Genomic DNA, 72,089 nt, shown 5'->3' with positions numbered 1-72,089 from the left:
GTATGTCTCAACCTGCCAGTGGCCCAAACGTAGGATGCAGTGTGTGACAGGAACCCATAACGAGGGAAACAAAAATATTTTACAAAGAAAACTTACCGTGCTGTGGGATTCCTCCCATTGGTGTGAGTGAGTCTTCCTATACCCTCAGCTTCATTATTCTTTATTTCTAATGTAAATAATTTTCAAAATAATTGAAAGTGAGGGGGAACCAAATCCATATGGTATGCATGTAATTTGGGGGCTCACATGCGTGACATCCTTGAAAATGAGGTCCAGCTAAGGGCAGGGCTAGTCAAACATTGTCAACATTTTTTCTCAAGAGTAAATTAAGTTTTCAACTAAACAACATTTTTCAAAACTAGTGCTTGCTTTCCACAGGAAAGTTTTGATTTTTTTCAGTCAACAAACCAAACACCGAATTTGATTTAGATATATTGCTGTGGTGCCTCATGGGCGTTTTAGTTCCTCATATCCCCATTCTCCTCTGTGAGCTGGGCTCGCCAGCCAGATTACCTCTCTCTTGATGCACCATAGTCAGGAACTCCCATGACGTATTTGCCTCCCCTCACTCTGACGGTAGACGGTTGCACGTCCTGGGACTTGTAGCCTGAAGAGGAAAATGAGAGCATGAGGCACCATCGCAGCATTTCCAAATTGAAACATTTTGATTTCACAGAAAAATTTAATTTTTCCACAGAAAATAATCCATTTTCTGACTAGCTCTATTTGAGTGATATGTAGGCGAGAAGCAGAAGAGACAACTGCCATCACCTGATAATAAACATACAACCTTGATCTCAGAGAAGAAGTGTTGCACTGCTATTATGGAACACCAGAATATGCATGCACATTTCTGTGTGGAGCAAAAAAATGAGTGATGAATTGGGAGACACTCCTGCTCCCCTGAAACATGGAAACCCTGTCTTGGGATCCTTCTGTTCAGACAAGCTTTTTTCCTATTCCTGTTTGCCTTTTCCACCTTTATTCCCTTCCCCCGTTCCTGCAAGTGCTATCTCTGTTTCTCTCTTTTCCGAATGAAACTCGGAAACCCAAGAAACCCAAGAAACTCTGGCCAGATAAGTCTCATGTAGTTTCACAAGTAATATATGCTGATACATAACTATGAAAGATTTCCAGCTGAATATTAAAATGGAATAAAGTGGCATTTTCTATTCCCCATGGACAGAAGCAAGTGATACTTAACACAAAACTTGAACTTTTCTGGTGCTTGCAAACCCAGAAGTAAATTTAGGAAGGTATCCAGGAAATAAGAAACTGCAGTAAATTCAATGAGAAATAAAGCCGCATAAAACATAGGGGAAAAAAACCTGTGTTTTCAGTTAATCACTCAGAATTTGCATCAGGGCTCTTGAATCAACTCTGTATATACCACCCCAAGTAAATGCTAGCCTGCAAATATACTTTATATTTTTGAGCTGTCCATCACAACTTTTAATTTAAAGCTTAATTTTAAAATCTATGTTTTTCCTTGCCTTGCTTTACTCTTGCCCTATATAGAAGATAATTAGATTCCAACAGAATAGAAGCTAATTTGTGGGTTTAATATGGAATTGCTTTCAGATAGCAATAAAATCCCTAAAATCACTAAATGTACATCAGCATAGTAAGAAATCACACGGTTTTCAGCCTCACATCTTGGGTTTCTTTTTATTTAAATCCTTGTTGTTGATGCAATATCTACTGCAACTTAATTATTCCCCATTTTGGAAATAGGGTATGCTACTGCTACTACTCTTGTCAGTTTATAATGTAGCCATATAGTATTAGGTTACTCAGACTGCCTATCTTCTCCAGCTGCACTCCTGGCCATAGTGGTGTGTAGTGCAGTTTTAAAGAGATTGTCATTTGCATTCCTAATTTTGACTAAGGAATTTAATTATGATATTCCTATATTAGACAGCATTTATGTTGGATGAAAGGTTACTTTAGGCAATGATTGTCTTTATTCTCCACTCTTTTTTATTCTAGAAAGATAAACGTTAATTTTGCAGTTCACAAGCATATGAAAATCCATAGGATGAATAAGCTGGTTAATTCAAGCAATAGTGGGTGATGGAGTTCAGGGAGCTAGCCTTTGCTAGAGATGTGATTTATACTCAAATTTGGGGGAAAAAAGCATCATTTTAAGAATTGTTTAAATCTGAGAAAGGAGATAATAGTGGAGTGGTACTTTAATAAAAAGGCCAATTGTCAATAGCTATGTCAGTGATGAGTCTTGGGTTTTAGCCAACTGACATGAAAGTAGAGAAGGACATTTTGATTCAAGATAAAATTAGAATTGAGCTTAACTATTTGTCCCAAACACCAACCCACTTCCAGCTGGGTCTCATTCAAGGGCTGAAAAAGTTCAGTTCAGATATATGGTATTGTTTTTCATTTTGGTGCATCATTATGTGTTCAAGTTCCAGATGAGACTAGAAACAGAAATTGCAAAATACAAGGAAAGTTATTCAGGAGAGCTGCACAGAGATGGAGATTCTGTTTCACACAAAGGATTTCAAGATTTTTAAAATTGGCTTCATTCCAAATAAACAAAATCTGAAAATTTTGAAATTCTCCATGAAAGAAAACTTTAAAAAAAATGTTTCTGATAGACCAAAGCATTGAGTTTTCACAAATCAAAATGTATACAAGAAAACTTTGTAAATATTGAAATGAAAAGTTGTTTCAAAATAAAAATTCAGAAGTTATCTTTCCAAAAGAGTCAAAATAGGATATTTTGACATTGCCAGAAAATTTTCCCCCTTGGTTTTTCTCTGAAGCAAAACTTTGCTGAAATGAATGTGAATTCACAAGGTGGGTGAGGTAATATCTTTTACTGGATCAGCTTCTGTTGGTGAGAGAGACAAGCTTTTGAGCTACACAGAGCTCTTCTTCAGGTCTGGGAAAGCTAATGATAAAAGATATTACCTCACCCACCTTGTCTCTCTAATATCCTGGGACTGACACAGCAACAACTACACTCTATGCAACAATGGTGATTTCACAAAGCATTTTCATTTTTACAGAATTGCATTTTCTGACCACCTGTACTAGTCACAGTGTCTCTGGCCTGACTAAAAGCAGGAAATACGTTATTTGTTCTTACAAGAAAGCTTATTTATAGCTGGGATTTACAGCCACAAGAGATAAGATATTCCAAACAAAATATGGATAACCATCTGAGCGTGTTTATCTGATTCAAATCTCCATAACTTTTTAGGGTATCCTGGCACTACTAATATATAGACAGTGGGTAGGTGGCACTTTGCTGATCCTTCTTCAATTCCCAAACCTTGCACTCGGTCTTCCTTTTTCCATCATTTCCCTTCCTTATTTCCCAGCATTTGCCTAAGGTTATTGCCTAGGCATAATGCCAAATAGGTGGAGATAAAATTGCTAGTTTAATCAGGATTTCTATTCCCCAGATATCTCTGTGCACACACACTATCTCTCTCCCTCACACCACTTGTAACAGAGTATAAGTGGAAAGTTATATGATCAGTTATCTGGATCTTTCCTTCACTTCTGAATGGTGTTTCTTATCACTCAATAGCAGCCTTACCCAATACTACCAGAAAGTAGCCATCTTCCCTGCAGAATGAAGGAAACATTCAATGGAGCGAAGTAGAGAGAAAGTTCAGAGATGACTCCGCAATTGGTACTTTCAAGCAGCTGGATTGTTTGTTGACGAGGAATCATGGATTTCACTGTTATACAACCACTACTTCATCTCCTCTGCAGAAACCATTTTCCCCCACAATTCCCATCCATTTCATTGTTCTTTGTTATAAGCATTTAATTTGCTGGACTCATCAAGTGAAACCTCACAAATCTAAGATTCTGTACACGTGCACGTATCCCCACACTGATCATCACATTGCATTAGTTATTGATATTAGTGCTAGCATGGAATATGCATATGACTTATCACCTACCCACTGTCATTCTTCATTAGCTGCTCCCTGTATAGATAAAGCATTCATGAGGTTCACCAACTCAACTTCTACTTTTTAAAAGTTGTATTTATATGTGAGGAACCACGATTTTGCTTTTATGCTTCTCCTTTATCTTATCCGCAGATCCTTCTGAAGCTTGATGGCTTCATCCTTGGTTCAAGCATACAGCAGTTGTAGTAGGATCAGTATGGGCAAAATGCTGGATCTCTCTGGCTAAAGCCTGGAATCCCTCTCTTCCTAGCCATATCTGTGGGTGCTCTGTCTCACATTTAGTATATGCATCTAAATTTCCTTTGCATCTGAGGTGGTCAGACGTCTGGATAATGCCAGGCCCAAAATGTTTATACTGTGCCCAGTTTTTGCAATTTAGTATTACACCCACAATACAGTGTGTGCTTACTACTTTTCTCATAAATGTTATATGTACACTTTTCTCCTCTGAAAATTATCACCTTGGCCTGAACATGCTCTTGTGTTACCCAGGGTTCCTCAACCCGGTAACTTTTAATCTTTGAGAGTCTGTATCAGGAAATAAACCAAAGGAAATGCAGTACCTCCGCAGTACCTACCTGCTTTATGGCTGACACAGGCAAGTCAAAACCAAGTGCTTTTAACTTAAAGCTTTACTTTATTACTCTCCAGCAATCCCCATTGGAATGACCTTTACCGGAAGTCTCCACTTATTAGTCTTAAGCAAATAAAAATACAATGGATGGTTAAAGTATCTCAAAACTGGATAGTTACCCTACAGTTCTGGGGCTGTCTTTGGGTGAATCAGTCACAGATTTCTGGATGGCCAGTCCTTTCATCTGTGCTTGGAAATTTTTTCAATGTGTCCATGAAGCCTGACTCAGATCCGCCTGACTCGAACTCGCTACCTCCCTCTTATACCCCAAAAGCTATAGACATGTCAATCAAAAGAATGTTACATAGATGACCAAACAAATCAATCACTGGCCAGAAGCAGGAGTTACAGAGACATGTCACTAAAAAAAATATTGTTAAGCAAGCAGTCCTAAGCTGCTAGTTCGATAGTTAAATTTCCCCATACCGACAATTCTATACTATATCCAGACTTCCTGTTTTCACAGATATTCACCCCAGCACATTCCGAGAGCAAGAATGCATAAAGTCAGGCTCACTTCATGTGTTCGCTGTCTACCCACCTCCTTCCTCCCACGTGGTATGCCTAGGTATGCTAGGTTTCTGCAAAGACTTAAAAGTGGCTAAAAGCAGCAAGCAAAATATTTGGTAGTTCATCCTAATAATTGGCAGTGGCTTGGACACCTGGCTGGTTGCTAAAATGCCCCTGTTCACTTGCACATGATTAACCCATCAAGCTATGTCTGTGCATGTACTGGCTGAGCTTTGAAATTATAATCCATACATAAAAAAGCATTTCCCTTCACTTGCAGTCGAATATCAGGGTTCCCCCCCACCAGGAGTAACATTATGCTGCAGTTCATATTTTACTGTTCATATTTTACATATTTTACTATGAATTGCAGTTCATACTTCACAGTTCTCTGTGTTGTCATTTTTTAAATCTTCCAATTTCCTTTCCTAACTTCTGTTGCTCTGCATCCCCTCCCCATACCAGTAAAGGCTTCCTTTTAGCAGAATTCACTAACTATGAATCATTCTTCCCTCTTTTGTGAAGCAACTTCATACACAATCTGCTCTTGGCATGCATATGTTCTGTTACTGTTCTCCCCTCATTTCTTCTTCCTTTTATCTTCATATTCCTTGCACCAACTACACTGATGCTACTTGTGTTGGCAGAAAATAATTAAAAGAAACCCTTTCCCACTGACAATTATTAATCTGTTTACTAATGCTATGGAACATGAATGAAGTTTACAAAAGCAGCAGGCTTTTTGTGCTTAGATATTATGGTAATAGTTTAGTTGATGATTTTTGTTGTTATTGTTCTTGTCCCTAGGGGCAGATAAGCCATGCAGGGGAGTATCCTGTTAAGTACACCAGAACCTTAAAAACAAACCCCAAAAAGCCCACCTGCCAGAAATGCTTCATTAGTACTTATTCATTGATTTACTTTGCTTTAAAGAACAATGACCATGTAGTTTAAAAGAGTTGATTAATTTACAGTTCTGCTCTGCTCCAACTTATATATTGCTTTTTGTATTCTACCAACAATTTTAGCTACTGTTATTGCCAACAAAACAACTCCTTATTTGATGTGTCTTGTTCCAATGGTGACCTTCAATATGCAAACGAAGGATGAAAAATGATGCTGTGAGGAACTTTCCCTTCAAAACATGCAGCAAGAGCAAAAAGGTATCTGATTGAGCCAGAGTTTAAAATACTGAATAAGATTCAGTTCTAAGGACTGTATGTAATATTGTATTGGATCTAAAATATTTTAACATTACCCTCCAATCTAAAAAAAAAAACCCAGTCACATTTCTGTCAGTGAATTGCATGCTTTCTAATGGTAGTAATGTTATACAATCAGAAAAAAAATCAACTCTGCAAACGTCAATGCCACATTAAATATCATAACATATTTAAATATTAAATGTCTGTCACAGAAAGTCCACCTACACATGAGAAACTGAGGGTAAATTTTTCAGAATAATCAATGTGATTTAGAACCCTAAATCCAGTTAAAAGACATTTAGACTTCTAAATTCCTAAACTTTCAAAAATGATACATAAGAGTCTAAGTCACTCATGTTGATTTTGCAAATTTTATGCTAAACCTTATGTTAGTGAACTTTATACTTCACAAAATATTAATGTCTGCCAAAAATGTGGAAGCCTTCTGGCTGTGATTTACATCTTTTAATAGAAGTCACGTCACATAGAATTTTAGCAACTTCGCTCACTTCTTCCCAATGGTGCAATCAGAAATTAGTCATCTGGGCTATTATGCCACTCCCCTTCTAACCCTGAATAAGGAGCACCAGTAGTGGGTAAACTTGAGTAAACTGAGTTTACCCACTTCTCATTTCAGGGATATAGAGTCTAGGTTAGTTGGCCCACTATTGTTTTTACCACTACACCACTGAGGGGCAGTGCATAGCTATGCCACCTCATGAAAAGCCAAGAAATGAAAAGACAACTCTGAGAATCAGCTTCTTCCCTGGTTCACCTCTTGCTCCAGTGCACAAGTAATCTGCTATTGGTTCATATTATGAAAAGATTACTTCCCCCTCCACACAAGCTCAGTTGTGCAGGCCAGTAAACTTGGGTTTGAGACCAACTCTCCATCCATATTTCACCCATTCCTGCTTTATCTGAGGCAAAGTAGTGCCTGCATAGAATGAGTTTTCCACACGCATAGGCTAAGTGGGGAGTCCACACAGGGCAGTACAGCTATGTCTTATGCCCCTTTACTTCCCCTTAACAGATTGATAGGGCAAATGATAATATTGCCTTCAGAAGATATTGCAGCGTTAAACCCAAACCACCATCACAGAAAGAATCTGGAAAATTGAAGCATCATTGAACAAGCAGCTGTGGCAACATCCAAAAGAAAATGAGAAACAAGATAATATGTCAAATCTAGATTGCCTTATGGACCTGAGATTTTCTAATGCTTTCAGATTTTAAGTTAATTGAACTACATTTGTTACAAAACTTTGCCTATATCAAATTGAAGTATACCTAAATGATATTTTACCCTCTTTTGCAGTCAAATATATCTTTTCTTTGTCATGATACCCACAAAGCAACACACAGAGATACACACACATCCCCAACCAACACTGGTTCGAGATCTGATGTGTTGTGGCCACTGCTTATTGTGTTAGCCAGTATTGTCTTGTATTGCCTTGTGGCCCCCACCCCAGCTGTTGTACTTTTTATAGTCTTATGCTTCAGCTTTAAGCTTCTAAGGGCAGGAACCATCTCCTACTACAATGGGGCCTTGGCTTCTAGGTGCTACAGAAATAAATAATTAATCATAAATGTTATCACAGATGAGTGGGCCATATAGCCAATTTTGGCACATTCTAAACGCATTGTTGTAGCAACTCAGAGCACCTCTTCACAGTAAGACCCAGTGTTGTGGCACTCTGCCTTAGTTTCCCCACAATGTTGTTTGGCCTACTCCAGCTGTCAAGGTGATTTGCTGCAGTGACTAGGATCTCTGACTAAGTCATTGACAAGAGCCTACCCCTTCCAGGGTATCCAGTTGCAAACCAAACCAAACCTAAATCTTTGCCCCAGTTTCAGACTGCACGCTGTCTGTCTTCTCTCTAATTCAAGAACTCTTCTTCCCATCCTCTGGAGTCAGTTTTCACTTTCTTTGGCTCTTTTCCATCTCTCCCCTCATTCCCTCCTGGGCTCCTGCGGGTTATTCTCTGCTCTTTCCTAAGTAGCCATTCCCAGGCCTTCCCACCTGAAGTCTTCCACAGGCCTCTGCCTAACTTGTGCTCCCCGCTCTCCGCACAGCCTTCTGCTTTCTTCTTCAGCCCGCCCTCCGCTGCTAGGCTTCCTTCCTCTTATGTCACAACACCCAGCAGTATAGGTGTAGTGGGACAGAACTAATTGAACAGGGCTGCCTAAAGCCTCCTTGACCCTTCCAGGGACAGGCAACCCCAGTGCCCCTCCACCCCCAAACTTTTCTCCACCCCAGGGCAAGTTGTATAGTCCAATGAAGTACTCATCTTAGACCCCTGTACCTGGCTTACTTATGTCTTCTACCTTGGGGCTGCAGGGTCTGTGTTCATTGATACTCAAGCTCCTCTTCAAGCTTACTGACCATTGAGATCAGGAAAGTCATCTTCAGAATCTCCTGGCGCTCATCAGCCCAGGTACACTGATAGCACTGGTGACTACTGCCTCCTTTTTCTCCATGGGGCACCATCTGCATTCCCACTATTTACCACTCAAGCTCACACTCAAGCTTCTTCTCCCTGGCACCTAAGTGTGGCTGAGGTTCACACAGTTCTGTTAACAGGCTATATACTACCTCCTCTGGAGTTGCAGAGACTGTTCCAAAACAGTTAGTGTTTCTCAACCTTCTTAATCAACTTGACCAGGTCCCTAAGCCCAGTCTTCATTTCTGAGGCAGCAGTACTTTCCTACCCACGACCGAGTGGTTTGGGAACATAAGTGTAAGACATCCCCTCATCCCTGGTACCTCAGCTTTACTGATATCTCAATATTCATGCTTCAGGACAGCATCTCCTTTTCTTTTTCATTCCTGGGCCCCTATGTTTCCTGTTGCAACTGTTTATTTTCTATGGGGAATGGTACTTTTTCATGTGCCCAACTGCAGTTCCCCACCCAAAAACACATGACTAATATCCATACTTTGACCAAGGAAGAATCTCTGCAGTCCCTCCCAATCCCCAGAGTAAGCCCTTATGGCCAGGTTTACATAGGATCAAGCCCTCCTTATGTGTCCCAACTGGCCACAGGCATAATAAATCCTCAGTTGGACCTCAGGCCTCTTAGCGCTTTAATATCTATTTCTTATCTGGCACACATGACTGCTGATTGTTTCCTTTCCCACCAAGTCTTGCTGCTGATTTTCTTAAGATTGTCAGTCACCTCTGAAGACCCAGTGGCACCACCAACTGCTGCTGTTGGTTCTCAGGATATACAAAAGTTGTTCCTGGGTTTACTGTGGCAGCTTGGTCTTCTGAAACTGGCATAGGAAGTACAGTGACCACATCTGTCCCATCACCCCCAGACTGGGAGAATAACCCTTTCCCCAGCAAACAAGGCCTCAGTATAGCCTCCAAATACTTGTCTGACCTCAGTCTCCTCTTATTCCAGGGACAACTGATGTGTCTGCATTCTCCACCACATGTAACAATTCATCATCTCAGAGCATGCCCTCACAGTGCTCTGCCTCATTTTTACCTACCATAATCTTTGGCCTACTCCAGCTATAGAGTTGACTTGTTGTAGTGACATGGCCCTCTGGCTAAGTCACTAACAAAAGTCCATCCCTTCCAGGGTCTCCGATACCAAAACAAACAAAACAAAGTCTTCAACCCAGCCTGAAATTGGGCCCAGCTATTTTTTCCCCTAAGCATCTCTCTTCTAATTCAAGTACTTTTCCACCCATCCTCTGAGCTCAGCTTTTGTCCTTCCCAGGCTCCTTTTCATTTCTCCATTCATCCCCTTCTTGACTCCTTTGGGTAGCTCTCTGCTGCTTCCTGAGCACCCATCTTCTCCTGTTCAGCCAAACCTCCACTGCTGGGCTTCCCAACACCCAGCACAGATTTAATGGGATAGGGATAATTGGATAGGGCTGACTAGCTCAAGGCCTTCTAGTCCTTAAATGGGCAGGCTTTTATACATACACTGTTATAAAATTAGCCAAAGAATAATGAATGACATCTACTCCACCCATATAAAGCCCAAGTAATTGTGTCCTACATGAGTGAAATATGGGATACCTGTGAAGTTAAAATTCCTGTATCCAATCAAGAGCCAAGGTACAGGGCTGAAGCATAGTTTTCTCATGGTCACTAAATGGCGTAGGATAGGATTGTGTTTCCTTGTTGCCTAATCCCAGCCTGAGCCTCCAAAAGGCCAGGGCAATTTCTCAGCACCTTCTACATTGGCCACTGGCTAGATGCCACAGTTTGGCTCTATAAGAGTCAATCAAAGGCCATTCATTTTACTGGCTTTTAAATCAGGTGCTGTATGTATACACACAAACACACACGCAGTCCAGATCCACAGCTGGTGTAAATCAGCATAGTACCCCAGTACCAGTGTAGCTGCCCTGAACTACATTTACTGAGGATCTGATCCACGTGGTTATGTTTAGTATTTGCGCACTACATAATCTATTTTTCTTTCTATCATCTATTTGTTCTTAAAGTATTTTTAAAAATAACAAAAAATACAATACTAAAGAAAGATTTTTTTCTCTTTTTTAACATTTTCTTCTCTTTTTAAAAATAAGGTATAAAAATTTGATGCATAAAAAATTATGTGAATTCTGATAATTATTGGGATAATAGAGGTAGCCGGAAGTCCTCCTCATGATTTTGTAATTGTTTTATAATCAGATCTTCTATCGAGGCACACATACACTTTCCAATCCCACAGTGGAAGTTGCATATTATAGTTAATGAGGGCTGCCCCTGATGACCACCTTTTAAAAGCCTTGTTAAAAAAACAATTTTCTCCTTCATTCATAATTATTTATCCATTAATAAAACATTACAAGGGAAAGGCATAAATATTTTAAATGTCTTCATATGTTCTGCTGCTGATGTCCACAACTTTTAAACACCTCCTTTAATGCAAAAGAGGTGGGCAACGGTGGGGGGTAGTTCTCTTTCACTAAACTGAAATGGTCTGGACTATAAAGTATGCTAGATCCCTTAATATTAAATAATAAAACTAGTTATGCTGTCAATTACTAAGGAATCTGTTCAACTGATTAGTATTTCCATAAGGATTGCCCTTTGGATGCTCCATGGGCTTATCTAACTAGGAACTCAAGAACCTTACTCTCATTCAGAAAATGTCTCCTCCTTCTAATTGCAGAACTCATCATCCTTTCTACTACACCCCAGTTCCCATTCCCAATCATTCAGGATGAATTTAAATCATGATGAGGGCCTGTACCAGGCCTGTTCATCACTTAAGTCTCACTTGTATTCTGTCCTGTCCTTCACAGTGATATCTGAAGAGTTGTCCATGCCAACCAGTTGAGTTACCCTGGTGCAAAAGTCTGTGTGGATGGATATCCTTATGTTTGGTTTCACCTGAATATTGAGAGGTTCTATTTGGCTTAACTTGAGCCCCCTAAACAAAACAAACAAAAAATGATCCTACACTTTGCCCACCTGAATCCAGACGAAGGAAAGTATGACAATGGTTAGTCTCACAACCTTTTGTTGCTTTCTGTGAGAAAAACCCCAGAAACACATCCTCAGTGCTTTGCATGCCCTGGCTAAGCTTTCTGATAAATCCCTCTGCCAGGCTTTGAAGCCAAACCTCCAATATTCTGTGGTTTACACAGTATCTGAAAGGCTGTAGGAGCCTCTCTGATTAACAGAGCTTCTAAACAGGAAGTTAATAATAGTGCCAATTTAGTAAATTGTGGAAAAAAACTTGCCTCCTCCCCACGTATAATGGCTCTTTAATGCTGTTTGCCATGCTTGTTTTAAACTCATTATAGAAAAGTGACTTCTAGACAGAAGGCTGCTGACTGGGCTTTATTGGTATACAATAGTATGAAACAAGTGGAAACTTTGACTTCAATTTTTCAAGACAAGAATGTTTTCTTTTTATTTTACTTTATTCCTCACCCAACTGGGGCTGCAGTTAGAATCAACATTGACCATCAACTGCCACACAGTGGTGATATCATCCCTCTCGTTTATTAATTCTACAGTCACAATAAATCCACTTCTCCATCACTTTCTCTGATACCACATAATAGATCCAAGATATGGTGTTATCCCACGATAGCTGCATCAAGTCTTGTTAGTTAAATAAGAATTATCCTGTACTTTTTAAAGAATTTAAACATACTTCTGCTCAACCATGAGGCTCCTCAGGCAAAGTATTGAATTCTGTGATGCTGAGTTCAGCATTAAACCCACCGGAAGAAAGTCATTCCTTCACAGTATTAAATTAACATTATTGGGCAAGCTCCTGAAATACTCTATGCACCTCCACAGGAGAGTAAATGAACATAAGGAACCCACTTTCTATGCTGGATGAGCTAACCACACTTCAGGTAACAGCAAGGAGGGAGAGAAAACTCTGAAGGGCTGCTACTGCACCTTCCATGCAGATGAAAGGAAGTGATAGTACTCTACCCCCCTAAGTACACTGGCCAGAGGAGCTGAGTCACTGCAGAGAGAAAGGTAATTTGCTACTGATATAGACCTCTGGAGGAGAAACCAGTGAGATTCACAATTTACTCTCGGAACACTAACTAAGAAATTATACTGCCAACATAACAAGCTAAGAAGCAGAAGGAAGAATTTTGTGACTGCTTTGTAATGTATGAGTCACAGATTAAAAAGATACTGGAGTACAAGGATTCAAGTACTTGAAATAGCTCTGAGGAAAGGTGAAAAAGTAATAAACATTTGCTGAAACCTTTACATTGTGAGGAAAGTGAAAATTTTACCCTGGACTGATTTGTAGGAAGAAAAACACAATTTCCCCTTTCTTATTCCTCAGAAGATAATACATTCTCACAACAGTGAGATCCAATAATTTTACATTAAAGACAATCATAAAGGAATAAATTACTTCAGTGTTTTTAATGAAATTATAGGAGATTGATGACTTCAAATGCCATTGATTGATTTAAATTAAAACCAGAGCACACATTTTAACAGCAATGTATTTATTTTTTAACATGTTAAGAATTAAATTCTGGGCAGGTAACATAGAAAGGCATGCTTTCCACCCCTCTCCCCTGCATCCACCACCCAAATGTACTGCATCTTTCTAAATGAGAGCTGCTCTGAAATATGTGCCAGGGTTACTAATTCCTTTTGCTCTCTTGAAGAAAGTTCACAAATGCTGGTTCTCTTTGGACAGCCAGAGAAAGGAGCCAGGCATAAAGGGACCTATTCAGTGGCTGGGCATACAGGATCCTTTTCTTCACTCTCAACCTTGTGGCAAAGGATGGGAAAAACACACACAGCCAATGCATGCTGTCCACACGGGCTATTTGTTAGTGACCCTACACAGTTCAAAGCCACAACAGCTCTGCCCCAAAACCCCTTTCCCATGAAGTGAATTACTGTGGAGCTGTACAAAGGGCAAGAGGAAGCTAACTCATAATGTGGCAGCCACACTAGGAATCCATTATGCCATGATCTTCAATGGCTGTCTATAAGTTCGAGCTAGAAGTTAAGCTATTGATGAAACCCTGAATTGCTTACGACCCACAGCGGCCAACAGTAGAAATGCTTTACGTAGATTTAATCATGAGGCAGTAGTCATTGCACAGTCATGGTTTGTAACTGGAATTCACTCTTCTCAACCACTCAGGAGTGCTCAGAACCTTAAATAGTAATTAAAGTTCCAGAAACGCTGCAAGATCTCTCTTTGCTTAAGCATTTTGAGAGAACTCAATTAGCTAGATGCATACGGACTTGTTTTTTGTTTTTTTCTTTTTTCTTTCTGTAAATTACATCTATAAGGCTGGACAAAGTGGTTCATTCACTCGTCCTTTACTCACACCTGTGCAAATGAATAGTAATAAATCAACTATTACACCTAGGTTATTTATTGGGGTGCAACATGCACTTGTGACACGACAGGTCTTTTTTCTAGGAGGTTAGATTTATTTGAGAAGATTAAAATTGGTAAAACACACAGAAACATTATTTGATACAGATAACTATCCATAAGTATAAGAATAAGATAAGCACAGTAAAATGGTTTCCTGCATTGTGCATACTTACAACTTATAGAGACCATTAGAAATAAAGATAGAAGGTAAAAGTAATTGGAGCCCATCAGAAGGGAGATCCTGATTTGGTTTCCACCATCTTGGGGACCCAACAATCCATCTTGTTAAAGTGTTCTGTGAAATACTGTACCCTTTATGGTCACTTGTTTGTCTTCTCAGAGTGAGATATCAGAATTTATGACCTTGGGTTGTCTATTTAGGCCTACAATATTTCAGCTAAATTCTAGCTTTTAGAGTAACTACTCCCACAAGGTCTCCTATTAATACAACAAGCCCCTATTTATATCAAGACTAATAACTCAATTATTTGTTCTCCTACTTCCCACTGCACATTCCTAATAAGCACCCTTGTCAACATTATACTCCTATAAATCATTCTACCTCTAACAAGTATAAAATCGCTCACAATACATGAGATAGGGTTATACGTCTTAAAATCAGGTCGGGGGTCAACGGTCAACAATAAGTCTTCACTGAGATGAGTAAATCAGATTTGGCTCTGCAATTGGTTCTCACCTTGTTATATCATTGTTGCACCACTGTGACTCCAATGACTGCAGCAACATTACACTCGCAGAAAGCTGGTGTAAATGGGGTGAAGAATCAGCCCCTGAGTTAACAATTCTGTTGATGTTGTGCAGTCAAATTTGCTTTCTCATGAAATTGTTGGATCTGCAGATCTAACAGGAAAAAGGACCAACAATGGCTATTCTTCATTAAAGTAAAGAGAAAGTATTCAGAATACACATAGGTGCTATTTCTCTTGACAAAAGAGGGTACCATCTTTTTTATACATCAGTTACATCTTTTACCTACAGGAGTTATTTTTCAGACCATAGGAGAATTGTAGAAATGCATTTAAATTTGAGTAAGGCTCATGAGCCGGTTTGGCTCACTACTCCACTTTCTAAGCTCTTAGATGGGAAAGAAATGCACTGAGGTATGTCTCCTTTTGAAATGTCTTATTGTAGAATGAGTAAAATGTCAGTGAGTAATAAGCAATCTGCAAAGAAATAACACAAAATGTCCTGAACTCCCATTGGAAGCCTTGTAATTCCATAACATAAAGTAGGTGCAGCCAGCTATTAAAACTCAGATAAACAATTCCATTCAAGTTCAGCAGCTCATGGCCATGCTAAAATCTTCACATTTTGAACCTTTTAGGAGAGGAGTTCTGAACAGAGGAAAAACTGATAACACTCTTCTTATTTTCTGGAGTATTGCACTTGTAGCCCTGATTTGCACCCATAAGTATTTTTGGGTTCAGGGATGTCCAATTTCTAGATTGCTTAGAATTCTGCTCTCTAAAGCTTTCTTATAAAACTGAGCACATCCATTGTATCTAGTTATCTTTAAAGTGGAGTAATGCCCTGAAAAATGAACTATGAAAACAGCAGAGTGGAACTCCTTGTTTATTATGCCTCAATGGTTTCCATATGAAATTTGCTCAGTTTACAAGAAGAAAGGTAGATTTTCTAACTGCCAGCCCAGCACCAGATCAGAAAGTCTAGCTACAGTCATTCCTGTTCATGCATTATCACCAGTGCTAAATATCCTGTAGGTCAAATTCTGCCTTTTGGCAAACCAGTACAACTGTCTTCAAATTCTGCTCTGAGTTACACATGCACAGCCTGTCTCCAATGGGATTACACAGATGTAAGTGAAGACAGAATATGAGTCTGTGATTAGAACAAAGAACACAGACATATACGGTTTGTATGTTCAATGTTTACAAACAGCATTGGGCTACCTCTAGAAGTAGCCTAAAAATAACCAACAGTAGTGCACTTCACTCACAGGACAGTGGATAATGGTGGCACACATACTGATTCCCAAGCACACTTCAGGCATTTCCTGCAAACACTTTATTTAACTTCCACACCTGAAATTCACACCGTTCCTCAAGAAGGACACTGCCTCCTCCCCCTACCTTCCTTGCTTATTTTTGCTAGCACATTACAAAATCCCTGTTTCGATTCCCTGACGTTTTTATTCGAATTATATTTATTATAAGTCTCTCCCTTCCTCTCTTTATGGTGTTGCAGAAGAAAATTTGTACCCTAACCATGTACAAAACCTGAAGATTATTCCTAAAATGTATTTTTATCTAAACTAGAATATAGAAACAAATAGCATTTTCAGTGAACCCAGCATCTACACTCATCAACCACTCGAGCTGTAATTAGACTTTTGTTTCCCAGCGTTTCCCTAAACAAACAAGATCTACTGTCTGTCCTTGCCTCAAGCGGCTGATCAGAATTCAAATTTTCCCTTATCAGCCTCTCCAGAAAAAGTGAAATAAGTTTAGCATGGCAAACATCAGTCCTTTAGATTGAAAATCATTGTTTTATAACTACACATTATAAAATAATTTTCTAATAATTCCTATAGGGCATAGCTTATATCAGCTGCCTTCGTAGAAGTAAAGGAAAACCATCTTCAATATGTAATTAAGTGCAGTTAAGTTATATTTTGAAAGGAGGAATCTGCTTAAGTCTCAAACACAGATGACACATGGGAGCTAGCATGTTAAGAGCGGGCCATAATATTCCAGACTGTGAGGTAATGGAAAATGAGTAGTAAAATCAGAGGTAATATATTCACTGCCTTATGAAAAGGGAAGATGAGAATGGTTAGATACATGGTCTTTTCTTTAGTTAGAAGTTTAATGGTACAGATACATCGTACTTCCTATGTCTATTCTTTCTGAGTTCCGTGAGGATGGGGATGAGAGGAATGCTCATAGATGCATAGTCTTTAAGCCCAGAAGAGACCATCAAGATCATCTAGTCTGTCCTGCACACTGCAGGCTACAGAACCTCACCCACCTACTCCTGTTGTATGCCCATAGCCGCTCACTAAGTTACTGAAGTTCTCAAATCCTGATTTAAAGATGTCAAGTTACAGAGAATCCACCATTTACTCTAGTTCAAACCACAAGTGACCCATGACCCATGCTGCAGTGGAGGGCAACCTTTGCTGCATAGACCTACTCCAAAACTACTTTGTTTTTGGCTCAGTTGTATGGCACGTCCAGCATTCCTGAATAATAAAAAGCATCCACAATTGCATTATATAGAATAAAAAAAGATATATAAGCAATTTAAATCCTCATGGCTCAAGGCATAAGACAACCACCAACGGAGGGAGATTGAAAATAAACGTCAAATTGACAGCAGTGGGATTATTTGTGTGAGCAAAAGCTCAACTAAGTGAGCAAGGGTTCCACAATCCACCCCCAAACAGATTGATGCATTTTTGCCTTAAGAACTGCAGGCTGTGTTACTTCATGAACTGCATGTAACTGGCATCGACCAACAGTGGGTTGGAATGATTCGAAAAATTTGTGATTGTGTTTTTTTGTAATTTTATAAGGTTAAGAGTAAAGAGAAAATAGCATGAATGTAACGCACCAGCAGCTGAATGTGGGATGTGTCACTCTTCAAAGACTAGTGTCTTTTAGGTGTCCACCTGCAAAGTGATGGAATTTGCTGTTCTGGGGACTAAGAGTATGGTCATTAAACATTTACAGTGGAACCATTTGTAAGAAAACCTAGTGTTATTTCAAATATGGAATGTGAGGTTTGAATATTTATTCCTCATCCGCACCTCATAGACTTCAGTAGTCACCATTATCATCGTTATGTGCTGAGGTACAGAGAGTGCACTGAAGCTGGAGAGGTACGAAACCTGAGTTCTATTTCTTGCCCTGCCATGACTTTGTCTGTAACCTGGGTTCACATTAATTCTCCCTGCCTCAGTTTCCCCAATTAAAAATGGGTATAAAGATACTTACCTGCCTTTGTAAAATGCTTTGGGGTTTTAGATGAAAAGTGCTCTGTATGATAAGTGCTAAGTATAGTTATTCAACGATAATGGAGTTTGCTAAACACGCAAATGTGCCTCGAAAATCAGGGAAGAAGTTGGGTTTGGGTGCTGAGAGTCATTCCACTCTTCTCCTCCCCCACATAATAGTAATGAGGAAATGAAAAAAAAATGTAATACTAAAAGGCATAATATCCAGTCTGTTATTTATCCAGGCCTGTTCTAGGCTCATTCACAGTTATACTTACAGGATTTTGGTCAGCTTACAAAACAAACAAACAACCAAGGAAGATAGCATTGAACCACTTCCTTTTTTTTGTTTTGTTCATATACCCCACTCTGTGAAGCTCGTCTTGAAGTATCTGACTTGTTACTATCTCTGAATACACTTTTGAATTTAATTATAAATCCCTGATTCTGGTAGTAGCTGAACAAGTAAAATGAAAACTTGAAAGAACTGAAAAATAGCTTTCTTCTTCTTTTTTTTTTTTTTTTTTTTAAAGAAAAAAGGGATTTTCTACAATACATTTTCTCTTTCTACGTACAGACAAGATACTCCCTAACCAGCGTACGTTGTCACCCATCATTTCAATAATTCTAGAGAGATGCTGTTTTTGTCCTTTGAAAAGTAAAAAAAAGTAACAAAACGAAAGATAAATCCCAAAACTTTGGCTCAAAGTTGCTATTATAGTGGTTGCTATTAAGTAAGCAGCATTAGCCAACACTTAACATAGTGGTATTTGATATATCATAATGTCTTTATATTTAGAATAGAAGATAAATGTGGTAAACAGGTCAAAAAAAAAAAAAAAAAGCAGCAGCAATGTGGCCTCCAGGTAGAGTGAAGTGTGCCTTTAAGAAACTTGGTAGTGGCAGACTCCAGAAGCAGAAGTGTAGAACTGACTGGATAGGTAGTAGGCAGAGTGATCCTCTATCAAGTTATAATAAAAGTGTTTGTTAGAACTAGGGCTGATCAAACTTTGGGAGTGGAGGGGAATCAAAATTGTTTTTCAAAGGAAAATTGGGTTTTCAACAAAAAGTAACTTTTTGTGAAAATGTCTACTTTCTTTGGAAAATGTTGATGTTTTGTTGAGATACTGAACACCTGAAAAAATATATATATTTGATTCAAAATGCTGTTGCATTGCCTTCTGGGAGTTGTAATTCAGCTGCCTTATGTACTCATTTTCCTTTACAGGCTGGGCTCTCTATTAACAAAGGAGGAGGGGAATAAAGCACAACTATATTAGATCATATGCACCTCTCTACGTTTGCTAACTTGACAGTTTTTGGAGAGCCTGTACATTGCGATGAAATCTGAACAAAAGACAGTCCATACTACACAATAGCTTGTCCTAAGAGACCATCCTAATGTGTCCTCAAATGTATTTACCACAGTTCTGCTTCACCTTTACTAAAAGATTACTTCTGTTAAGCAACTGATTGTCATCAGTCCCTTGGGTGGTCACCTAAAACAAGTCACATTATACACACCTTGAGTTAGAACTCGGTTCTGTAAAAATGCAACATTTACAAAAAAAAAAAATCTACATTAACATCAGTGTAAAACATTGCAGAGAAGGATTGTGTTTTTCTTTTGAATGATTTCTTAATTGAGAGTAAATATGGAGTATAATTCCATGTTCTTTAAAATGAAGAACACACAATAAACATGAGATTTATGTTTGACAGGAAGTACTGTATCTATAGAGCACTTCACATATCAACCAGGCAAGATTGCATTGAAAGCCACATCTATTTCATGTTACTGAGTGCTCCCTATGTTCCATTTGCCTTTGACTCCTGTTGATGTAGGTTCTAAAAATCCCACTTTCTTAGAGAAGGGAAACTAACTCCCTACCTTACATGAGGTTAGTCAGTGGCTAGGATAATTTCCAATGGTATTTTGGGAGTTTAATGAACAATTATTAAACATTTTACAATATATAATATACCTTTCCTGCTTCTTAAATAATTAACCATTTTGTCAGTCAGGTGTTTTAGTATTTAAATTAAATATGCAATGATGCAAATGTTCTATAGAGATATAATAGAGTCTTAAATTAGTAAACACGGGGAACCTAGTTTTACATAGAGAGCAAGCTATTCAATTGCTTGTAATATATCCCGCCAGAAAAGATAATTACATAGCTTTCAGTAATGTTTCTGGAGCCTGAGTGAGCAAAATGTATGGATCTTATCTGTGTTTTAATGTATGACACATGGCAAACTATCTTCTTTATCACCTTTTCATAAGTTATATGAATACTTATACCCAATCTAAATCAGAACACACACAGGAATAGGAATTGCCAGACCAGGTCAGGCAAGCATACCATCCTGTCTACCATCAGTATGCTGTGTTTGAGTGTGGCAAATACAGATACTTCAGAGCAATTATGAAATAGCCTGCTCACAGGTAAAGTTTTTTCCTGAATCCTATCAAGCAGTGGTTCACCTACATACCCTAAAGCATCAGGGTTTATGTCTTTGTTTGTTTTCCATCTAATGCAAAATGTGAATATCATTATCCACAGAACTGCCTAATTCTTTTTTTTCTTAATCTTTTTAAGATGTTGGATTCAACGATATCCCCAGGGCAATGAGTTTCACAAGTTTATTAGGTGTTTGAAAAAGAAATCTTATCAGTATTAAATGTCATTTGCATTGGATGCCTCCTTGTACTTGTATTTTGATTAAAAGCAAATAAGAACACACTTCTGACTGCCTATGTTGACCTTCTCTGTGCCATTCTCTCTTCATATAATTCTATCCTAACCCTATGTATTCATCTCTATAAACTACAAGATCCCAATCTTTTCAATCTCTCTTCTAATGGAAGTCTCTTGATGCCAATGAATAATGTTTCTTGCTCATCTTTGCATCCTTTCTATATCTACTGTCACTTTTCTGAGATAGGCTGAGCAGTTGGAAACACAGCATTCAACATTCTCAGTCTTATTTTTATCGATTTATTTCTTATGCAAGCATTTTGTTTGCTATTTTTACTGCCACTATGCAAAGAGTAGAGATTTCCATTGTACTATCTGCAATACTCCACAGGTCTTTCTCCTCATGAATGATTAGTTAATGCAGAACTCAACAATGTGTGAGTCTTTGTGTGTGTGTGTGTGTGTGTGTGTGTGTGTGTGTGTGTGTGTGAATAGTACAAATTATTCCTTCCAATAAGCTTTACTATACATTTGTCAACATCAAATTTCACCTGCTTTGGTGCTGTCCATTTGCCTGACTTTTTAAGTCCCCTCAAGGTTCCTAAATCTTCTCTAGTTCTGATTACCCTAAATAATGTTGTATCATTTGCAAATTTTGGTATCTCAGCCTGTTTTCCAGGTCATTAGTGAATATACTAAACAATACTAATCTCACCACTGACCCTTATGGAACACCACAGCTAACTTTTGCAATGATGCAAACTGTCTGTGAAGTCTGATGTCCTGCAGCCTGCTGAGCTGCCCATAAGTGAAAAGCCAGCTGACATGGGCATCTCCCTCCTCTATAACACCAGTTGAGCTGGTTGAAAATGAACAGATTAAAAGTTTTTCCAACAGGTTTTTTTTTTTTGCAGAAAATCTTCATTTGATTCTTTTTTTCATTTTTCATATTTTTTTTTCAAAAACAAAAAAAATTCAGGGAAAATTATTAAAAAAAAATAATAATAAGTAGTTGCAGATTTTTTTCCAGGTATTTTTTGATAATTTTCATTTCAAAGTTGTGGCTTTTTTCTTCACTTTCTGACTGTTTTCCAAATGGTAAAAGTTGACCTGTTGGGACAGGGACATACCGGGAGAATAGTAACAAAATGTGGAAAAGTAACCGTTTTCCAACTTTTGACAGTAATTTGGGAAAGTAACACATTCACTTTTAAAAATAACATTTTCGAAAACAAAGTTTTTCTTGGAAGGCAATTCTTTCACTTTATGAGTTAACACTTAAGAGTGGAAGTGTTGCTTTTAAAAGTGAAAATGGCATTTCCCCATAATTTCTTTCTGTTTCACACCTGGAAAAAAGTTGGGAAAGAGTTTTAAAATGTGGAAAAGTGTGGGGGAGGAGGACATTTTCACAAAGTATTGAACTTACTTGTTGGAAAACAATAATTTTCCAACAAGAAATTTTGAAAGGAGATTTTCCCTATGAAATATTTCACAAGAAAAATCTCAATTTTTTTTAGCAAACTGCAGTCACTTTGCCTTCCCCATTTGCAGTTCATGGAGATTCAGGCAGCTTCCTCAGAAGGAAACCATTTGAGGAGTGATGTGATTAACATGCTGGAGTGACACAAGTGAGAATGATGCTACAGATATAATGGTTGTTGTTATGATTGTGGGAAGCAGATAATTTAACTTGCTTCCCACCATGAACCTATAGTGTTCTGAAACTAATTCTAGGTTACTTTCCTGTATCCCCTAACTGGGAAATGAAACCAAAATATATTATTTAAAAAAACCCAGTATTAGTACATCCAAACTGCACACACAAGCACACAATAGATTGCTATAACCAAACTACATGCAAAGACACACATTAAGCCAACCTCAGTATTACACAAAGACATGTAAATGCATGCTGTCTACCAGCCTCCCCAAAGGAAAAGTACATGTAAAAGTACATTAAAAGCAAGATTTACAATACCAAAATTGAATCCAACCTCTGTTTAATAAATCTATAGTTCTAACCCTGGACAAAATTTGAAATCAACTCATGTGGGCCTGTAGAATGGGCTCTGGCCTGGTCTGGTCCTTGGGGCCTTTCCTCAGGCCCAGGCTTGGAGGAAGGCCACTACGCCTTCCAACAAAGAGGGGATGTTAGCGTCTGTAGGGGCTCGTCAGCCAGGCCCTCCGGCAGGGCGGGCGGGCGGGCAAGCAGTCCAGCGCCCCAGCCCTCCGGCAGGGCGGGCGGGCGGGCAAGCAGTCCAGAGCCCCGGCCCTCCGGCAGGGTGGGTGGGCGGGCAAGCAGTCCAGCGCCCCGGCCCTCCGGCAGGGCGGGCAAGTAGGCTTTGAGTCGAGAGGGTAGGGGACGGTACTCGCTCTCCGGGAGGCAAGGATAAGAGGGAGGGAAGGGGGACACAGGCCCACCCAACTCCACTGTGTCCCAGCCTAGGGCCCTAACAGTGGCAAAGGCATTGCCACTTAGTCGGCGGGACTCCCGCCGCAACACGCCTTTACAGCTACGCCTATGGCTGTCCCTGGGCCTCTTCCTCCCCGTATCCCCTGGTACCTGCATCTGCTGGTTCCTCAGGGTCGCTGGGATACACCGCCCGGGGTAGACCAGTCAGTCCCTCTTCGTCCACGGGCGGCAAGGCAGGGAGTTCCTCGGCGAGGGGCAGCTCCTCCAGGTCCCAGGGCTCGGGGTAAGGCTCAGCCTCAGGCAGCTCCTCTAGGTCTTGTCCCGTCTCCGGGGGCTCCGCGTCCGGCAGCTCTTCAAGATCGGGGCCGGCCTCAGGGGTAACTCCGAGCCCTCAGTCTCAGGGGGCTTGGTCCAGTCGTTCAAGCCCAGAAGCCTGGCCCAGTCCTTCGGGTCTGTAGGCCTCAGCCAGTCTAGGGGGCCCGGAGGCCCTATCCAGCCCTTAGAGGCGGGCCGCTTGGGTCGCTCCCGGGGCGTCAGTGCTGGGAGGCAGTTGCCTGGGGTGGAGGCGAGGCGAGGCGAGGCGAGGCGAGGCCTGGCCTGGCCTGGCCTGGCCTGGCCTGGTCCAGGCCTTTGCTACAGCCGGCGGGACGGCACGTCTGCCTCCGGCAGCAGCTCTCTCCCTACTGAGCAATGGGGCCTGCTTTTTGTAGTTTCAGTCCTTACTGAGGCCCCGCCCCCCTGCTGCCGGGTTGGCCAGCTGGCAGAACCTATCAGTGGCCAGCTCCCCGGTTGCCAGGCAGACTGAATTGCCGGCCTGTTCAGGGCCTGATCCTGCCCTTGCGGCCCTTCCTCGCACCCAGGCTCGGAGGAAGGCCACTGCGCCTTCCTACAGGGCCCCATGTGAAAAAGTGAGATATGTTCATAAATTAAGAAGGGCAAAACAGGGTCCTTAGGTACAGATGCTCAAATATATTTAGGCATCTGGCTATATTTTTGAGATACTGGGGCTAAGATCATAGTGTTCTCATGCATGTAAATGCAAATAGTTTTTATTTATTATTGTTTTACTTTCCAACAATTTCTTCCACCTAATGATTTGTTCTATCAGCAAGCTGCCACCAGGTGAATGACTCTGTCTACTGGGAGACTTCAATGCTAGAGCTAGTTCATATTACGAGATGTGGCCACTATGCATTGGCCACCATGGAGCGGGAAAGATGAATGACAGTGGGCAAAGACTACTGGAGCTCTGTACCTCCAATGACTATGTATTATCAACAACCTACTTCTAAGATGGTCACCAATAGAAGATCTCCAGGAGACCCCTTGCTCCCCCCCAGATCTGAACACTGGCACCAACTGTATTTGAGTGTCATCATAGAAACACCTACAGGATGTTCTCCATGCTCACCATCTTCACAGTGCAGACTGACACAGACCATGCACTTGTGTGCTGCAAAATAAGGCTTTCATTATGGAAATTCCATTGTACCAAACAAAGCTGTAGCCCATGTGTGAACATCAATAATACAAAAGACCAAGGAACATGTCTTCAGTTTATTATGAACCTCAGGGAAGCTATGTCATTGAATGCTGATACAACAAGCAATACACTCAGAATGAATATCCATTTTTTTTACCTCCGCTTTTGATGAAAAGACTATACAAGATAAAGACTGGTTTGCAGCATACTCTGAAGAAATGCTTCCAGTTGTTGAAGCAAAACACACAACGTGCCTTTGCCACAACATGAACCCTCTCCTAAGACATGTTCTAAACTTAGGTTGGCCAAGAGTACATTGCAATGAACAGCAATTATACTGGCTCGATCTGTATGAGAAGATACAAAGTCCTTTGAGAATGAAGTAAGAGGTATGCCAACATCATAAAAACATGGGAGATATGAGTGACTGCAACAACTACAGAGGAATCTCTCTCCTTAGTGTTGCTGACAAGGTATTTGCATTGTCAGCAACACTCTGGATATGTGCATTCAGCAACAACTTGCAGTCTTCTGAGAATGACTCATGACTGCAAGTTGTTGCTGAATGCACACATCTAGAATCAGAGAGCTTCCTTGCTAGTAGATCAACTATTGATGTAGTCTTTGCACTAAGGCAACTGCAAGAAAAGTATCAAGGACAACAAAAACTCTTTCCATGGCCATCATAGATCATATAAATGATCTGGTCAGCAGAAAGGGCCTTTTCCAGTTGCTAGAGATAATTGGTTGCCCTCCAGTCTTCTTCAGGTTGATTTGAACCTTTTATGATGACATGAAGGCTACAGTCCAGTATGATGGTGAGCAATCCTACAGCTTTGAAATACATAGAGGTGTCAAACAGAAATATGTTTCAGCACTAACACTCTTTGGTATTTTCTTCTCTCTACTTCATCATGCTTTCTCATCTAACACCGAGGCTGTACATCTCCATATAAGAGCAGATGGAAAATTCTTCAACTACGCATGTTTAAGAGCAGGTTAAATACCTGCTGATAAGAGCGCTTCTTTTTGCCAGTGATGCAATGCTCATAACACACAGTGAAGAAAAATCCTCGCAGCTTTGCAATAATTTTGTGCTAGCTTGTGATGAATTTAGAGTAACCATCAGTCTAATGCAGACAATGATTATGGCATAAGGCATGCTGACTACAAGAGAAGTTTCAATAGCTAGCACCAGGCTAGAAATTGTGCACAAGTTCTTCTATCTGGGATCAATTGTATCAGATAAGATCATGAGCTTATTACTTACATGAGAAAGGCAACCACCATATCTGGCCAACTGACCAAGTGCATGTGGGATAACAGAAAACACAGTGAACACAAAGATACAGACGTGCTTTTTATGTCCCTGCTGCATGATAGCAAGATCTGGACCATCTGCAGTTGTCATGAGAGAAGGCTAAACACCTTCCACACCTGATGTCTTCATCGTACTCCAAATATCCAGTGGGAAACCAAAGTTCCTGTCACTGACATACTTGAGAAAGTGAAATTACCAAATTTAATCACACGTCTCAAAACACAGACATCTCCATTGGCTTGGTCATATGCACTGGATGGATGTATTCCAAAGGATCTCTTGTATGGAGAATTTGCATGTGTTCCAAGGCCACTGAGCTGACCTAGACTCAGGTTTCAGGGACGTTTGCAAGTGGGACTTGACAACTTTCAACACTGACACTTCAAGCTGGGAAGATGTAGCAAGCAACAGACTATACTGGAGGGCTCTGCTGCACCAGGGAGTTCAAGAATCTGAAGAGAAGTGGTTGAGAGAGAGGAAAGCGCAGCAGGTCCGAAGCCCTAGCAGTGTGCTGGCTTCATCTAGCCCTGTGTTTTATACCAGCATTATCTGTGGCAAGGACTCGAGAACTGGACATTTTAGTCACTTGCAATGATGCATTGGGACACACAGTAACTGAACTGTTTTGGTCCTTACACCATCATTTATCAAGACAGTCTGTTGGTACTGCCACTCTTCAGCTGAACAGGAGTGAACTTTCGCCAGACAAATAACATTCACAAGGGACTGATATAATGCCAAAAGAAAGACTTCTATTGACAACAGAATCTGAGAACAATCAACAACAATTGCCTAAACAACAGAAAAGGAAGGGAGTTCAGAACGGTACACTCTCTATCTTCACATGCCTACCAGCTATAAGTTGCAAGAGGAAGTGCTGGCTCTTTAGATGTCTGGTACCCTTTGTGGGTATTGAAAAACAAAATAGATCTGATGGTCATTTTATACCCCGCCATTCTTTTTTATTTCTTAAACAACTGGTAATTTATATTTTAGTTTATGTTTCATTTGTGCATTTCATTATAAACTGGGGATATATTTTAACACTGAACATTAATAAGGTTTTTCCCCCATGAACAAAACCACAGATGGGTAAGCGCATTATACATGTTGCAAATACACAATAGTTCACATTGCATATATACAGTAACTTTTCTGAAAATGAGCAGAAAACATGCTAGTTTGCATGTATAAAATAGGATTTTTATTGTTGATTTATTTATTTTGGCTTTTGCTCAATTGTCATATGAAGAGTTCCATGGTTTGCTCAATTTGCTCCTCTTGTCTGTGACAAACATTGCACTCACAATTGATCATAAATGATGACTATAAAGTAGCAGTCTTCAGATAACCTCAATATCAATTTATGTCAGTTCCACCCTCCCCCTCCCAAGCGCACACACATTTACATACAAATTGAACCACAAATATGGCAGCTGCTACACAAGGAGGACAGAATGTTAATACTGCTTTAGGTTGTTTAACATGGTGATTTATCATTTCTGGGTTCATTAATACATATATATACTTTCACATGATTGGTCTTAAACTTCATACCTTCCTTCACTACCGACTCTTTAAAAGGTCATCTACATTAATCAATTAACTTTTACAACCTTACCTTCCAGCTGCTCTTTGTAAAAAATCAATTAAATGAAGCGTTTAAAATACATAGTTTGTATATTAAGGTTTGGAATTCTGTGCTGTATACACGATATTGCTGCTTCACCTGATTATTTCCAACTACATTTTCCTTAAAGAAATCTAATCCAGGTCAATAAAAATAACATGTGAAAAATGCCTATGATAACATCAGTGCTTGTCATATTTCATATATAAATAATATTTTCAGTATCCAAAGAGGCATATACTTAAAGTAAATCACTCCATATTATTATAGGCTAAATCTTCCCCTTGTCTCAAGGCCTGTTTGGCCCAATTCCCTCTCCGTTTCCTCCTTGCTTGGGGGTGGATGGGCAGACAGGGCAAGTAGTTATTTGGGCTCCAGTTTTAGAAAGCATCCTTATTCAGGGAATCACTAACGCCAATGGGACTTAAGCATGTGCTTAAAGTTAAGCAAATGCTTACTGGCTACCTTGAATAGAAATTATCTTATATTTAAGTGCTTATGACTTAAATGTTTTCCTGAATTGGAATATTGAACTATTACAGCAACAAATTATGAAATATACTATGTTGGTTCAGCTGTGCTGGCCAGTTATTTAAGGAGGCACACCCAGACCAAAGGACCATGTAGACCAGATAGGGCATAAGGGAGGTTCTACTCACCTTTATTCCCATGTATGGGTGCACAAGCCAAGGAACAGCCCTGCTCTATATGTTATTGAATGTTTGTTACATATGCTCTTTTCACTTGAAGTAAATTTCATGGATGGATCCTTCCAACCTGCATCGATGACTTGAATAAAGCAACATTCCAAACCCCTGGTATATACCTCTATCAGTGACACCAAAAAGAAAGTAAATACAAAAGAACATCAAAGAATGATAAGTATCTAACTTTAGACAGAAATTAAGAGTGAAGGTTGCCCGTGTCCTATTAACTTACTGTAATATGCCTATAGGCAGTTACAGCTACAATTACAGCAACTGTTTTGAAACAGACCAAAACACAGACAGAAAAGAGTAAGTTAAGGATAGAATGACAGCTTAGTTCACACTTCCCTTGCCTTTTTTTTTTTGTTGCTTACAAAGCTATAGCTTGTTAGCACAGAAGTTACAGTGGAATAAAACAGTGACTATGGCAATCATGGATTTTAAATAGTAATCATCATAAAATTGGTGGTGCAGGGAGAACGTTGTATGTTGTACAAATGGGTGTTTAAAGAAATAATCAAAAACAATATACACTATAGAAATGTGCAGACTTTCATTTTCTTCAGAAAGTATATCACTGAAGAGAGAAGGAATAAAGAATGTTTTCTATTCACATGTATAGTTAAAAGTAGAACAAACTGAGCCAACAGTCTATTGAACATTGTATCAGAAGAATTCCAGAAAGCATGCAAGTAGCTATGTAAATATATTGATTCAGTTAGTCTGTAAAGCACTAGTTATTTATGAAGTATTTCTGGCAATCACAACACATGATATAATATAAATACGTTAACCTTAACAATGTACGACTATTAAGGTTCATTTGAATATTTCTTCTGGTATAGCAAATTAAATGTGATAAAGAATAATTAAGTTAACAATGTGTACAACGCTTATGTTTCCTCCAGTGCTTTTGACGGTGTACTTTCAAGCACTTTTTCTTGTAATTCAGATACATTCCATTTTTGGGCGTTTTTTTAATTGACATCTTCTGCTCACTGCAAGACAAAGATGAAAAAGTGAAGCCCAGAAGTTATAAAGAAGGTTTTCAAAAAGTGTGTTCTTTACTATAACATCAATTTTTGATCAAGTAATTGCTATCTAATGCACTTTGATCAGGAACAGTAATGTTTATTATTGCAGCTGTACAGTTTTTTGACACAGAACTATGGTTTATTGGAATAAATCTCTAGCAAATCAGTTATAACCATAGCAACAGTGTGACCAAAAGTGCCCCAAAGGAGACTTTTCTCAGAGATATACAGAGATATACATTATGTCCCCAATTGTTGTATTTTAGACTAGATTAAGTATCTAAAAAGATTGTAATTTCCACATTTCAGATATGAAAAATTCCAAACATGAAGAACTTAATGTAAAGTATCATATAATGTCATACAATTTTGTGTGCATTGTGATGTCTATAAATGAGGCAATTATTTAAACCCTAAAGTTCTCTTGTAGCAGCTAGTGGCAAGCTTATGCATTTACAAGGTCATTGTGAGATTTTGCATGAGAGCTTGCATCGTCCCAAATTAAGAAAAAGTTATTATTTCAATTGAAACTGACAAGTGGGATTTTTATCTCACAATTGGGTCAAATTACTTAAGTCCCTTTATAACAATAGTCTACATAGTTCAGACAATTGCTGCAGCATGGCAGATAGTGGAAAATCTGCAGTGAGCTTTTTGTCAGAAATCCCAATGTTGATGAACTTGCTTTCAACCCTTCATACACATTTTCCAGAACTCACTTGGAAATGATTGCAATATCACTGCCATTTGTCCAGTAGGGATTAGTCTGAAAAGAAAGAAGCTCCCAGTTCTCATGAATTTATGCTTAGAAATTCTAATATACCAGTCAGGAAAAGAGAGAGTCTTTGTGCACACAGAACAAGCAGAGCATATTTGCAGGGATTGCTTTTTTTTTGTTTGTGTGTTTTTGTTTTTTCCCATTTTCTACCGACTTTAGCTAAAAGGATCATTAGCTTGGATAACTAGAAAAAAAGAGTTTGTATATCAAGTGGGTTTTCCATGCTCTCTCAGTCCTACATTTTTAGTAAGTAGCTCTCAGCTATTTTTAACCTTAAAACCTGACTTATATACTCCATGAAGATCAAAACGGCTTCATGAGTATAACCCATGGTAGAATTTGACCCATGGTACTTTAATGTCTTCACTGCTTATTCCCAGCGTATGCTGCAGCATCACTGCATTCCAATGATACCCCAACATTCAGGTGAAATGTGAAACTGTACCCAAGACAGCAGAGAAATGCAGTTTGCTCAACAACATACAGAGAACCTGGAGCACTGAGCATCAGTAAAACAGTTGCAGCAAACAGATTCTCACCTGCTTAAATATTTGTAAAAGCACTAGATGTGAGAGGAAGCAATGGTCAGTAAGTAGGCATATGACTCTTTCCTCTTACTTTGGTTGGAGAGACTGTGATTGGAAGCACTTCTTTCGGATGGGAGCAGGAATATGCACAAAGATTTAAATGTGACCACTTTGGGGGGGACACTTTAAACACCGGCTTCCCACCCAATGCCCCTGGGCTCCACCGTCTCCCCGACCCCCAAGACCGCCGCTGCCTCCCCAGGCTTCCCTCCCATCCCCCCAGTGCCCTCGGGCCCTGCTGCCTCCCACATCCATTGTCCTAATCTCCCTTCTGTGCACCACAGATATCTGCAAACTCCAGTAAGTGTTTGGAGCCTGAGAAATGGGCAGGACTCAGCAGGCTTCCTCTTGCCCTCTCTGGCAGAGCTGTGCTGCCATCCCAGCTTCCCTGCTCCAGGCTCTCTATAGTGGGGCTCAGTGGGAATGCTAGCAGCAGTGCCTTTCCCAGGCACATCTCTTCAGTCACACACAGCCCAACTCCCACCTTGACAGAAAGAGGGGAAGACGGGGCAGAGGCTGGGGGCAGTGGTAGAGATGATTATTGAGTGGGCCCTTGCCCCTGCTTGCCTCCCCTTGTGCACACTGCTGGGGAGAGAGAAAATAAAGGTTATGACTAGAGCTGATCAGGACCCAGAATTTCCATTCCATTAGGAATCCAACAGTCTGATTTTTTTTTCCCTTCCAATTTGGAACAAAAAGCCAAAATTTCTCACAAAACAAAAATTCAGTAAATATGTAAATAACAAATTTGAGACCATTGAAACATTTCCTTAGACTTGTTATATTAAATATCATATATAATATTAAATATAATTTGAATGTCAATATGAAATGAATCCAAAGGACATTGTCAAAATGAAATATTTCAATATTTTTCCATCAAAAACTTTCATTGAAACTGACACAAACTCTGGGAACATGTCGATGCTGACAAAATTGCATTTTTCAGTGGAAAGCTGTTCTGGAAAAGAAAATTCAATCATCACAAATAGTCAAGACTAAAGATCTCATTTCCCTAGTTGAAGAAAAAAGGCATTAACTCTAAAGACTTTGCCAGATTCTTTGTCAGTCATTATAGTTGCCTGCCTAAATTGGATAAGGTACTCTCCAAAATACTGTAGAGTTGACGGACATTAGGCTGTTGATGGACATTAGAGTTGAAGGACTTTAGGCCTTCATTATTTATATCCTTGAAGCATAATAATCCATATTGACATCTATGGGATTAAGATCAAACCCAAAGGGCAATAAACTGGTTCACTGAGAGCACTGGATTCTGATCCACAATGCTGCCCTGTGTTATCCCCTCAGATAAAACAACATGGCAATATAGTACATGTTGTTGCAACCCTATTGGAGCCACACACAGGAAGTGTGGTCAAGAGAAAAAATATCTTCTTCATGCATAATAATTCTGCATTATTTCCCATGAATATGAGAGCTAGTTCATGATGAATTGGTTGAAACATGGGGAAAAAAATCACAAGTAATTTATTCAATATTTGATGAGAAAAAAGTGTGTTAAGTGAGTTATTCATAGAAAATTATTTTACTTTCTCTAGAGCAAATTGAAGAAGAAGCCTTACGAATAATTCATTCTATGCAAAATGTCAAAATTCATTGGATAAATTATTTGCAACAAATAATTCAACCAGCTGTAATTACATGTCACTACTTTAAGATTAGAAGGTGTTTTCTATGTTGGTACTAGAATCAGTACTGAATGGAATCATGAAGATATTGTTCCTGGTGGAGTCAGTGTCTATTTTGATGATTGTTTTTGCATGTTCAGCTTGGAAATCATTGCTCCCAAGTTAACTGTGGATCTATTGCAGATGGTTAAATCAGACTTAACTCATGGATTGGTGGCAAATTTGAAAATTGTCTTGAGGATAGAAAGAAAATCTTTGTTTTGGCGAGATCATCAGCTGCTGCTGTCCAGGTTCATGTCCTATTCTCACTTCTGGTTGTGAGAAGAACTTTTTGATGGTCCTTTGAAGTAGGCTGATGGACACAATTCAGCTCCAGATGTTTGAGCTAGGAGGATGCTGTAATTATCTATAAACCACTCATAAACAGTGCTTTATGGAATATAGTTCCATGGCAAACTTTTCTATGCAAATATTCAGAGACTGGTACATAGACACTGTCTTGTATCATCCTCACAGGACACTGTGATTTTTCAATTACTTGCAACTGATAAAATGAAAAAGAGAAGGGTCAGAAAATTTACTCCTAGCCAGATCAACCGCACAGATGAGAAGTTTTATATTCGTGGTCTGTGGCTATGACAAAGGAGTTATTCTCTGCTCCTGCTAAAGCATCAACAAGGTCTCATCCAGCAGAACTATTCAGAGTCACAGGTAGTCTAGTGAATCTGAAATACCTTAATGCTACAACAGAGTCAAGTTTTTTTCACCATCATACATTTTCTTTCTCAATGTAGATCACATTGTTCAAGTACAGGCTGAGATTGGATACAAGGGAGTTTATAACAGTAGCATCTTCTTGGGATGATGCTTATCAAGCTTTGAGGTCTTGATTGTGTTCATGGAGTTCTTTTCAACTATTTGTGAAGAGGACTCTATTCCTTCAGAACTGGCAAAGGGTTTCAGAGAGATTTTGGATTCATTACTGACAAGAATTTTTTATATTTCCCATTCAGAAGGCAGGGCACCACCAGCCTTTAATAATATGGCATTGAAGTTTCTGCACAAGAAGCCATCATTTGACATTAACAGTCTTACCAAATACCAACCTGTCTCTGTCCTTCCATTTTTGAGAAGATGGCATTGGAACAACCTCAGTCACATTTTCATCTTCATAGATGCCTTTGACATCTGCCAATTGGCTTTGATTTAGTTCAGAGGTTATACTGTTTTTTTAAAACAGATGACTGCTTTCTGGGGAAGCAAGATGGGTTGGGAGGCATGGAAGGAGGCAGGGAAAAAGTAAGAAAAATGGGACGCAGCAAAGTGGATTTGAGAGGGAAAAGGAAGACTTCAAAGTGTTTAATTTATTTACAGAAAGGTTCAGATAAACATCTGAGCTTTTCAGGACTTATTTGAATGAAACCACTGAAAATGCTGAGGTCATGAAGTATCTGTACTGAAGTAGCACATAGAGATAAGGCCCCTTTGTGCTAGGTGCTACACACACACATAATAAAAAGACAGTCCCCACCCCAAAAGATCTTACAACCTACAGACCTGTGTGAACCATATGTGCATAGCGTAGCCAACCTGAAAATGCCAAGGTCAGGGCAGACTGCAGAAAGAAAAGCAGATTCTCCCAAACTGTAGGCTAACACTGCAGTTAGTTTCACCAACCAGTCACAGACAGTGCTTCTTATTCCCCACACTGGTTATCAAGAAGCTAAAACAAGAGGTTACACAGTGCCCTTTATTGCATTTCAGTCTCTGGCTCCCAATCAGCAACTAGGTCCAGTAAAGAGAAGTTATTTAAAACTCAATTCCCTTTACAAAAAGTTCTCCTGATCCCCAGAGGATCAGCCATATTACCAGATCAATATTGATTTGGCTCTTACCCAAAATATCACACTGCCAGCCAATCCTTTAGTAACTAAAACTAAAGGTTTCTTTTAAAAGGAAAGAAACAAACAAGATGAGAAGTGATAAATGGTTAAAGCAATCAGATACATACAAATTACTTCAAAATCCATTTATATCAGATTCTTAATGGTATTAGAGTTTGCAGGCTTGTACAGTTCCTGTGAAGTACATCCAGTACCTGGATGGGTCTCAGTCCTTTGTTTCACAGCTTCAGATGTAGAGTAGTTAATCCAGAGGTAGGAAGCAGGAATGAAGACAACATGGAGATGGTGAAGCTGCATTTTATAATTTCTGCTATGTGGTTTGTACATCATGTGTTTCAAATACAAGCTTCTAACACATAAGCAGGGAAAAGCTCTTACAGTTCCTGTCCACAGGCATGTCCCTACATGTGCTGATGACTCATAGGCATCGCTCCTAGCTTCTCTGCCTAGGCACATTGTATAACTGATGGCCCTTGACTGGCCCTCAGTCAGTGCTAAAGCTAATCTGTTGGGAGTATCACGCAGTAGCACAGCACAAGTTTTAGATACAGAAATATTCACACACATTCATAGTTTGCAATATAAAGATGATACACACATAGATGAGTTTGTCATGTTCAGTAAATCATAACTTTTCCAATGATACTTTACATGGCATATTTTGCAAGGTCTGTTGTAATTTAGCAATATTGATATCAGTCACCCCTAATCCAGACAGCGTCACACCCTGATCCTGCAACACTTAATGCAAATGCTTAGTTTTAGCACTATAAGGAGAGTGACAAAAATATATGAAAACTTTACACCCAGAGGCCCCAACCCTGCAAAGACATGTCTTCACACACTGCAAGTAGTCCCAGTGACTTCAGTGGAATTATCATTGTAAAGCTGAGCACATGCATAAAACTGTGATGGATCAGGCTCTAGGTAAATATGCATTGTTCCTTACCTTTTGTGTGACAGATGATTTATGCTTTTTCTAATGATATCAAGCAAAACTTGCTGTGAGATGAATTATTGTTCAGGTGTTAGTCTGGTCCTCCTTGCTATGTGACACATTGTGAAATATTAAGCTGTGATATTTCATTGGCTCATCTTTTATTAATTTACTGCTGATATGAGCACACTAGCTCAGATTGCTTGATAAATAAGTAAGGACTCCTGCATACAGTTCCTTCATTATCTTCCATTAGATTAACTCTTGGTTTGTACACACCATTTTATATGATAATGTAGAATTATAAACCAAATAAAAATATAATCTCATTATCAAGATGAGAAAAAGCTTGATAACATTTATCTGAGACTGATCATTAAAAAAAAAACTAGGGTCATGCATAACAAGATCACAATTTGTATCACCTTTCTTTCATTCACGCAACTCATGAAAGATTTACATAAAATAAATTAAAATAAATCAGATTTTGCTGGATTGTTTCACATTGGAATACATTTGTACTCAGTTTTACCTCTCTGTCCTAAAACAGTTTGTCAATGAAAAAAAAGTTTTTGTAATGAAGAGGGGGGGGGAAAGTCTTTTGATAGCTAAAGGTTTAAAAAGGATTAAAAGGTTTTTGTAGAAATCTCTGTTCATTAGCCACATTAAAGGCAGACACTACAAATCAATGTTTGACTTTTACTTTAACCTTAAAATGTCATTAAATTCTACACATGAAAAGGTTGATACCAACACCCTTTTTTCTTAATTGACAACATTTCCATTCACTGTAGCATTTTGTAACTGAAGAGAAGCACATGTGAAAGGTGTAAAAAAGGTCAAGATGCAACTTAGAATATTTAGTGTTTGGATCCAGGTCTCTAGGTGCTCAACAGATTTAATGCCTGAATTTTCCACATGCACCCAAGAACAAGCCATTATTTCTGCTAGGATATATATTGCCTTCAAATGAATGATTCTACAGACTGGTACAGGTAACTCACACTTTACTTTATTGATTCCCTCCTACCACTGGAGGTTACCTTTCACCTGTTCTCCATGCATGCACCACCACTCAGAGCTTTGTGTGTGTGTTCCCTCATTATAGCATAGTTAATCATGATTACAAGGGTGAAAGGAAACTAACAATGCAGAAGAGAATAGCTGCTTTTGGACAGAGATCAGGCTAGTATTAATCATTTGTGCATACACAGTGAATGACATTCCTTTATGGGTATATTTCTCCACACTGGAATTTCTTAGTGGGAAAAAAAAAATCAAGTCTTCTGTTTCTTTTGCAAATGCATGACTGTAGAATGAAAAATCCTAAATTCTAATTTTGTTTTTCTAAGACTAGTTGCTAAATCAATTCCTAGGTCTCAGTGTTGCACTAACTAAGATATGTGTATCCACTCAGCTGAAATCTGTTAGTAGTGTTCTGTACCAAAACTTTAAAATAGAAGAGCTAATCTGGGTATAAGTATGCAAGTCTTTGACATTAATTTGTTATGTAATGTCAAAAGGTTGGAAGGCCACACTGACAAATATATAAGAGTTGAACATTTTACCATTGCCAACTGCTACACAGAGGAAGAAAAATAAACTGCAAAAAAAGTTATCAGCCCACAAAACTTGTGAAAATTCAGATTAACAATCAGTTAAAGGTAAATCACTTGAAAAAGACTACTTAAAATAAGATGTCAGCAGGAAAAGGAATGATATCTTTGGTGGACTTATGAAATAGGTCAAGACTTGACTTAGCTATTTGATCTAACGTTTTCAGGACCAGAGCTAAAATAGGATAAAAACCAAAAGAGAAATTTGCAGAACAAAGGAGACAAGAAGACATAACAAAATTTCAAAAAGACCAGTGAGTTTGTAAAAATATCTCCTTCTTATGTATTAGATATGTTTCCTGTGTATAGTCAGAGTACATCTACCTACTTAAATGAGAAATATTTCTGCTTTTACTTCTGTGACCTTCTAGAGCCAAGACAGCTGAGCGAGAGAAAGCTGGGCTCCCTTCTTTTTACTACATTTCAGTTAGAGGGCTATTCAGTCTCACCCATGCCATGCCTCTGAAGGCAGTGTGATCACTCAGGTATCCTTCCTTTAAAACCGATATTGTAGGTAATGATACATGGTAAGAAAAGAACCCAGCTTGAATGTCAAATCCCAGTTTGACACTTCAGGGCTGGTAGTTAGGGGAAAAAAACAACTTTTTATTTGTAAACTGATTACATTTGCTGTGCAGAAATAATCAAGAGAAAATAAACATCGAACTCCACATTTTTTCTTCACAGGATCCCGTTTTTAGAGTAGAACCATTGAATATTCTCTATACAAACAAGAAAATATTTTCCATCTGCTGCTGATGATTTGTTTCAGTTGTGATTGCTGTTACTGTTTCCTTAATCTCTATGATAATAATTATTAACAGTTTGCACTTCTGCAGCACTTTTCATAAAAAGATCCCAAAGTGTTTCAAAGCTGGATAAACAGCTATAAGCAGAATGCCAACCCATGATTCAGAGGCTTGCAGATAAGAATGTGCAACCGTTGCTGCATTTTGACAAACATGAAAATATTGCTGCACATAGCATGATACAGAGCATTTTGGAGATAAACCTGGTGCTAATATCACACTGTAAAACTGACCAATATGCTTTGACAGACATTAATTACATGTGGAGACAGGGAGGAAGGTCTCCCCTCCTATGCAAAAACCTACTCCAGGGGCGGGAGGGAGGCTGTGAGGATTCCCTCTTGGAATTTCCTTTGAATACATTTTGGAGAAGTAGAAGGTTGTCCCTCTCAAGAACACCCTCAAATCTCACAGATGTAGGAGAATCTGTTGGAGACACTGGGCCATGTGCACTGAGGCCGTATGCTGCTGCTACATGTAGCCCTGGTTCCCTTGTCCCTTCTTGGCTCCTGGCAGTGTGAGTACAATGAAGCTGTACTTCAAGACTTCTCAACCTCAGGCCCTGCCTTTTCACCATGTCTAAGGATGGTGCCATGAAGGCAGCTGACCTGACCACTCCTGAATATAAAGGATGTGATCTGTGCCTGAAAAGTCCCCTTGACCAATCCTTGGCCTCACCATTATTTCCTATATTTGTAAGGAGTCTGAAATCAAATCAGATTGATACTCAAGGCTCCATGTGTCATAATACCAGGCAACAAACAGTCTGTGCAAAGAATAATATCCCAAAAGAAATGTATTAACACTGGTGATCTCCAAATATGATATTCTTTACAGAATTGACAAAAAATGTCAGTGCACGCAAATGGTCCGAATTTGAAACCTATGCCTGCAGTTGAAATGAACTCTATGTGTCTGTCATGGCTATAGTTTCAGGCAATGTAGGTCCAGAAGGCAAAAAGATACATGGAGATTCTGCATATATGAGTTTCTGTCTGTAAATTCAATACATGTGCAAAAAGGTAGGCTCTCTGTTTTCAGCCTTTCAAAAGCATGAGCCTGTAATGAAATGGCAATATCAGTCTAATGCCTGAGCAACCTGTAGTCCCATAAGAACATATAAATCATGTATCATAGACACCCCTGATCCAGATTACATAGATGTGTTCTTAAAAAGCTTTTCTTCTGCTCCTGACACTGCTCATGATTTTTTCTTAATTTGTAGTTAACTATGCTTATATTAGGATATTTTCTGTTCAGTTTAATATCTTTATTAGTATAAAGATGCATAAATGGGAAGGAATATGTTTATATATAGTCATGCAATTATCAGCTCAATATAACTAAGCTGTAGAGGAAGATGAGAAAATGAAATTAGCAAATAGGAACATATTATAGAAGTCACCAAATCAAATGCATCTTGTGTTCTTTACTCCTATGATATTAATGTCTTCCAGAACTGGAGTGCTCTAGAATTCCAGAGAACCCTAAACCAATCACAGCCAACACACGCAGGCCCCCAATATTACATCTGAATCAGGGCAAATTGATCCTTGTGCAAGCAAGATGTTCCACGGTTACAAAGAAAAAAGCAATCATTCTGAGATGTATCAGCAAGAGTGTTGGAAGCAAGACACGAGAAGAAATTCTTTCACTCTACTCCTCACTGATAAGGTTTCAGCTGGAATATTGTGTTCAGTTCTGGACAGGAAAAGATGTGGACAAATTGGAGAAAGTCCTAAGGAGAGCAACAAAAATGATTAAAGGGCTAGAAAACAAGACCTATGAGGAAAGATTGAAAAAAAATGGGTTTGTTTAATCCGAAGAAAAGAAGACTGAGGGGGGGACATGGTAACAGTTTTCAAGTACATAATAGATTGTTACAAGGAGGAGGGTGAAAAATTGTTCTCCTTAATCTCTGAGAATACGACAAGAAGCAATGGGCTTAAATTGCAGCAAAGTAGGTTTAGGTGGACATTAGGAAAACCTTCCTAACTGTCAGGGTGGTTAAGCACTGGAACAAATTGCCTAGGGAGGCTGTGGAATCTTCCTCGAGGGAGGTTTTTAAGAACAAGTTAGAAAAATGTCTGTCAGGCACGATCTAGTTATTATTTAGTCCTGATTTAAGTGCAGGGGACTGGACTAGATGACCTATTGAGATTCCCTTCCAGTCCTACACTTCTATGATTCTACTATTTAAGTCAATAGGGATTTGCAAGTGAAAGGCTCTCCCCATGCAGATCTGATTGGGGGATCAGGGCCTTAGCTCCAGATACAAAATAAAACACCATAATTTGGAACCCTGAAAATAGGTCACTCATCATTTACCCCCTCTGTTAGAATACATTTAACTGTTACATAGTGATTTGGGTACATTTTTCATTATAGGGTAGATATCAAGATTTAGGGACCTTTTCAGTTTGGAGACATTCTTATACCTATTTAAAAAAGGAAGGGTGAGGGTGACACATAAGAGAAAAAGAAGAAACAGAACTATATTGTAGTTTATGTAAAACTATTTTTTCTTGCACAGAACATTCATTTGAAACATTTTTCCCCTGAAGGGAAATCAGTGTTGACTCATTTTGATTAGGGCTGTTGCAAAATCACCTGTTGGTGCTTTTTGGAAGCCTTCAGGAGAGCTCAGCAGAGGATAATTCCACAATGGGGAAGAGATTAGCATTTTCCCATTGTGCTAGAGTCTGTTCATTAATTGGTAGGAGGGGAGCTACCCACCACCCTTTCTTTTAAGGCTTGGAGGAGAAATGACTAGAAAAAATGTCTTAAAGAAGGAATATTCTAAACACTGGCTAAGTGCTTCAGGTCAGTGAGGGGGTAGGTTTATCCCTGTAAAGCTTCCCCCGGGTTAGAGTAGGCAACTGAGCAATATGCTGGTGTGTTGAATGATATAAGCAACAGCTAGTTGTGTAGCTCCTACCTAGTGTTCTGCTGGAAGAGAACCGATAGAAAGCTGCAGTGCAGCAAGAGCTGATTATCAGTCAAGGAGAACAGCAGTATGCATGAGCTGCAGGAACTAGAGACAGTAAATGTAGTCCTGATATCTAGCAGCCTTTATATACCTGCTGACAAACTATACCAATGTACTGGTACACACTGTGCTCTTTAATAACATTTTGCACTTCTAGGATGTCTTTCATCAAGTAGTTGACTGATTCATAACAATCACCAATAAAATTCGCAAGGGTAGATCAGTGTTCTCCTTCTGACCATGGGGAAATAGAGGCATAGGCAATCAATTCCATGCCAGTGTAAGAAAACCATACAAGGCCTTCTGCTGTGGAGTTTAAATAGTATGATGTGGTCTTGAATTAGTCTTCTCTGCATGGGTGAATTTAATTCACAGACCTTAAGTGACTTCCAGCAGCTGTGAGCAAAAGGAGGACTAGAATCTAGATCTTCTGGCCATTATTCTGAGCCTTTAACCAACGATAATTCCTGTTGTCCCTTTGAAGTGCATTTTTAAACATTCTTTGTTTATTTTGATATGTGAGGAAAGATATTTAGCTATACATATTTAGCTGTCTTTTTTTTCCCTCTGGAATCTATGTTATCTTTTTTTTCTTTCACAAAAATTGAAGGGACTAGTTATAAGTAAGCAGTAACAGGTTACATTGCTGTATTCCAGATTCCCAGATGAATTGATTTCAATGCTGCTAAAATGATTTACTCCTTCTGAAAATCTGGCTCAGGGGTTGGGGCCAAAAAGCTGCCTATGACCAACCTAACCAAACAAAGTCTGAGTGGAGAGGATTGCTCTCCATAAATACATCATGGGGTAAACATCAAGGAGGGAGAAGAACCCTTTAAGTTAAGAATGTTTGTGCAAGAAAAAATGGGTATAAACTGTCCATGAATAAATTTAGGCTGGAAATTAGAAGGAAGTTTCTAATTATCAGAAGAGTGAGGTTTTGTAAGAGCCTCCTAATAGGATTAGTGGGCGCAAACAACTGAACTTGTTTTAAGATGGAACTTGATATATTTATGAATAGGATTAAATGACAGGACTGCTTGCAAAAGCAGAGCACTAGACTTGATGACCCAGGAGGGTCATGCCTATGCTAGGCAATGTAAAGATTGCCAAGCAGGCCCCTGCTCAAGCCCCAGTTCTTTCTCAGAGGTTGACACTGCATTGCCCAGGAGAGATTGTGATGGCTGGGGACTGGGTGAGAAGCTGAGAGCGGAAGAGGCTCCTCCTCCAAGGGAGGGAAGGCGAAGACTATAGGTCAGAGAGGAAGAGCAGAGAGAATACATTTTTTTTTTTTTTTTTTTTTGGTTACTAAACCAAAAACTCTGGGGGAGGGGAATCCCTAATTTAATTTTGAATCAAAAAGCTGAAATAAAAAACATAAGGTGTTTTGTTCAGGTTGAACAAAACATTTTGAATGTCATTGTGAAACAATATTCTAAACATAAATGGCTAGGAATGAAACAAAACATTGAAACAAAAATGTCGATTTGAAACAACATCGTTTGTTAAGAAAATGTCAACTTGAATTCATGCATAGTTTTGGTCACCCTCAAATTCTTTGGGGGTGTTTTTTGTGAAGTTATTAGACTGAAAAATTTACACAGCTCTACAGATAGGCACAGTTCTATTTGAATCAACTTCTTACTCAGCTGTTGTTAGAACTAAAAACTGATTAGGGGCTTTCTGGATGGCTCTCTCTGATGTTATACTTATGTCTCTTCTGTAAAGGGCTGGTCAAGAGTTCATTGGAGACAATGAATTCATTCCATCCAATTCAATGGGCTTTCAATCATGCCCTGAACGCACAAGTCTGACTTTTTGCCTTAATGTAATGTATTATCATGAATTTATAAGACAACAATTTAGTCATTGTATTTCTTGGTGATTACTGCACTTCTCAGACTTTTGCTTTACAAAACCAGTCAATAAAGACTGTAAATTGTCAGAAATGTATCGCTGTTATATTTTAAATTGATAGGGCTAGATTTTCAACTGGCATAAGTCATCCTAACTCCATTGATGGACCTAGGCCTATTTACACTAGCTGATGATCTTGTGTACTATTTAAACATTTAATTGGATTTTTTATAATATTGAACGTTTTATGTTTGTGTACAATTTAACTATATATAATACTCTTTTCAGTATGAAAATGGTTCTCTGTTCATTATATTTTACAGCATGATAGTACTATTGGAACATATTTTTATTTTATACAGACAAATGCATGTATGTACGTTATGAGAAAGGAAAGTTTAATCATTGCAAAGACTGAATAGCTTGCCTCTTAACTTGAATTTCCACACATTAATAGGTAAGATATTCAGCTACTGTAAATCAGCATAGCACCATTGGCTTCAGCAGAGAGTGGCAGCCACTCACAGCTACTGTAGGCAAAAGCAGTTCCATAAATAAGGTTCAGACTCTTATATCAGAAAAGGATCTGGCCCATTAAATGAAAATGAGTTATCTGTCTCACCTATGTTTTCTGAAAATCTCCCCATCCTCTCCCCTTCCCCTCCCACAAAGACATTCAAAATGTCCTCGTAGGTCTTCTTCAGTTCTTTAATTTTGGTTGGTGAGCTCAGAATGTTCTTTCTTCCTCTAGTCTCCAGTCTAATGTTAAGTGCTGAGGAAGAATAATATCTCTTGACTGCATGTTCTGTGATCACTTTTTACTGTTTTTTGAATGGGTCTATTTCATGATTTCTCTAGTAGATTATATTTTTATGCATATTATGCTTCAGAAATGTTGGTTGACTTGTAATTTATGTTTTATGAGGTCATTTGAGGTTGAAGGGATAACCTCATCTTTTTTATTTTCATGGCCATTCTATTTCTATATTCAGCACCTTGGAATCAGATCCTATGCACTTTGATTCATTCAAAGGTCTCTAGCAGATGCTTCCCAGATCTTAATTCATAAGCTCTGCCATTAAATAATTATCTCCTTATGCTAAATAATAAATATTAATTGAAGTACTTTATAAAAGGAAACAACATTAAGGAAGAAATTCGTAGGCCCAGAGTGAGAAATTCATAAGAAATTCATAAGTTGAAGGCCCATTCAGCATTTGCAGTCAATCAGGCTTATTTCGTATAGAGTGTGTCACTTTTTTTTTGCCACAGTTTCACTAACTATCTAGACAAATATGTAAATGTGTCAGAAATGTAATAAGGGGCATGTGCTATAATTTTAGAGAAATTAAAGGCCCAGTACTGGATTCTTTGTGAAGCCAACATTCCCAATGGTGGATTAGGGTGACCATGGAATGTGTCACTGAACACAATGTTTGTTATAGGCAGTGCCACCTATAGTTTAGGTTGTCCCACTTACCACTATAAGAAATTCTTTTCAGTTACTTATAACTTTGCCAATCTTAAGCTGTTGGGGTTGAAATATTCTATGCTGGGTGTCTGCCTCGGCCGAAATTTTTCTTTTCAAAGTTTCCGCTAAAATAGTTCAGCCATTTCTCAGAACCAGGTTGGGGGAGGAGACGTTCCTTTGTCCATGTTCAAGAAATTCATAAAGCCATTTTGGGAAGCTGTAGCACTTCCTTGCTTTAGAGCAGAGATTTGTAATTTGGCAGGGGGAGTCAGCCTGATGTCAGGGAAGTCCAATGGGAATGAATCAGGGTGGGATAATGAATGAGGTTGTCGTCTGTAGGACTACTGATTCATTTGTTGCAAAAGCGGGAAGGTGTCTGGTGGATGAAGCAGGGAATTGCAGGAAAGGAAGGGGTGGTCTTGAGGTTAAGGCAGTGGCAGGCCACTCTGGAGAACTGGATTCTATTCCTGTCTCTGCCCCACATTTCTATGTGATGCTGGGCAAGTCACTTAAGATTAACACTTTACAGGTGGTTCCTAATTGTGTGTTCCTCATTTTCTGGGCAGACAACCTGACACTCCTGTGGTCTGATTTCCATAAGTGCTGAGCACTTACAATTGCAATTGAGGTCAATGGGAGCTCTGCTCTGAACCTGTAAAATCCTATAAAATGCTAAGAACTATGAAAGGGCTTCTAATACAGACAAGAGATGAGAGAGCAGTCAGGTTTGGGCAAAGGAGCCTCCACTTCTGGAGCTTCCTTTCTCTGAATGGATGTAAATCCATTTTGATCATACACCTATAAAGGGACAATGTAGGCCTCTTTCCTCATTGGGCCTACATAACAACAGAAAACTTGATACTAGACAGCATCTTGAGTTTTCTCCATTGAATTTGCCCTAATACCATGACAAATTATTTTTCTAAAATATCACCCAAAACAGAAGATGAAATCCTAGCCCTATTGAAGTCAGTGGCAAAACTCCAAAGGGCCAGAATTTCACCCAAAGAGTCCAGGAAACCTTGATTCATCTGATAAGGCTCAGGTTGATTAGGTTCTTCCACAGCCTTTGCAAACAGTCTCCAGATTGTGTTGCTGTGTAAACCTGCATGTACCATTTAAATCCCATTTAAGACCTGCTTTGAGAGTGCTTATGTGGGAAGTCAGTGGTGCATGACTATGCTGACTGGACCCTCTGGAATTGTAAATCTCAGTAGTTGTACCTCTGACTGCCTAAAGAGGCTAGCCTCTCAAAAATGCCTCCTATTCTGCTTCTTTGGGATTCAAGAGATGTTATTTAAAAGAGGCTTTAAAATCCTTCTCGGGGACATTAAAGCCCTTGATTTATTCAGATATATATTTAGAATGTTGATTTGTATTTGTTTGTTTCGCTGATGAAATCCCCCTATCTGAAAACAGATTTCCAAACCATGCAGCAGTACTAACTAAACATGTAGTCTGCAAATTAATATAGCCAGTCACAATCCTGGATTTCTTCAAGCCAATTTTATTACAGTCTTTAAAAACTTTTCATTAAGATTTTGCTGTTTCAAAGTTTTGTATATGGATACACAGCAAACACTCTCTGAACAGGTTTATTCAGATAGACTAACAGAAGTTTTTAATTAGGTTTTTCCAATTATGTTGTTTCCTTTAGAATGAAGTATCTGGTAATATTAGACTGATTTAATCATAGATGGTTAGGCCAGGGAACTAGGAACCATTGTTATGGCTCCACTGATTATATAATCTTTCTGTAATTCTATTTTATCATATCATATATACTTTAGCTATGTTAGAACTTAGAATGGAAGATTTAAAAAAAATTCAAGCAGTTTTATCTTTAGCTGACAGACTGAAATATTTTTGGCCAGTTCAAGATGACTTTCATTTGTGTAAAAAGGCATTTTTCTAAAATGAATTAGACATTTGACTGGATCATCTATTTTAAACTTTCAAAGATGCCTGAAAACTGAGAGAATTCCTTCCCAATTACCTCTTTTAATATAAAATTTCATTAAAATATATTAAGCCATTTTCATTCACTTAACATGAAAAAATACATTAAGTGATCAACATAATTATTCTGCAAATTGCCATTAGGATCTCTTATTGCTATTTAAGTTCTAAAATCTGTGCACTTCTGTTAAGCAGTGAGGTATTAAACCTATGTTAGGGTTGGCTAGCACTTTGGTTGAAACCTCAGGTGAAGAAGTTGCACCACTGCCACTTTCCCAAGTAGGGCTCCTCCAACACAACTGTAGGAATGAAGGGTGAAATTAATCCTCTTCAGACAACCTGAACAAGACCCATGTGCCCCTTAAATTCCATTTAATTCCTTAATTCAGTGAAACTACAGTGTTGCATAGGCTTTCTGAGATGAAAAGCAAGGTTTAGCTTTAATGTTTGGATCTAAGTTTATAGGAAAGAAGTGTAGTCTAGTGATTAGGCCAGGGAACTAGGAACCATTGTTATAGTTCCACTGATTGTGACAATTTATACACATTAAGGACCTGGACCTAGAAGTCAGCCACATTTGTGTTTTATTCCCAGTTCTACAACTAACTCCCTTTAACAATCTGAGCAAGTGACCATTCGCTGAACATGGGCTCTTCACGCAACCGTGGCTAAAAGGACAAATGAAAAACCTTAGGTATATAAACAGGGGGATCTTGAGTAGGAGTGGAGAGGTTATGTTATCTGTGTATTTGGTAAAAACGAGAGTTGTGTAGCACTTTAAAGACTAACAAATTTAATTTCTGTAGGCATAAGCTTTCATGGGTTGCACCCCACTTCCTCAGATGCAGTTGGTAGACATAACATAGCAAATACAGGCAACATATATATATAGTAGGTAACATATACATATCCAAAGGCATAGAAAACAATGGGGTAGGTGGATGAAAGCCAGGTACTTGAGGTCTAATGACAACCATTGAGTAGGAGCAAATTGTAATGAGATAGCCATTCCAAATCTCTGTTTAAACCCAGTTTGAATGTGTCAAGTTTGCAGATCATTTCTAACTCAGCAGTTTCTCTTTGAAATCTGTTTTTGGAGTTTTTTTGTGATAGGATAGCAACTTTCAGGTCAGAGATAGTGTGTCCTGGGAGATTGAAGTGTTCTCCAACTGGTTTATGGATGTTATTATTTTTTATGTCTGATTTGTGTCCATTTATCCTTGTGCGTAGTAATAGTCCAGTTTGGCCAATGTACATGGCAGAGGGGCATTGCTGGCACATGATGGCATATATAACATTAGAGGATATGCAGGTGAATGAGCCCCTTATGGTGTGATTGATGTGGTTAGGACCAGTGATGCTGTCACTAGAGTCGATGTGTGGGCAGAGCTGACAACGGAGTTTGTTGCAGGGATAGGTTCCTGGATTAGACTTCTTGTAGGATGTATGGTTGTTGGTGAGTATTTGCTTCAGGTTGGGGGGCTGTCTGTAAGCCAGGATGGGTCTGCCGCCCATTGCCTGAGCGAGAGATGGATCATCTGCTAGGATAGGTTGTAGATCTTTCATGATGTGTTGGAGAGATTTTAGCTGGGGACTGTAGGTGATGATCAGTGGGGTTCTGTTGTTTTCTTTGTTGGGTCTGTCCTGTAGTAGGTGACTTCTGGGTACCCGTCTGGCTCTGTCAATTTGTTTCTTCACCTCCCCAGGTGGGTATTGTAGTTTTAAGAATGTTTTATGGAGATCCTGTAGCTGTTTGTCTCTGTCTGAGGGATCGGAGCAAATCCGGTTGTATCTTAAGGCTTGGCTGTAGACAATGGATCGTGTAATGTGTCCAGGGTGAAAGCTGGAGGCATGAAGATATGTATTGCGGTCAGTTGGTTTTCAGTATAGGGTGGTATTAATGTGACCCTCCTTTATTTGTACTGTAGTGTCCAGGAAGTGGATTTCTTGTGTGGACTGGTGCAGGCTGAGGTTGATAGTGGGATGGAAATTATTGAAATCCTGGTGAAATTCTTCAAGGGACTCTTTCCCATGGGTCCAGATGATGAAAATGTCATCAGTATAGCATAGGTAAAGAAGAGGTGTTTGGGGACGAGTCTTGAGGAAGTGTTGTTCTAGGTCAGCCATAAAAATGTTGGCATACTGTGGGGCCATGCGGGTGCCCATAGCTGTCTCACTGACTTGGAGGTATAGATTGGCTCCAAATCTGAAGTAGTTGTGGGTCAGGACAAAGTATCTGGTGTTGGTGTGACCACTACTGGAGTACACAACACCAACCACATGTCTTTTGGGTTCAATTTATAAGGGGCACGTCAGGCCAACCTTGGCAAGTATGCACAGATGGATTCAGAATGGAAGCTGAACCTGCCAGGACGGTGACAGAGATCATGTAAGCTGAAGACCAAATACTTAGATTGGCTTGGTGCTTGCCTGCCTGCAGTGGAGCTATGGCACATGTGGAGCTAGACCCAAAATATATCATAAACCTCATATTTCAGCTGACCCTGCCCAGGGTACAAGCTTTACAGACCGTGGGGTGGATTCTGTCCCTGCTCTGGGCTGGAAAGACGTCAACAAGCAGCTGGGGACAATTTGCCTAAAGCCGTGGATTCCTGGGTCAATATAAGGGGCCCTATACAGTCCTTCCTTGCAGCTCTTGGCATAGGGGCATGACAGGACTGGGGGTAACATAGCCCTGAGCACTATGGGAATGTCTGGGCTCCTTTGAAGCCCTTAAGTACACTGTATACTGGGACTGCTCTAACTTACATAAGGGGTGGAAGGATATACCAGGCCCTGCAGCAGCCCAGAATTCAGAGGACACAAAGCCACCTTTGCCTTTCCTTCCCACTGGGTTGTGCTTGGGATTCTTAGAAGTGAAGCTCAAAATCTGCTTTGACTAGCTCTACTGAAGGATTTATTTTATCACCAATAATGTTATTGGGCAATCCTAAGTCCTACATGTGAAACTCATGGCTTATTCTTAAAGATCAAGCCCATCATAGTGATTCATGCACAATTCCTATTGATCTAAATTGGCATTGTACCTGAGTCAGGACTAGAGGATCTAGCCCTTGCTCTTTATTGGTTGCCATAATAAGTGCAATATCTGAGTGGTACAAATGATTTAGATATTGACATCAAGGTGAAGATACTGTATGAATCATAGCACTACACTATAGCAGGATTAGATATGCCTCAAAATCCAACTCCACATACACTTTCTAGATAATATCTTGTGAACTATGGAAAATATGCAGCGCGCACACACACAGATTTTCTGACGTATAGCCAGCCAGACTGTACTGCTGTAAATGAAATATGAGCTAGCTCCTATGGACTAACTAAGATCAGAATCTGGCCCATTATCTCCAAACATGGAAAAACAACAAACAAGTTTGTTCAAATATTTTGTTACCATAGATGGAACAAAGATAATTTGTGGGCAACATCTCACTAACAATCTAGAGACAAGAGAGGAAAATATTATATTTAGTTTCCCAACACTATATGTTATAGAAATACAGTACAAAAACTCTCTTTCTTTGGAATAAATCATTGTGTGTGTAATGGTTATAATAGGCAACATTCCTTTTTTTTTTTGCAGTAAAATAAAGAGTGTGTGGCTCCCAGTAGTCTGAAATTTAGTGATTTTTCTATTCATATTTATTTCATCTGCTGACGAATACTTAAAGCAGTTTTAGAAATCAACAGGAAAAAAACCCATTGAAAATTGGAACAAGGATTGTAAATGTTAAGGGGCTTTGTTAAGGATTAGAAAGAAAAAATTCTATGGCAAAATGTATATAATAAATGTGAAAGTTAGGGCTTGTCTAGACACACAACGTGCAGCAAGCCGGAGTATAAATCTATAGCAGATGCATTAACTGAAAGCAGATTAGATCAAAACATAAGGGTATGTCTACACTGAGGGTGCTGCATTGGATCACGGATCGGTGCAGTGGGATTGATTGAGCAGGCAGTAGAGACCTACACAACTGATCCTGGAAGTGCTCTCCCACTGACGCCGTAAAACCCACCCTCCACCTGAAAAGATTAATGCTGCATTGACCAGAGGACGGTTCCTGTTGACGCAGCACAGTAAAGACACCACGGTAAGTGAAAGTTGGTAAGTAAATGGGAAATACGCAAGTTTCAGTACGTAGCTTGCATATCTCCTGGCCACGCTGCCGGCAGTGTAGACCAGGCCTAAGAAACTTTTCATGAGTGGCATGGTGCACTAGTGTGCTGTAGATTTAGACCCCATCTTGCTGCACACTAGCTGTTTATCTAGCCAAGCCCTTATATTATAGGAAAAGTGTTTTTTACCCAAGCTGTTATGGCAAAGAGTGTTAGTGTAATTTGTCATACGTTACACAAATGAAACATTAGACTGAATGTATCTTTTTGGTACCAAGTGTCCTTCTACATCCCAGTACAACACACCAGTGAGCCTCTATACTGTGGTTACCATTGAAAAAGATCTCCATTATCCATGATGAGAGCTGTGCAAATAACTGATTTTTCAGTTTGCTGTCTGTTCCAAAAATTCAGGAAAACTAATAGTTTTGGGTCAAATAAAATGTTTTGTTTGAACTCACATTTTTATTTGTTGGAAAATAAAACTGAAGGAAATTTTGAAACAAAAAAATAATTTCAAAACAAAATTAAAACTGTTTCAAAAATGTGGAAACAAAATGTTTTGATCTTTTTTTCAGAATTTTTGGGGCTTTTTCCAACTGAAATAATTCAGTGAAATTAACATAAATTTGCAAAACATTTCACTTAATCCTAATCTGCATTTTTCACTGAAAAAAGGTGGACAAAAAGTTTTGCCCAATGCTATTCATGATAGAGACCCAAAAGAGTGAAATAGCAGGACAGTAAGAGAATTTGACATTATAATCCAATGATTCTTCCTCATGACATCGTCCAGTTTTTGGCCCCCTTTCTTTGATTGTGCTGACTGATTTGGTCCTTGCTGTGTGCTCCTTTTTCATCAAGTCCTCATAGTCATTTTTCTGAATCTTGGAGAAGCTAACTAACCTTCTTTGCTACTATATCTTTAGTTGTCAGGTCTCACTGTCCTACATCTTTTATAAGTAACTAACTCATGTCAATGTTCTAACAAGCACCAGCTTTAAGAAAACAGTTGAAAAACATTAGCATTGTGATCATCTTCCAAACTCCCTTCCCTTTTGAGTTCTCTGTCAGCCATTCATGTCTATTCCAGTAAATGAAGGAACACATTTCTTCTTTCTTCCTTCATAGGAAATACAACTCATCTCCACTGTGGAGAATCTACTGGAAATTGCTAAGGAAACAAAAAATAAAACAAAAAACCCTCAGGACCAACCAGCTACCAAATCAAGAATTGTTTCCTCAGAAATGTGGCTAACCAGAAATCTAAATTACAGGGTCCCATTCTAAGCTTCCGTTTTACACTTTAAAATTGATTACTCTGTCCTGTGATTAAGTCATAATTACTAGTAAGTGATACATCAAATAACTTATTTCCTAACCAAAAACGTTCTTGTTCAGAAGTAAGATTAATATGGCCAATATATTTTACCCGTTTTATTCTGCCAATTCCATCTAAAAAACTCTAAACTGTACTGCCGGTTTTCTGTGATTTATTGCACAGTATTGGGTATCTTCAGCCGAAATCATTGGTGCTGCAACAGAGTAGCTAACTCTGCAGTGAAGTATTAGAAAAACCATCCACAGGGAGATAGAAGACTGCCCTTCTTACTCACAATATTTTAAAAGCCAGTATGATCTTCCTTTAGGTCAAAATCACCAATAGTCACCAATAGGAGGGATAGAAGGATTTTCTGTAACATTCTTGTTTCAGACAGCCTTAGTTCCAAAACACTGAAAGCCACAGATAACAAATCTCCCCCTCACTTTCTAATAGCAACATTTATTTCCCAAGGTATCTTTGAAAGTATCAGTTTCAAAAGGCCTACGGTTGTGAACAGCAGCACAAAATGTAATATTAGTCTAGCAATTGCTTTGATTCTTTGTAATAAACCTCAGTTTTGGTAACTTGAATCTAGGCATTTTCACTTTTAAAAGTTTTAAACAATGTAATATTTATAAAATTTAAAAGTCCCTAATATTCTTATTTGTGCTAAAGATTCTCTGCTGAAAACCAGTTACATATTTAAAAGGCCTTTCGCAGTTCATCAGGCTATGTGATGTATTCTGAAGGGGCAGAAAATCCTCTGAATCTATCCAAAGAACACCAACAGCACTTGAATTCTGGTGTATGTTGTCCCAGTGCACGTATGGGAATGGGGGGAACCCAAATATACCCCAGTACAGGCAAATGTAGAGATACTTTGGGGAGGAAAGGAATTTATGTAATAAATGTTCTGCACAACTGAGCTGACTTGGTGATCCTGATCTTCTCTCTCTTTCCTGCTCTGGAATTTACTGCTGTGTTTCAGACCAATTGGCTGAGAAATTTCTGTTGGGACTGCATGGCCCATTCTCTGCTGTATATGCAGATGTGCAGATTCTCTGCTGTCTCTCTCTGCTGTGTATGCAGATGTGCAATGTCTCCCTGATTTAATCCTCTTGCACTACTGGGAGGGAGTCAGTGGAAAAAATCAGAGGTGATCTGATATGTAAGTGTGTAAGACTCCTTTACACTCTGATTTTTTCACACATGCATATTAGATTGTAGAACTCATTGCCACAGGATGTCATTCTGGCCAAAGGTTTAGCAAGATTCAAAGAGGAGCTGGACATTTACTTGGACAACAAGAACATTCAGAGTTATAATAGGTAACGCTAAAATAAGTTTTGGAAGAGTTATAAAAACCTCAGGATAGTGGGTTAGACAGCACATGAGTGTGATCCATCATAGCAAGTTCTAGGTTCCTATCAAAGCTCTAATTTATGCTTTGCCCTGTCTACTAGGCAAATTTAAGAATAATAGAAACACAGGGCTGGAAGGGACCTCAGGAGGTCATCTTGTGCAGCCTCTTGTGCTGTGGTAAAACCAAGTATATCTAGACCATCCCTGACAAGTGTTTGTCTAACCTGGTCTTCAAAACCTCCCTTGGAAGTATATTCCAGTGCTTAACTATCCTTAGAGTTGGAAAGTTTTCCCTAATATCTAACCTAAATCTCACTTACTGCAGAATTAAATCCTTGTCACAAACAGGACATGGACAGTCTGACCTAGAGGGCAAAGCAGGAGTCAGGCTGGGAAGGAAAACCGAAAGTCAGGTGTAAGGCAGGATCAGCATCCCAGGTCATCAGAAGCAGAGACAAACTTGAGAGAAGAACCACAGATCAGTAACCAGAGTCAGGCCAGGTCAGGATACCAGGAAGTCAAGTCACAGAGTGGGAGGAGGAACAGGAAGCACAAGGCACACAGTCCAGAGCAAGGTGAATCCCAGTTGCATAGACAACTTCCTTTTTCTGTGTTGGGTTTAAATAGGGTCTGTGGACCAATCAGAGCCCCTAGTGTTCTACCAATCAGCTCCCATGACTGTGATCCTCTGTCTGAGTTCAGCTCCTATTTCGACAATATATAGCAGGTCCCTGGGTGTAACCCACTAGTACCAAATCTAGACTATCCCTGGCAGGAGTTTGTTTAACCTTCTCTGAAAGACCTACAATAGTGGGGCCTCCCCTGGAAGCCTATTCCAGTGCTTACATAGTCTTAGAATCATAGAAGATTAGGGTTGGAAGGGACCTCAGGAGGTCATCTAGTCCAACCCTCTGCTCAAAGCAGGATCAATCCAAACTTAACCATCCCAGCCAGGGCTTTGTCAAGCCACACCTTAAAAACCTCTAAGTATGGAGATTCCACCACCTCCCTAGGTAACGTACTTCACCACTCTCCTAGTGAAAACCTAAATCTTCCCACTACAACTTGAGACCACTGCTCCTACTTCTGTCATCTGCTACCACTGAGAAACAGCCTAGTTCCATCCTCCCTGGAATACCCTTTCAGGTAGTTAAAAGCTGCTAACAAATCCCTGCTCAGTCTTCTCTTCTACAGACTAAACAAGCCTAGTTCCCTCAGCCTCTCCTCATAAAAATCATGTGCTCCAGCCCCCTAATCATTTTTGTTGCCCTCTGCTAGACTCTCTTTAATTTGTCCACATCCTTTTTGTAGTGGGGAGCTCAAAACTGGACACAGTGCTCTAAATGAGGCTGCACCAGTACCGAATAGAGGAGAATAATCATTTCCCTCGATCTGCTGCAATGCCCCTACTAATGCAGTCCAATATGCAGTTAGCCTTCTTGGCAATAAGGGCACACTGTTGACTCATATCCAGCTTCTTGTCCACTGTAACCCCCAGATCCTTTTCTGCTGAACTGCTGCCTAACCAGTTAGTCCCCAGTCTGTAGTAGTGCATGGGATTCTTCCGTCCTAAGTGGAGGACTCTGCACTTGTCCTTGTTGAACCTCATCAGATTTTTCTTGGCCCAATCCTCTAATTTGTCTAAGTCACTCTGTATCCTATCCCTGCCCTCCACTGTATCTACCACTCCCCCCAGCTTAATGTCATCTGCAAAATTGCTGAGGGTGCAATGTAGTTAGAAAGTTAGTAGTTCTTGTAGTTAGAAAGTTTTTCCTAATATCTAACCTAAATTCCCTTGCTACAGATTAAGCCCATTACTTCTTTCCTACCATCAGTGGACATTGAGAACAATTGACCACCATTCTTTTTATAACAACCCTTAACATATTTGAAGACTATTATTAGGTTTCCCCTCAGCGTCTTTGCTCTAGACTAAAAATGCCCAGGTTTTTTTTAAACCTTTCCTCATAGGTAAGGATTTCTAAACCTTTTATCATTTTTGTTAGTCTCCATTGGACTCTCTCCAATTTGTCCATATCTTTCTTAAAATGCAGTGCTGAGAACTAGACCAAGGCCGAATACAGCGGAACAATTACCTCCCACGTCTTACATACAACACTCTTATTAATACACCCCAGAATGATATTAACCTTTTTAGCGATTATATTGCATTCTTGACTAATATTCACTATATGATCCACTATAACCCACCCAGATCCTTTTCAGCAGTACTACCACCTAGCCAGTTATTCCCCATTTTGTAGTTATGCATTTGATTTTTTCTTTTCTAAGTGTAGTACTTTGCATTTGTCTTTACTGAATTTCATCTTGTTGACTTCAGACCAATTCTCCAATTTGTCAAGGAAGTTTTGAATTATAATCCTACCCTTCATAGTGCTACAATCCCTCCCAACATGTTGTCATCTGCAAATTTTGTGAGCATACTCTCCCCTTCATTATCAAAGTCATTAAATAAAATAGTGACCAGTTTCAGACCCAGGACAGACCCCTGGAGAGACCTCAGTAGATACCTCCTCCAGTTTGACAACAAACCACTGATGGCTATTCTTTGAGACTCTTTAAGATCCTGTCTTTTTTTCTATTCCACAGCATTTGCATTTGTTTTACAGAGATTTTTTGCACTGTAGCCTTTAATAAACTAGAGATTAAATGTTTTCTTTGTAGAGTAGGAAAAGTTGGCATAGAAGCCTGTCAGGTGTAGTCTACAGTACAATTCTGCCTTCTATCTGAGTGCAACCTACAACCTTCCAGCTATGTCATACTTTGATCCATTGTAAACATGTTTGTGGAGATCCCAAGGCTCAAATACCTTGTCATCTTGATTAATATAATAACTTCCTTCTTTATTTCAACAAAAATTATGGAACTCTTCAGTTCATCACTTTTTGTTGTAATCTTTTAACCTTATTCACTACCATAGTTAGTCTCCAGATCCCTTTTTAAACATGACACATTCATCTTTCATTCCTGCCTAACCTTGAGATATAGTAGAAAATCAATGGCACAAATTGTCTTTAAAGTTTCTCACAGATATTTAGACTTTTCAAAGTTTTTGTGTTGCTCAAATATTTAATTTACTTATTTATTGTTATTATTTATTAATTTATGGTTAGTTATTATTAATGGTATTACTTACAAGAGTCCAATTCCTTATGCTGCACTTCTAAAATGTCCCTCATATCCAACACTAAACTGAAAAAGTTTATCACCTGTTGAAACTATTAATCAGTGTCAAATATTTATCACCCTAGGACAACCTTTCCTTGTCACGTGAGATTGCAGGACATATGAATATATTTAGATGTTTGAATAGGATGCAGATAAGAACTGTGATGGGGGAAAGGGAAAGCTTTTCAAAAGGGCTGAACATCAGCATCTCCCACTGAAGTCTATGGGAGCTATGAATGCTGAGCACTGCTGGAAATCAGGCTACTCATGTACAACAGATGCTGCAAGAGCAGTGGATTTTTGTCTGGGAAAAGAAAAATAATTCTCTTTCTATGCACTTGAGGACCAGTTGTGCCCACAGTGTCTGAATTGAAGGAACACTGGCATTCCCAATACATCCTGTCTTCAGTGAATGTTAGGACACTCAGCTGAGACCACTCTCTATCATGTTGACCAGTAGTGTCTCATTATTTCCTTAGACTCCCACTGTCTGTCTCTTGTCTTATATTTAGATTGTGAGCTCTTTGGGGCAGGGACTTTTTCTGTGTTTTTGGGTAGGTAGGGAATGTCATTCCATGATAATTTGCAATGCTTAATGCTATTACTGATAGATTCCGAGTAGTACTGACCATGTCCTCAGTTTCCACTGATTTCACTGAGAGCTGAAAGTTCTCATCACCATGGAGAATAAGAATCAGGCCCAGTGTGAAGAATGTTTAGATCAGGTCAACAACAATTTCTACTTGATGGCTATCAGAGTGAAAAGCATGTGATGAGAATGTGACCAGAACAACACGATAAAGGACTCGGAGAATATATAATCTATCTATACCTATATCTATATAATAATAGCCTGGTGTCATTTCTAATGTGATTTATTTCCAGTCACCTTGGCCAATTATGATTGATTTATGGGGTTATATTTATTAATCAATAAAAACTGCCTCAACATGGGTACATAAAAATGTGATTCAATGTAAAAGTAAAATTTGATCAAGCACTAAATTGAATTTAGAATTCATCCAGTCTAGATGCTGAATTAATTTTAGATTTAATCTGTGTACACAATAAATTGATTAAAAACGTAAATCTATTTGAACGCTAAACTGACTCAACTGATTAAAATATTGAACTAAGTTAAATGTAAGCAACCCAAACTAAAGGGCAATTATGCAGAGCACAAAGACATTGGCCAAAATGCTAGCATATTATACCCACGGCATGAGGTTTTTAGTCATCCTTACTGAAAGATATTAGGAATCACAATACAGAAAAGATGTCTGGGTAGAACATTTATGTATGCCCTTCATACAATATATCTACTTTCAGTTACTCCCTTTTTCTGGCATACATGTATGTACATTGCCCAGTATCAGTTTACTGGGACAACTATACTGGAAAGCTGGTCATTAGGAATTATCTTCCAATGTTGTTGAATTTGTTTTCTCAAAGAAATACTGTATGGCAGAGACAGAAATTTTATGACTAGTATAGTAATGACACATGGGAAACTTAGTTTGGAAGATTACTTACTTTTGTAGAGGTGTACTGATGTATCTTTGAGATGGTAGGAAATGAATGACTCCCAAATAATCTCCTAGTTGATTTATGAAATAGTCTTGATGACGACTTTGTATGACTTTTGTCTCACCATCCAGATCACAATGGATGTTCTGTGGATGTAGATAATCAGTTAGTGTGGTGGGTGTTAGCTAATTCATATACATTATATACAAAACCTCAGCTTATTAATAGGTATTATGAGCATAGTATTAATATTGTGTGTGTGAGAGAGAGAGAGAGAGAGAGAGAGAGAGATGCTAAATTGTACTATGTTTTTTCTTGCTCTCTTATGCTAAGACAGATATCCCACAATGCTCCAGGACAAGGATAGCTCATCACTTGGCTTTGGCAAATAGAAAAACTGTCAAAAGTTAGATGGGCAAGTGTCATGAGCCAAAAGTTCAATGTGGTACAAGAAAATAATGTAAGATGTATGAATGATTTGTATTAGGGAATATCTAGATGACCCTTAATTTTTGGAATTTAATATTCAAAATGGAAGATAGGAAAGTACAGGGAGGCACTAGAGACAAAGCTGGCACAAGCTAAGTGAATTTAATTCCTGGGAAGGATTGGTGATGTATTAACTCTTTCTTACCTGTACCATATTGCTTTGTCTCTAGATAATAAATTTGTCTGAGCTTGGATAATTGGTCTCTTAAACATTTTTAAGAATGAACCATGAGTTGTAGTCACACAATTGGTTTTCAGTCAATATGGGGGAATAGCAGGAAAAAAGGAAAAGACGACAACCTGGAATGGTGGAGATTAAAGATTAAATGAAGGTGAATTTTGAAAATGAATGGAATGAAGTCCATGGTAACTTTCCTTGACAGAATGGAGAAGAATATCTCCTATGGATCTTTCTGATGTGTTTTTCCCATTTACATGGAATTTGTTTATGGCAACAAGCATACCCACACTGAATTTAAAATAGAACAATAAGCAGTTATACATGCATAGTTCAGTTATAAAAAATGTATTTAGGTCAAACAAGACTTAATCCTCTCACACAGAATCATACAAATAATATAAGAAAAGAAAATTTAGCCTAATATCCTAAATATGGTTTTCTCATAAATCCCAGTATCTTCACCAACTCTGAGTGGGGGCAGGTGGAGGGGGAGCAAAGATCGATTTATAATAAGCAATTTGTCTACAGCTGATGAAATGAATACATTTTGAATGGGAAAGCATCCAGCACAGTATGGGCATCACTAGTGTATAAATGACTATAAATAATAATATATTGTACTTTAAATAAAACACCTGGCTAACTTAAAGTTCTAACAATGAAGGCTGTGGATTGTTGGCATGTAAATATCTGTACATTGCTTGCTGGGTCACAGTAATAGTCCACACCTCTGTGATACACGTATCCACCCAACACTTCAGCTCCCAGCTGCATTGTCTTAAACAGCCTGCCAAAAACTGCCACAAAGATACCAAAGTAACTATTACTGTCCTGTGACAATGGTAAATTGCAAGCAAGGGTTGTTTTCTATTAAAACCAAACAATGAACATTATTCAAAATGAGATTGTCACTACAAGAATTCTCCCTCACCTTCATTGCAGAGTTTTGAACCTTCTCCAAACCCCGTCCTGCTACAGTTTTAAGAAAATAGCACCTACTTCAAATATTTAAAATGAACTCCCTTGTTCATACAGATATCTTTTAAAAGTATATTTAATAACAAAGTATTAATCCAGATAAGCCAGCAGCTTCAGTACATGCCCCAATCTGATCAGCTTCTAGACTTAAGGAGAATTTTGCTCAGTTGATTCACCTAAATAGTCACTCCCTGCAGGTATATATTCCAGACCAATACCTTCCTTTACTAGAGCTGTGATCTGAGCACCATTACTGCTAAAGACACACATTAATTCAGATGTATTTGAAATCATCTGATCATACCAACTCTTTCTCCTCTGTTTAGTTCTTTGATCAGCATCAGCTATACAGGATATTGGAATGCAACTACATCCAGTGACAGCTTTGTCAGGACTGGTTTCCTTGTTAAAGAACATAAGAACAGACATATTGGGTCAGACCAATAGTCCATCTAGCCCAGTATCCTGTCTTCCGACAGTGACCAATGCCAGTTTAAACTTGGGAAGCTTTGGGCTGCCTTCTGCCAGGAAAAGAAAGCCTGAAACAACTGCAAGTCTCATAAGGAATCTCTCTCATTTACCTTTTACTGCATCTGTATTTTTAGTCAAAATAATAGAGTCCAATCACCAGGAGTCTGGTCTCCCAGATCCTAGATGAGTATTCTAATCAACAGGCTACACAGCCAGTCTCCTGCACTGTGGCCTGAAAAATATTTAATTACTTATACAAATTGAAACAGCTGCGAAAATTGGTGGAGATAAGGTACATGGAGTTTAGGACATTCACCTGGGAAATTCAAGTTCAAGTTGCTGCTCTGAATCAGCCAGAGCGGGCACCTGAACATGTATGTCATACAAGCTGGATAAGCACACTAACCACTGGGCTATTTGTTATTCTAATTACTTTGTCTTGTATTATCTTATGAAAAACATTCAAAAGGTATCCGTTTTCTTCTGATACAAAACAAAATTATAGATTTTTTTTCTGCTCAGCCCTAGTATGCATCTTCCTGCCTACTAATGTCTGAGAGAAGATACTATATATGTATATGAGGATATGGCCACCTGAGATGGATGAAATTCATCCCTTCTGAAATTAAGATTTTAATACACATTCTAGTGGTTAAACTGATGATGAATTTGAAGGAGAGGGTCTCTCTTTCTGTCTCTTGAAGGAAATTGGAAAAATGTTAGTAAGGAGCATAATGAAAGGCTATAATTTAATTGTAATGCAGGAAGGCAATTTAGAGAGGGTGTTAGCAGCAAATACAGAAAGATTTTTAATTCTGGAAGAAGTCCATTAACTCCTATTTATAAATCATTCTCTCCAACAAAACTTTAATCACAATACCATCAATTATTTGTAAGTGTATTTCACCAGCAACATTAGGGCTATGTTGAAGCCACAATTCAGCAAGACATTTAAGTGCTGTCTGACTTTAAGCATATAAGTAGTTTCACTGACTTCACCAGGACTGTTCACATGCTTAAAGTTAGCCCCATGCCCAAATACCCCACAGGATCAGGGTCTAGGGGTTTCCTTGTGCCAGTGCCCTCTGTCATACTAGTATGAAACTTTGTAAATGTGTGTATTACCATGCTGGGGATTCCTTTCTGATGGCAGCTAGCAGCTCTAGTTGAGTGTTCTTGTTCCTGAAAGTAGAGACTGTTTTCTTTCTTCCTATGTAGCGGAAACCCTAATAGAGGCAGGTGGCTCCTCCTCCACCTCCTCCTTATATACTGTCTTTAACAGGTGTTGAAGCAGCTGAAAAGAGTAGAAAGTGTTAGTACTCTACCACTTGACTGCTCTCCTCAGATCCTGAACAAATGCACCACAGACCAGCAGCCATCCACAGAACTTGATTTGAGAACTACTGGGATAGCGATAGGATGCGGAATACAAATAAACTGTCTGAATTAATGAAAGTTTCAGGATTCACAAACATTTTCATGTAGATTCAGGAGAGATCCATATATTTGCAAATTACAAAGGGTATGAGGCCACAAATAGTACTGAAACAAGTTCAAGCTGTTTATTCATTACTATATTAACCAACTCTGACTTACATCGCACCTCTCATTCATAGATTTCAAAGCACTTTGCAAATGTTTATTAGCATTATTACAACCCAGTTTCCAAGTGGACAAACTGAGACATAGAGAATTCAAACAAAGTCACACAGCAATGAATGGCTGAGCTAAGGCTACAGTCCAAGCCTCCTGACTTTCAGTCCTAAACTTTTCCCTTCCAGATCATGCATGAATATATTACGTGGCTAAGCTACAATTGTGTGAACTTTATCTTTTCTGACTTTTGTGCCTTTAAAATCTTAGGGTTTGGTGGGTTGGTTTGGGTTTGGTTTTCTTTTGGGGGGGGAGAGAGGGTTGCAATGGTGGGAGGAGGCAGAGCTGCATTTAATTTCTTTGCATAGGATAACCCTGTTTAATAAACTTTCAGTTAACCAGGCCTCCTGGTTATCAAAAGTTTGGTCAAGCCCCCAATGACAAAGCACATCATATATTGCTTACCCATTTATCTAAGGCCACTTTTTTCCAAATATTGGGGATGTGGGCAGCAGAAAAAAGTCAGCGCAGTTGTACTCCCTGCTCACCCATCCCCTCCTGTGAAAAAAGTGTTAGTCTTCCCTGCCCCTGCAACACCAGATATGAGAAAGGGAAAGGCAGGGGAGAGGGTGAAAGAGATGAAGAATCCTTGGAGCTGCCTCCCCCAAGCCTGACAAGAGGGAGAAGGGGACCCCACTGCAGCTGCCACCCAGACCCGGAGAGAGGATGAAGAGCCACCACAGCTGGGGCATGCATAATTAATTGCTGGAATGGGGATTGGTACATGTGGGACTGGGGGGTGGGTGGCATAGAACTAATTAATTAGGTTGGGTTTTGGGAAACACTAGAAGCTCAGCACCGTCAGGCAGCCAGTAAGAGATCCTGCAGTGAGGCTTTCATCACCTTTCTCTATAAGTATGGGTGACTTGGCAACACATACCCTCGGGGGAAGTTATATTTCAAAAGACCAAAAACCACAATACAGTCTTTTAAAAAAAAAATCTCATGACATTTGGCCCAATCTCATACTTCACTGGGGTCTGATTTATGAATTTTGAACTTTTGGAGTTGGCAGTACTGCAAATAAATAATACTTGCATATGCTTGTGGGTGGATATATATGGAGTATTTCAAATGAAGTATATCTTAGTATATTGTTCAAAAGTTCATAGAAAATATCATATGGGATATGTATGATATGTGATGTTTAAATACATTTAACAGTGTTATTTTTAAGCCAAATTTCTTCCATCTGGCAAAGGAACTAGTCATCACTGAGGGATATTTGAAGCTTTGCAAAGAAGCTGGCTCTGAGTTATCTGAAAAAGGCTTGGAATGTTTAATGACTCAGGAAAACCAATCATATTTACATGAGGGGATTGCTTAAAAAAAACAAAACAAGAATGATACTTTACCAAAACTTCCACTAAGCAGTATGGGGGACATCACCTTTTGGAGGAGAAAAAGGAAGTCTGAGATTTTCAGCACACAGTATTTTTTTAAAGTTTCAAGTGTCTGAAAACCAGGGTTTATAGTGGATGCGTTTTCTCATCCCTAGCTGCAGCATCACTGCATAGTATTGAAATGATCCCCCTTGTCTTGCAAATTATCTTTGCTATTCCTGTTGCTTAGGGGCAAAAAGATACTGATGTTCAGAAACAAAGTTTAGCAAGCTGGCTTCCTTTAATTTGCTTTCATTCACAGAGAAATACTTGTACAACATCTTGAGTACATGTACTAGACATATAGACAGACAAATGAAATTAAGTGAGTAAGGTGTAAGGGCCACAGACTGAATCTCATGCTCTTCTCTATGGAGATGGGGGTTTCCAGAAGCAGTGGAACATTCTGGTTCCTTTCATGGGAAACCCAGAATTTCTGCACCCATGCAAGAACTCCTCAGGGCCTTCTACCAGCCATGTCTCCATGGAGTGCATGAATAGGCCAGAAGAGGGAGAGCAGATACAAGTCTGGTGGACTTTCTTGAATATGTGTTCACTGACTATTGCTTCCCTCCATCAATGGGGAATGGGATAGAAGAAACTGCTGCAGCTTCAGAGTTGCAGTAGTTCTTTGAAGATGGCTCCATGTTATGCTCCCCTCCCCCCAGTCTTCCCCCCCACCCCCCTGCACCAAGCCCAGCTCTTTGCACCTGATGAAGGGGGAAAGTGGGGAGTCTATGCAATTTTCTAATAAAAACTTTGGGAAAAGCAACTTTTCTTATGGTTCACCGCTATCAGCTACACACACACAATACGTTTCTGATCTTAAATTTAGATAAATTCCCTTAATAACATAAAAACGGCCACACTGGGTCAGACCAATCCTCCATCTAGCCCCGTATCCTGTCTTCTGACAGTAGCCAATGCCAGGTGCTTCAGAGGGAATGAACAGAACAGGCAATCATCAAGTGATCCATCCCCCATTGCCCATTCCCAGCTTCTTGCAAACAGAAGCTAGGGACACTTCAGAGCATGGGTTTGCATCCCTGCCCATCCTAGCTAATAGCCTTTGATGAACTTAGCCTCCATGAACTTATCTAGCTCTTTTTTTAACCCTATTATAGTCTTAACCTTCATAACATCCTCTGGCAAAAAGTTCCAAAGGTTGACTTTTTTTCATTTTAAATCTGCTGCCTATTAATTTCATTTGCTGACCCCTAGTTCTTGTGTTATGAGAAGGAATAAATAACACTTCCTTATTTGCTTTCTCCACACCAGTCATGATTTTATAGACCTCTATCATATCCCCCCTTAGTCATCTCTTTTCCAAGCTCAGAAGTCCCAGTCTTATTCATTTCTCTTTATATGGAAGCTGTTCCATACCCCTAATCATTTTGTTGCCCTTTTCTATATCTTTTCCAATTCCCATATATCTTTTTTTGAGATGAGGCGACCAGACCTGCACACAGTATTGAAGATGTGGATATTCCATAGATTTATAAAGAGGCAATAGGATATTTTCTGTCTTATCTATCCCTTTCCTAATGATTCCCAACATTGTTAGCTTTTTTGACTGTCGCTGCACATTTACCTTTTATTTTTACTAATATTTCACATGGATGGACTTTATAAATGTATTCTAATTAATGCCAAGGGGCAGAGGGGCAGATTAATACAATGCCGTGGTACCTTCATATTTTGTTTCCTGTGAGCTAGATCATGGCTTTTAGGGACAGCCCACTTCCCATAGTGAAAAAGTGTGGAAGGTTAACCATGCAGGGGACTAAAATGATAATACCGCACAGCCTTGTTAGAGTGAAGTCTGTTATCGTGGATTCCTGATGTAATAGACTTATAGTCAGATCCACTGAAACTTTGGACTCTTTCCCAGAGCAGTGGGCATTGTCTAGTGTTCTCTGCTTGGTGTCCCCATCTGGTTCCCTTGTATTACACCTTTGGCTCCTGTTCCTGTTTAATCATTTCTTGTGCCCTGTGTTGATTCCAGGCTCTGTGGCCACTCCCCTTTTTGAGAGGGTGTGTCTTTGGTTCTGGTGGACTCCACCCACTCTTTTGGAATTTCAAATAGGCTGACCCCTTTGATTAGCCCTAAATTCACTTTACAATTAGTAATTTTATATCATAAGTCATTATATACTGAATCTGCAAAATGCTCCATCATCTTTTACTTAATATAATTTGAAATAACATACATCTTGGCATTTAAAAAAATGAATATGTTTAGTTTTATCACCACCATTGTTAGCTACTTGTCAAACCTTAGTGCAATCAACAGGGCAATTTCTAATAGCATCCACCACTGAAAGGGCAAATGTGTTCTCTCCACTGCTAGGCAAAATGGCCTTTGTAATGCATTTTAGCAAATTCTTTACTCCCGATGCACTAGTTTACTGAGACATGGAAAAGTCATTTCCACATTAATCTACACCTGAAAAGGCTACTCTGATAAGACTTGGCCTCAGTCAGTAAATCCTTCTCAACTCATCTTGGTACTACTGCAAGGCTAATTGCACAAGGAACAATCACATATCTAACCAAAGGATTGACTTAATTTTTTAAGCTCTCATTGGAGTTATACTATTGAACACCTCACTACTGATTATATTACAGAAGAAACCCACTGTAGTCTATTTGCGCTTACATTAATTCTAACAATAGTGAAGTCCTCTTCCACCTCCAATTATTAAAACTAAACACAACTTTCTCTGGCTACGTTATATTCTTTCTATCCATCCACTTACGAATCCTGTACAATAACACCACATGATAGTAGAGCCGCAGATTAAAGTGAGTTTTTAAACAGGTATTAGACATAAATGTAAAAGCTTTAACTGAAAGCAATCAAATGCCTTAGATATAGTGCAATTGAAATGAGGATTTTGCAGCGTTTTTGTAGATGACTTTTAGTCCTCATACAGAGTGCAGTACATTCTATGTTCCAAGCAAAGAATACAGAAAAGTGTTCACTTCTAAAAGAGGATACTTTTGCTGTAGCAAATAGGACATTCAGCATCGGAAGACATAATAACAAAATTGGACTGTAGACACAGTTCAGACTTGGAAGTGTCAGGCCTGGTCTACACTTACCTGGCGATTCGGTGGCAGTTGATGGGAGTTTATGCAAGCTACACAGAGTAGCTTGCGTAACTCCCATCGACTGCTGTGCTTCCATTCTACACAGCACCTTCACTGCACTGCGCCAGTGGGAACCGCGTTCCCATCAACACAGCGCTACGCCACTTGAGGGGGTGGTTTTACTGCATCGACTTCTGGATCGATTGAGCAGGTCTTCACTGACCACTCAGTTGATCCAGAAAGGTAGATCTGATGGCAGCAAAGTTGCCACCGTCAGTGTAGACATACCCTCAGTGTGGTTCAGTTCTATCCCACTCCATAGAGAGCACTGGGAAGTGGTTTACTGCTCCAATATTGCAAATCCCAACCACTCAGAATGATGGTTTGGGCCTCCCAAAATCATGATTGGCAGAATTCTTTTAAAATAATACATTTGGGGTTCTTTTTATTTGTCTCCCGGTTTTATGAGCCTTTAGGGTACATTCAGGTCACACTTTTAATCTTTTCTCTGCAATCACAAGGATTAGAAAGGGACTTTTTATTTTAAATTAAAACTGATGTTTTTTCCCATAGTCACTGAAATCAAGGAATTGGGAATTAAGAAAAAAAATACCAGATACAATGAGATTCATGATAATAATCACAATTTGTGATTAAAAAATAATTCAAAGAGTTGGAAACCCCACCTTTGCACAGCCTACCATCTGATGAGTGTGGATGGAGCTGTAGCCCCAACTTCTTCCTATCCCATGTGGTGTTCCACATGCCTGCAAGGAAACAAATTGGAACAGTTACCACCTTCATGGAGGCTGGAAATCTGTCTAGACCTTATGCACAATGGTTAGGGAAAACTCTTCTTGCCCCTCCCTCCCTCATACTCTGGTGCACTCTGAGTGCGGTGCATACATGCCTGCAAAGGCCAGGTCGAATCTGCCCTAAAGAGGCTAATATCTAACCACCAGAGCAAAGGATGAGAACACACTAAAAATGAACAAATGTGAATGTTCTAAATAATTGCCTCTGTCTCTCCCTGGATAGGTTAGGCTTTTTTCCAGGCAGCTGTGGAAAGGGAAAGATGATCTACAAAAACACATAGTGAAAAAGCTCTTTGCCCATCAAGACTATTTTGCATAAAATAAAATAAATTAAACAACAGGTCCATGTTTGTATGAAATGCTGTTGTCTCCCTAAGTTAGACTTGTATTGAACACTACTCCTTTATCTAAAAAACAATATGGAAAAAGCTATGGAGATGCAGCTTCTGTTACATTTATTTACTTTTGCTTCCCTCAAGGGTTACTTCAGAATATAGACAGCTATTAAGTCTAACTCCTCTTTGTGATTTATATAGTAAGGATGTGGCTACAAGTCAAGCATGGCTTCTTAACAAAGAGATGTATTAGCGAAAGAACAGATAAGTGTGCAAATTAAAAAAAAATTAATGTAAATATAAATAAACACATACATTAGTGTCTAGAATTTCATGCTATACATCTCAGCATCTCCAATAACTGCCTCAATTTCCCAACTTTATTAAAGGACTGGACATACCCATCTACCTCACAGAAGCATTGTGAGAATTAGTTAATGTCAATCCAATGATTTTATCATATAAATTTGTATAAAAATGCTACACACATTCATATACCATTTGAGATGTAAAATATATTTTTTTAAATGTGTTTTTTCTTAACAGAGAAAACCAAGTTTCAATCTGTTTACAACACTTGTGCCTTTTCCCACTTACGCTAGCATTGTCTGAGTGGCCTCATCGTTCCATAGTAAGTATTGCCTCTCCTTAGAGCAGACATACACTGTAATGGATCAGCTGTCAATGGATCAGTGTAAATAATGCTAGGAGGGCTCTACACTTCACTTCTTGGCCCGCCAAGTTAGGGAAGATGTGGCTCTGCTCCCCTTCAAGGTGACTGTTCTTTTGTCTAAAATAATCTGAGAATTTTTTCTCTTTATCTTTCAAGTTTGATAAACAAATAAACACTGTTTAGCTAGCTCTGTATTCTTCTCCATGTATTTCCCAAGCACTCAGTAGACACTCTCAATATATAATCGATCTGCTTGCTATTCATTCCAGAATAAATCCTGGCAACACAACACTCCAAAAGAATGCAATCAAGTCCTTGCCTTCTAGCCCTCTCTGGCAGCTTTCGATTGTGAGATTTAGAATGGTTTTCTAACAACTCTGTTTTGTTCTGTGAGTTTTTTATTTTTCTATTAAACTGATAGATGCAAGTGCATTTTTGGTTAACTTTTTTATTCCTGCAGGTTTGCTTCCATGTGAACAATTTTTAGCTCCAGCTCTTCAAATCTTTGCTCATTTCGAACACTTTGGTCTGAAAATTGGTAAAATGTAGCATCTGAAAGGTATACTCCCTTCATTAGTTGTATGTTTTACATCTTCCAGAAGTGCAGCTATGAAATTTGATTGAGTTGGGAGCCCTCTAGCTAGTAAGAAATCTCTGCATATCTCCGCATTTAAGGGCTGGAAGGGCTAGTGATTGAGCATGGAAGAAATCCTAGCTAGTAAGACTTTATTCTTTGTGGTTAATCTGAGGGCTTGTCTACATTTATAGAGCTGCAGCTGTGCCGCTGTAGCACTTAGTGAAGACACTACTTACACCGACAGGTGAGCTTCTCCCATCAGCCAAGGCACTCTTCCACCCTGAGAGGAGTAGCTTTGTCAACAAGAGAAGCCCTGTTGTCAACATAGCGCCGTCTACACCTGGGTTTAGCTTGGTATAACTGTGTTGCTCTGTAGCATGGATTTTCCACACCCCTCAGTGACATAGTTAGACAGACATAAGATGGTAGTGAAGACTAACCCTTAGTCTCTTCAGACATCCAGGGATGTTGAAATTAATGGAAATTAAACAACAAAGAGGAATACAACAGCATTTATCTCAGGATGTAGGGGGCACATGCATGGGGAAATCAGTCAACTGAAATGATCACACTTTTACCCAGGGCTGGTGATCCTAACAAGAGGCAACCATTCCAGGTCTTTTCCTTCAAGACTCTCCCCACTGTTTTCAGCAGATGCACAACCTGCAAAGCTGTCAAACTTGCTACTGCCAAGGACTCCTGAGTCATGGCTGCAGGTAGAAGAGAGTCTACTCACCCAGCAGCTAGTGTAAAGTGTATGCATCAATACCATGCAGCACACAGTGCGAGCTGCTTCATGCCAAACATGCTCTACAGTGAAAACTCTGGGGATCAGCACGTTCATCCATCTCCTTATTCTGACTGGATCACATCACAAGTTCTGTTGTCTCTGAAATCTCCATTCTTTGACCTTCTCCACAAACACACATGCTAATTTTAGAGTCATCATTACCTATTCCCACCATTACCCATCAGGCTGAACTTACATAGGTGCTTGGAACCTACTTCTCCAATTCCACAATACCGGGCAACTCGCAAGGTGAGTTTTGGGACAAGGGTGGAAGACAGCCACAAAATGAATTTTGGACCCTGTGCACTGGGGCAGCATTGGATGGCTTCAAAGAAAACCCAGATTTAAATGAGCTGGTGCTGAACTGGATGACCTTTCTCTCCCTGAAGTCCTCTCCAACCCGTCTTTCTCTGTAGGCTGCAAAGCCACACATCCATTTGAGATCCAGGATCCTTTTGAATTCCCATATAATCCAATGTGGAAGGATCATTAGGGCTTCAGTTTCTACAGATTGTCAGGCATCAGCCACGGATGGGTGACAGCCCTAAATGAGGCACTTTATATTGCTGCAGTCAGGGAATGCCTTATCTGGGGCAAGGTCTACATTTTAAAGTATTGTTTAAGGTTCATCTATTTTTAATCATCATTACACAGTGATTCCCCAAAACTCCTGTGGACCAAATTTCTGAGGCCAAAATAATCAATTCTAGAATATTAATTATCAACTTACCTGCTTGTGTTTTGTCTCATTTTCTTATCACCTAATTTGCCCCTAGGGAAGATTTTCTCAAAAATAATACAGATAAAGTTGGAAATACAAAGCTTTAGATACAACGTATTAAACAAAGGGTTTTTTTCCTATTTGGACTCCAGCTATTTAACTGGGAAACCAAGATACTAACCTAAACTGAGAATCAGTGGACCCCTTCTAACTTTAGAAAGTTAGAAAGTTAGAAAGTCAAACTAAGAAGAATGTTACATGCTGACAGTAAAATTTAAGAGGCAAGATGAATCTTTGCATTCTGTTGTTGAGAAATGCACCTTGAAAATGAAACTGGGTATTAGCTAGGATAAAACGTATTCTTATAGGTGTGAGGAGAGTCCAGCAGTCGGGCACACAGTGTACCAATCTATAAGAAACACCAGGAGCCTAGGTAAAAGAAGGGAAGATGGAGACTTTAGAAGCCATAGCATGCAGCTGAGTAAATAAACATAGACTTTAGTTGCCACAGCGCTGAGTAATTGTATTAAAGTACAGTTGTAGTCTTTAAAAACTGCATTTGTGGGCTCCATGTTTGTACCAGGTGCAGCCTTAGTCTCTGTACCTTGCAAAGCATTTTTTAAACCCTGGATGAAATGTACCCTGTAAGTGCAAAGTATTATTTCTATTATTCTGTCTTTGGTATTTATACCCTCAGAATCCAGTGCATCAGGAGTAGATTGCTGTCCTAACTGGTGTTTGTTCTCCTTCCTTCCCTTACTGGGATGACAAATCTGTTTAAGTATCATAATGCCCAAGTCTGGGCTTCTTGGCTCTGTCTCAGTGACATCCCATCTTCTCCTGTCATATGCCAACTATTGTTGCTCGTTTCTCATGTAGCACAGATTCAAAGAAAGAAAAGGAATTGGCACTAAAGTGTTCCCATGTCACTTAAGTACCTTTCATGGATGAATATACTGAAGTCTTTTAGGGGAGAAATTCATCCCTGCTCTACTACCCCTTCCAGTAATAATAATGCTGTGCGCTTACATGGTGCTCAACATCCAGGAGTCCTCTCTAAGATTAATGGGCTTTGAAAATGAGTTCAGTGACCTCACTGAGAGCTGGGGTTACTCAGCAGCCCCTTCGTAAACCAGGGCATTTTTATTTATACACCTAAGTATAATTTTGAGCCTAACTTTAGACACTCAGGTTTGATACACCATTAAAATCCAAACAAAACAGTTTCTGCTCCCACATTACATTGATTCCTAGGCATGTTCACTCTGTTGACTGATGACTAGAGGCTGTTTGTTTTGAGAATGTGTTTCCATAACTGAAGTGGGAACATCCATATATTTTTGACACGATTATATGAGCCTGAGAGTTATTTATTTTGTTACAGAGGGCTTGTCTTCACCACAAAATACTGTGTGTGTGAAGTCCAGGGTGTGAATCCACAGCGGTGTAGACATACCTTGAAAAACATTCTACACAACTGGGGCCTGAGCTTGAGTCCACCTTCAATTCTCTCCAGTTCTCCACTCTTCTACAGCATACCCACCTACAGGCCTGCCTCCCTAGACTCTTACTCCCTGTCAAGGCCCACCACAGGAGCTAACCTTGTGCCTGCAGCTTTCCCACAGCTCTCCCTCTGTAATTCCTTTTCCTTGCTTCTTCATGACTGTAGGAGATAACATGTTACCTCTAGAACACATTGAATTTGTTCTGGTGTTGCATGTAACACTTAGGACCTGATCCTCAGCTGGTACAAACTGACATAGTTAATGGATCTATGGTGATTTACAGCAGCTGAGGATCTGTCCCTTGAGCTATGATGAAGGATATTGTATTATAATGGTTAGACATCTATCTGATGTGTTCAAATGTCTCTGGTTACCACTCTTATCCAGTGGTGTACCATGGGTCTCTAGCACCCGGGGATCAATACTTTCATTTGTGCCTCCTCCCCTCCCCCCCCGTTAGCAGCAGCGCCCCACAGGGGGGGTGTCTGTCGGCCAGTTTCCTGCTCTCCCCCACTCCCACCCCAGGCAGCAGTGGCAGCAGCACCCCGGGGTGGGGGGAAGTTTGCAGGCCCATTTCCTGCTCTCCTCTACTTGTCCCCCTTCCCCCCTCCTGTTGTGGGGACAGCAGGTGTGGCTGGGAGAGGGAGTTACAGGGGCAGTCAGGTGCCCTGGGCTGCCCAGCAGTGCGGGCAGAGGGTGTGACGGGCTCTGATCCCCGCGACTCCCTCGTTGCGCCCAGCGTGCGGGCGGAGGGGCTGGGAGGATGCTTGCTCCCCATCAAAAGCAGGAGCTCTCGGCTGCTGGTGTAGTACCAATAACCAGAACCTATCACAATTTGGGATCTAGATCTGGAACGGTCTCAAATTCTGACAGGTCCTTGTTATCAATACTGCAAGT

The 72,089-nt window shown here is 39.4% G+C and overlaps 1 long non-coding RNA gene across 1 annotated transcript; it reads right to left on the bottom strand.

Annotated features, from left to right (window-relative positions):
* Window positions 1-28,806: 28,806 nt before the first annotated feature.
* Window positions 28,807-61,834, bottom strand: LOC137164551 (uncharacterized). Its single transcript, XR_010923100.1, has 4 exons — window positions 61,707-61,834; window positions 60,774-60,942; window positions 57,536-57,675; window positions 28,807-29,392 (listed from the first exon to the last, which is right to left on the bottom strand). It is a non-coding gene; the product is annotated as an uncharacterized lncRNA (long non-coding RNA).
* Window positions 61,835-72,089: the final 10,255 nt, after the last annotated feature.

Source organism: Emydura macquarii, unplaced genomic scaffold (genome assembly GCF_026122565.2).
Source record: "Emydura macquarii macquarii isolate MOO-44397 ecotype Brisbane River unplaced genomic scaffold, CSIRO-AGI_Emac_v2 contig_2676, whole genome shotgun sequence".
Classification (NCBI taxonomy): domain Eukaryota; kingdom Metazoa; phylum Chordata; order Testudines; family Chelidae; genus Emydura; species Emydura macquarii.
This window is presented reverse-complemented; position numbering and strand designations above follow the sequence as displayed.